The sequence below is a fragment of the Trifolium pratense genome, linkage group LG5 (assembly GCF_020283565.1).
Source record: "Trifolium pratense cultivar HEN17-A07 linkage group LG5, ARS_RC_1.1, whole genome shotgun sequence".
NCBI classification, from domain to species: domain Eukaryota; kingdom Viridiplantae; phylum Streptophyta; class Magnoliopsida; order Fabales; family Fabaceae; genus Trifolium; species Trifolium pratense.
In genome coordinates this window covers 36308819-36380907 of record NC_060063.1, presented here as the reverse complement: position 1 = coordinate 36380907, position 72089 = coordinate 36308819, and the positions used below count along the sequence as shown (strand labels likewise).

General features: G+C 37.3%; 4 protein-coding genes and 1 long non-coding RNA gene across 7 annotated transcripts; 4 read left to right on the top strand and 1 right to left on the bottom strand.

Moving 5' to 3' along the window:
* Positions 1-37158: 37158 nt before the first annotated feature.
* LOC123886548 lies at positions 37159-38220 on the top strand. Its single transcript, XM_045935856.1, has one exon. The coding sequence runs from the start codon at positions 37159-37161 to the stop codon at positions 38218-38220; it is 1062 nt and encodes a 353-aa protein (XP_045791812.1).
* A 2609-nt stretch (positions 38221-40829) lies between these two features.
* On the top strand, positions 40830-43996 carry LOC123886547 (O-fucosyltransferase 35-like). The gene is made up of 6 exons (XM_045935855.1): positions 40830-40924; positions 41719-41886; positions 42495-42627; positions 42818-43050; positions 43149-43384; positions 43468-43996. The coding sequence occupies exons 1-5, from the start codon at positions 40830-40832 to the stop codon at positions 43357-43359; spliced, it is 840 nt and encodes a 279-aa protein (XP_045791811.1). The 3' UTR covers positions 43360-43384; positions 43468-43996.
* A 4101-nt stretch (positions 43997-48097) lies between these two features.
* LOC123887136 lies at positions 48098-51491 on the top strand. 3 transcript variants are annotated; one of them, XR_006801362.1, is made up of 6 exons: positions 48098-48613; positions 48817-48914; positions 49058-49101; positions 49695-49775; positions 50285-50486; positions 51268-51491. It is a non-coding gene; the product is annotated as an uncharacterized LOC123887136 (long non-coding RNA). The 3 variants fall into 3 exon arrangements; XR_006801363.1 differs by lacking the exon at positions 48098-48613 and adding an exon at positions 50148-50246 and having other exon boundaries at positions 48640-48914; positions 50345-50486; XR_006801361.1 differs by lacking the exon at positions 48098-48613 and having other exon boundaries at positions 48645-48914.
* Positions 51492-53885: 2394 nt separating this feature from the next.
* Positions 53886-55040, top strand: LOC123886546. The gene has a single exon (XM_045935854.1). The coding sequence runs from the start codon at positions 53886-53888 to the stop codon at positions 55038-55040; it is 1155 nt and encodes a 384-aa protein (XP_045791810.1).
* A 1036-nt stretch (positions 55041-56076) lies between these two features.
* LOC123886545 (splicing regulatory glutamine/lysine-rich protein 1-like) lies at positions 56077-56919 on the bottom strand. The gene has a single exon (XM_045935853.1). The coding sequence runs from the start codon at positions 56917-56919 to the stop codon at positions 56077-56079; it is 843 nt and encodes a 280-aa protein (XP_045791809.1).
* Positions 56920-72089: the final 15170 nt, after the last annotated feature.

The following is a 72089-nucleotide window of genomic DNA, read 5'->3' as shown; positions in this document are numbered from 1 at the left end:
GTAGATAGAGACACACAATTCTGCTTTTTGCTGAACCATGAGATTAAATTGTCACCCAAAAAGAAGCATCCTCCTGAGGTACTCTTCCTATCATCAGCACTTCCAGCCCAATCTGCATCACAATACCCTATCAAAGTAGAATTCTTTGTCTGGGAGTACAGAATCCCATAATCACTGGTGCCCTTTATATACTTCAGAATCCTTTTGACTTGTACAAGATGGCTCATCTTTGGCTTGGCTTAATATCTTGCACAAACACCTACAGCAAAGGTGATGTCTGGTCTACTAGCTGTAAGATACAAGAGACTGCCAATCATGCTCCTGTATAGGCTTTGGTCAACATCAATGCCACTCTCATCTTTGGTTAGCTTCAGATGTGTAGCAGCTGGAGTTCTCTTGTGTGCTGCAGTGTCCATTCCAAACTTCTTGATCATATTCTTCGCATACTTGCTTTGAGAAACAAATATGGTGTCTTCCATTTGTTTGACTTGCAGACCAAGGAAATATGTCAGCTCACCTACCAAACTCATTTCAAACTCTGATTGCATTTGTTGTACAAAATGTTGCACCATCTTTTCAGACATTCCACCAAATACTATGTCATCAACATAAATTTGGGCAATCATCAGCTTCTCTTCCTGTTCTTTAACAAACAAGGTTTTGTCATGGCCTCCTTTTTTGTATCCTTGACTAACAAGAAAATTTGTCAGCCTTTCGTACCAGGCCCTTGGAGCCTGTTTCAGTCCATAAAGAGCCTTCTTCAGCTTGTACACATGATCAGGATTAGCAGGATCTACAAAACCTTTTGGCTGCTCCACATAAACTTCTTCATGTAGGTACCCATTAAGAAAGGCACTCTTGACATCCATTTGGTACAGCTTAAATTTGAAGATGCATGCTATACCAAGAAGTAGCCTAATAGATTCCAATCTTGCAACTGGCGCAAATGTTTCATCAAAGTCAAGTCCTTCAACCTGAGTGTACCCTTGAGCCACTAACCTTGCCTTGTTTCTTGTTACAACACCATTTTCATCTGACTTGTTCTTGAACACCCATTTTGTGCCTATGACATTAACACCATTGGGTCTAGGAACAAGATCCCACACATCACTTCTTCTAAACTGAGTTAATTCATCTTGCATGGCTTCTATCCAAAACTCATCAGTGAGAGCCTCTTTTACATTTTTGGGCTCAACTTTTGAAACAAAACATGAATTAGTAACCACTTCATTTGTCCTTCTTGTAGCAATTCCCTGGTTAGGATTTCCTATGATGAGATCCTTGGGATGGTTCTTCTGTATTCTTATTGAAGGAACTTTACTCACAGGACGAGGTGTAGGAATGGTTGATTCATCATCTGAATCTGATTCCTTATCTGCTACAGCTTCTTCAGATGTTGGCAAAGTTGTTGCAACATCATCTTCAGTATCAGATGTTTTAGCAGATGTCAAATCATCTATCACAACATTGATAGATTCTACTATTACCTTAGTTCTCTGGTTGTAAACTCTATAGGCCCTGCTGTTTGTTGAGTATCCAAGAAACAATCCTACTTCACTTTTGGGATCCATTTTTCTTCTGTGCTCTCTATCAGATAGGATATAGCACTTACTTCCAAACACATGAAAGTGTTTGACAGTTGGTTTTCTGCCTTTCCACAGTTCATATAGTGTAGTAGAAGTTCCAGTTCTGAGTGTGACACGATTGTGAATATAACAAGCAGTATGCATAGCCTCAGCCCAGAATTGATATGAAAGATGTTTTGCATGCAACATCACTCTGGCTGACTCTTGTATTGTCCTGTTCTTCCTCTCAACAACACCATTTTGTTGAGGTGTGATTGGAACTGAGAATTCATGCTTGATTCCTTCAGAGATGCAGAATTCAAGAAAGCTTGCATTCTCAAACTCTTTACCATGATCACTTCGTATCCTAACAATAGCAGAGTTCTTTTCTCTTTGGAGTTGAAGACAAAGTTCTTTGAATGCATCAAAACTTTCAGATTTGTCTTTTAGAAATTCAATCCATGTGAACCTTGAAAAATCATCTACCATGACGAACGCGTATCTTTTTCCTCCAAGGCTCTCCACTTGCATTGGCCCCATCAGGTCTATGTGCAGCAATTCTAGTACCCTTGTTGTGGTAAGATGTTGCAACTTTGGATGCGACATCTTTGTCTGCTTCCCTATTTGACATTCTCCACATATACTTCCTTCCTCAATTTTGAGTTTTGGAAGACCTCTGATTGCCTCTTTAGCTATTGCATTCTTCATGCCTTTGAGGTGCAGGTGGCCAAGTTTTTGGTGCCACAACTTTACCTCATCTTCTTTACTAATAAGACTTGTTGTTACATCTTCTTCTTTAGGGATCCAGAGATAGCAGTTGTCTCTTGACCTTACTCCTTTCATCAACAGCTCTCCTTGCTCATTTGTAACTAGGCATTCAGCTTTTGTGAAGTTAACTTTCATGCCTTGATCACAAAGTTGGCTTATGCTGATTAGATTAGCTTTAAGCCCTTTTACAAGCAGCACATTATCTAGCTTTGGTAAGCCATGGTTTGCAAGTTTACCAACTCCCTTGATCTCTCCTTTGGCTCCATCTCCAAAGGTTACAAAACTGGTAGCATATGACTTCAAGTCTTCAAGATAGTGTTCAACACCTATCATGTGTCTAGAACAGCCACTATCAAAGTACCATGTTTCTCTTGAAGAAGCTCTCAAGGATGTATGAGCTATTAGACCTGTGATCTTCTTCTTTTCTCTCCATTCCTGTCTTGTTGTAACATTAGGAAAGACAGGAGTATAGAATTCTTGATGAACTCTCCTTGGATATCCGTGCAGCCTATAGCAGAAAGGCCTAATATGTCCTTTCCTTCCACAATGATGACATGTCCAGTTATAGAACCTGGGCACAGGCTGTTCCATAAGATGTTGCGACAATCCTCCTGACACAAACGTGTTGTTGATTGGAGTATGTATAGTGGCATTGTTGAACTTCATCTGTTGCTTTACTCTTTCATGTTCAAAACCAATGGGCTTAGGTTTCCCGTAGTTTTGTTTTTGTAACATCTCCTCAAAGGCATCAGTACCTTTGGTCATCATTTTAGCCACTTTTATGACTTGATCCAAGTCAGCATTTAACTTGGTCACTTCTTCACCTTGTTTAGCAACTTTACACAGGAGATTAGACTTCTCCATTTCCAACTGTCGAATTTGACTACTCTGATCTTCAACCTTAATGTTGAGATTATTAATGTTCATGAGTAAATCATTTCTCTCAGTTTGTAGTTTGCCATTGATCTTCTTTTGTTTCTCCAATGCTTTGCAGACTTCTATACTTCTATTATGAAGATCTTTGTAAGTAGCAGCTAGTTCCTCATAAGTTACCTCCTCATTACATGATTCTGAGTCAGATACACAAACTCCTGTTAAAGCATTAACAAATTTGGCAGATTCTTCCTCCTCTGAATCTGTATCAGACCATGAAACCACAAGACTTTCCTTTTGCCTTTTTAGAAAGGTTGGACATTCAGGTCTGATATGGCCAAAACCTTCACATTCATGGCATTTCACTCATCTTTCATCTTCATTTGTCTTTTTCTGAAAGCTGGACTGTTTGTTGTTGTTGAATCGACCATTTGGCTTGGACCTTTGATCTACTTTCTTCATCAACTTGTTGAATTGTCTCCCTAGCATAGCCATAGACTCAGCTAAGCTTTCTTCTCCTTCAGATTCAACTTGTAAGTCATCAGCAGTGCTTTTTGAGGAAAAGGCTAGATTCTTATCTTTCTTTTCATTCCTCCTGTTCAAGCCAATTTCATAGGTCTGAAGTGATCCTATGAGTTCATCTAAGTTTAGGCTGGAGAGATCATGAGCCTCCTCAATGGCTGTCACCTTCATATCAAATCTTTTAGGCAAAGATCTGAGTATTTTTCCAACTAACTCCTCATCTGAGATAGGTTTTCCAAGCGCATCAAATGAATTTGCGAAATCAAGCACATTCATTTGAAAGTCATGAATGGTTTCTTCCTCCTTCATTCTGAGATTCTCAAAATTAGTTTTGAGCATCTGAAGCTTAGATAGCTTCACTTTTGATGTTCCTTCATGAGCCTTTCTCAGAATTTCCCAGGCATGCTTAGCAGTGATACATCTCTTTACAAGCCTGAACATGTTAGCATCCACACCATTGAAAATTGCATACAAGGCTTTGGAGTTGCCAAGTGCCAGATCATCGTCATCTTTTGTCCATTCATCATGTGGCTTCTTAACATCAGTTTTATTGCCATCTTTGTCAAGAACCATTGGTGGTTCCCTTCCACGTAACACAGCCTTCCATGTCCTGCTGTCAATTGATTTTATGAAAGCCTCCATACGAGATTTCCAATAATCATAGTTCTCAGGACCTGTCAGTAAAGGGGGTTTAGACACTGACCCTCCTTCTTTATCCATTGTACCAGAAATAACTCTCCCTGGAGCTCACCCAAAATAACAGAACAGGGTGCCTGCTCTGATCCCAATTGAAATTCTGGTATCACTAGAATGATGTTGCCTAAGATGTCCCAACAACTACTTTGTGAATAATGTTGTTTTCTATTGTTGGCACATCTTATATAACATATAAAAACTGACAGAGAATAAATAAATGGCACAAGTAATTGTTAACCCAGTTCAGCCAACTGCCTACTCTGGGGGATACCAATCCAGGAAGGAAATCCACTAATAGCTCTAGTTACTAAGATCTCCAGCAAACCCTAGGATTTACGCCTTAAACTAAGACCTCCAGCAAACCCCTGGTTTACGCCTTATAACCTCGACACTACTCATGCAACTTCTGCCTAGGAACTCCTAGACATGAGATCCCATCTCACTTCCACTCACACAACACAACCTGTGTTGATTATACAATGTTAGGAATGATGTGGCGACAACTTGCCAAGACAACACTTCACTTTTGCTTAAAAGCTTCAAGTGAATCACACACGGTATACTCCGTACTTCAAAGCTTAGGAGTCACCTTAAAATAATAAACTTACTTCTTAACTCGTGTTATAGAATCCACAAGCAAGAATTACAATCAAACAATAAAAGACTCAACAAAGACTCAATATGTGTAACTAATATTTTTCAATGAGATAAGATACTTAGTCTTGAGCTTGGTCTTCGTATATATAATGATTAGGCACGCTCCTCTTTCTTCACAAATGCTCAGACGCTCCTTGAGAATCATAAAGGATGATCTGATACTTTATCAATCTTCATTAAGGATATATCAAGACTTTCCAAAAGTGTTTAAAGGACTTTATATGATAGGATAAGTCATCCAGCTATTCCATTAAGTTTGTCTTATCCTTAAAGCTCCTGATCAGATCAAATCTCCATTGAGCGTGCTCTTTAAGTGGATTTCCATAAATAGCAGATGCTCTCATAAATGCGCGAGATTTCCTTGAATAAATATGATGTTGTAACATGTTTTCCAACATCTTGTTAGTATATTTGTTTTAGCAAAATTAAGCCAATTCAAATATCCAACACATTCCATCATCTGAACCTCAACCAGATAATCCTATCTCTGAACAAACCTCTCCCACAAAACAACCCTCACCTGAAAAATCTCCTGAACCTTCATCTGAACACATATATCCTGAATCAACATCTGACATCTCATCTTCTGAATCAACTCCTGAACCCAATCCTAATCCAAGTGCTGAGCCTGCTTCTCCTGCACGCCTTCATACTTGTGCCCCTAAACCTTCAGAAGCAGAAGTTGTCATCATTGACAACCCTGCTAATGAATCAACAAAACACTCTACCATTCCCAATATCTCACCCTCATCCTCTAACCCTTTTGGTAACCTCTCCAATCAGCTTTATGATGATTTACTTAGGTTATCACACATTCAGGACAGGTTTTTGGTGTGTCCCTCTGATATGGATATGGAGGTGTCACTAATTAAAGCTAAAATCTGCAATGCTCTGGATGCAATGGGTGATGAGATCAAGACTGTTATTGGACAACGGGATTTGGAAGTGGTACATTTGCTGAAGGACAGCTTAGCAAGGGCTAGTTTGAAAAGACTGACTGTGTTTAACCATGAAGAGCATGAGCGTGCTAAGCTGGCTGCTATTTCTGCTACTGCAAGGCATATGTCTGCTTTTAAGGAATGCTGGGTGGATTCCAAGCTTTTCAAGAGTCTTGAGGATCAAAGGATTGAGAATGAACGTCTGGCTGAAGCTGCTGCAAGACTTGCTGAAGAAATCCCTGAGCTGAACCAAGAGGATGGTGAAGCTGCTCCAGATGCTCCAGATGCTGATATTCTGATGATTGATTATCCAGAGGAAGGTGAACCCTCCACTGATAAAGGCAAGGCACCTTTGGTTGAAGATCAGCTGCAGATTCTTCAAGAAGCTCTGAGGGAACAACAAGAAGGTTTGGAAAGGCAAAGGACAGCTCAACTCAATTTGGAATCTAAAGTGGATGGTCTAGTTTCCAACGTGGGTTCTCTGAATGACAAATTTGACCAGCTTTTAGCCTTTCTCAAAAAACCTTAGGATTCTTTGCACCTTATGTCTTTAATGATTATTTATCGTCTGAACAATCTTATTTTAAATTTTCACTTATTTATTGGTTTGCGTTTTTTTTGTGATGTTTACTTTTATTTTCTTTGATAAACAAGAACATAAAAACACAAGATGAATTTAAAAGAAAATTTTTATTGCTGATCTGACAACGATGAGTACATTGGTTAAAAGAAAAAGACGACCTAATCCTAGTCAGAAGGATAATACTCAGAAGAAATCTCAGATTTCTCCTCAGCATCCTCTGATGAAATTTCTATAGGCTCTGGGTTCTGCTCTTCTTCTTCTTCCTGTTCTTCTTCTGGAACATAGCCAGCCAAGAACTCAACGTAGTCAGCATCATCTTCATTTTCTTCAGCTTCAGAATCTGATGAAATGATTATTATCTCAACATCTTGTGGTTTCTTATTGTCTTCTTTATCTTTCTCATCTTTTTCGCGTTCTTCTTCTTCTTTCTTTCTCCGAACCTCTGCAATACGTGAACTAAATCTTCTCATTCTTCTTGATTCTTCTTGATATACTTGTTTATTATTGTTTTTTGTGTGAAGAATGTGTGTTAATTCGTTCACCTTTTATAAACCCTTTAGCGCGTTGTTTTTTGTTTTTGAAATAAATTCACCTTTGTAAAAACCACTCTTCTTCTTTGACTGTCTTGGTTATCTAAATTTTTTTACTTTTTGATAATGACAAAAGGGGGAGTAGTTACGCATTAATTGATAAGTGATAAGTTTCAAAGCTGAAACCACGCTCACGCTTTTATCCGTTAAGTTAAAAGTTGTTTCTTTTAAGTTGTTTTACGTATTTCAATGTGGAGACTAAGTAAGTTGAAACTAAAATAAATTTCATAAGTAAGGATAAGTTAAGAGTGCAATTTTAACTTAGCCTTATGAGACTTAGGGGGAGAGCTTGCAAACCTCTCACTCTGAAGAAAGATATGAAATTTGTTCTATTCCAAATTATCTTAATCTTATACTAAATTAAAATATCATGGATAAAACTTAAAGCTTAGGCTTTAAGGAGTATCAATCTTAGGGGGAGCTTGCAAACCTCACAAACCTAAGAGAAACATGATAAGTTAATTTAACAACAATTGTCAATTAATACTTATGTTTGTCATCATCAAAAAGGGGGAGATTGTTGGAACAAAATTGATTTAAAAATGTTTGCCCCTAAATCTATTAAGGTTTTGATGATAACAAAGTATTAATAAACAATTGGAAGGACTAAAAATTTAATTTAAGTGTGCAGGACTTAGATTCAATTAAGCTCTGATTAAAGATCAGAAGATAAGGACTTCAGAGGTTTGTAAGCGTTCAGAAGATTGTGAGACTCAGAAGTTGTAATCTTCAGACGATGAAGTCTTCAGAACTTCTTAAGGTCTAAGCTTCATCAAACTCTGATGATCTTCTTGAAGTTTGTAAAGATTCTCTTTTACAAGTCAACTCTTCTACCAATGAAGAAAAGGACCTTTCAAGCCTGACCAGAACAGCTAATCTCTTTCTGTCTGTCCTCTTTTGAGAACGTGGGTCATCAGTGATGTTAGCTGAATAAGGAAAGTCTTCTCTGCAGTAGTCAAAGTACCTGAAACTCTTACTTAGTTTTAGATACAACCAAACTGCATCAAGACAGGCTGCTTGAAGACAAAAGGTTATCTACTTCAACGGTCTTCTTTACAACGACTCTTTTCTAGTCATATATATACTAAAGGAATCAGTTGTAATCAAAAATCAAGGATTATTAACTAGCTCGAACAAACTCTGAATTCCTCATACAAAGCTCTGAACCTCTGAACTGTGTTGTTGCACTTTTAGTTCAAATATTTAGTATTTGTTCTTCTAGGTTCTGATTAAGAGCTGTTGTATACATTCTATTATTCATTACATTTGTACTTGAGAAGTCTCTTGCTTGTGTGCTTGAGCATTGTGGTGAAGTCTCTTGCTTGTGTGCTTGAGCAGTTGTAATCTTGTGTGATTATAGTGAAATCCCTTGGAAGTGCAAGGGGACTGGACTACTCTCGTTTTGTGAGAGGAACCAGTATAAATTGCTTGTGTGATCTCTCTCTCTCTCTTAACTTGTTTTATTGTGTTATTTATCCGCTGCTGTTGAAGTTAAGTTAAGAACTTGAAAAAGTTTTAAACTTGACTAAAACACAATTCAACCCCCCCTTCTTGTGTTTTCACACCTTCAGAGTGATCAGGAATGGTAAAACAACTCAGCACCATATTTCATTTTCGATTTGGAGTAGCATCAAAGAAGAGTTTACAGATATCAAAGAAAACACTATTTGGCTTCTAGGTAATGGTGAAGAGATTAACTTTTGGAAAGACAATTGGTGTGGAATCATCCTTGCTGATTTATGTAATGTCCCAGATAACACTAGACGGTTTCTCTCTTCCACAATGAATGACTACATTTTTAATGGCCATTGGAACTTTCCTCCTCAGATGCAGCTTAATTATAACAATTTGATTTTTCATGTTAAACAAATTCCAATTCCAATCTCAGCTACTTAGGATAAGCTAATATGGAAACTGAAGGAAAATTGCATTTAAAACAGAGTAAAACGCAGCGGAAATTTAAGATTTTCCTTCGGTGGATCCTTGCGAATGGACATGATCAGGGTTTCGATTATTACCTTTGAAGAACAATTCCTCGATTCTGAATTGATCACAAGAACCGCACGATCGCAGTACCTCTAGCCGGTCCACACGAACAGTTTCCGTTCACCTCTTAGTGCTAGCTTCAAGACGACGGTAGAGGGAGATTTAGTGCGGTTAGGGTTTTAGAGAATTTTAGGGTTACTCTAAAATTCAGATTATGTGTGTAACTCTTGACTGAATTACATAAGGCTCTATTTATAGAGCTTATTATGTTGTCTTCAGGCCAAAGTGGTTATTGGACTTCATAAGCCCAATAACCTACTGTAACTAATCGCACCCCACTAATAAGTCATACTTATTTCTCCCGTCATTAACTGTCATTATGTGTGTGACCCTGTAGGTTCCTATGACGTTGGCAATAATATTAATCTCAATATTATAAACAGTGAGCGGTATCTAGCAACACATCACTGCTACCCAAGTCACAAGAATGTCACGTGATCTGACAAACCTTTCCGTGATAAAACTCGTGTGTATAATTACCCTTTTACCCTTATGTCTATATTGAACACAAGGCATAGTACGTCACCCTTGTTAAGTTCAATATTGGGCCCATAGACATATCTCCCGTTATGTAGGAGGGGTAAATTCCATCTAGGTCACTCATGTCCCTCAGCATGATTCGTGGAATACCCATCAACCAACCTTATAGTCATCCTGTTACGGATAACTTTGAATGGCGACAAAGTACTACACTCCTACACCTAGGGAACATAGTGGTTTCAGGTCGAAGGGTGGAATACACCACTTATCACTATGAGAATATCTTATGACATTTCATAACATACTATGTAGTATTCTCATGGTGGGTCAATCCGATATAAATATTACTCTTAATATTTATATCTATGTGAAGACTTGATAACTCTTTATCTATGATCCGTGAGATGTGATCATCAGTCTATCAACATAATAGTCTCTACGTTTTGATGTTATCCCAATTCACATTAAAGCTCGACTACGGATGTTTTAAGAATAGTGTTCTCATGTGTAATGGATTCTCACGATTAAGTCACACTTAACGTTCCATTCAATGAACTTACTATTCTAGGGACTCTATTATTATTTAACACATAAACATAATAAAGAAAAGCCTTTATTTAATAAGTAAATTATCCAATACAAGTATCATGCAATTATAAATAATTGGCCTCTAGGGCTTACACCAACAATCTCCCACTAGCACTAGAGCCAATCAGGCATACTCCTAATACCTATGCCCCTAGTGTGGCCCTCATGCTTCGGCTGAGCAAGAGGCTTTGTAAGTGGATCAGCAGCATTGTCAAGTGTTGGTACTCTGCATATTTTCACATCTCCTCTATCAATTATCTCTCGAATAAGATGATAGCGCCTGAGTATGTGTTTGGACTTTTGGTGAGATCTAGGCTCCTTAGCTTGTGCGATTGCACCATTGTTGTCACAAAATAATTCAATGGGATCCACAATGCTAGGGAATATGCCAAGTTCAGTAATGAACTTCTTTATCCAAACAGCTTCCTTTGCTGCATTTGATGCAGCGATGTACTCAGCTTCGGTTGTAGAATCAGCAACTGTATCTTGCTTTGAACTCTTCCAGCTCACAGCGCCACCATTTATGCAAAACACATAGCCTGATTGCGACCTAAAGTCATCCCTATCTGTTTGGAAGCTAGCATCAGTGTAACCAATTACATTTAGCTCTTCTTGGCCTCCATATATTAGGAATGAGTCTTTAGTCCTCCTTAAGTATTTAAGGATGTTCTTGACAGCCACCCAGTGAGCCTCACCAGGATCAGACTGATAACGGCTTGTTGCGCTTAAGGCATATGAAACATCTGGTCGAGTACATATCATGGCATACATGATAGATCCTATAGCCGATGCATAAGGGATCTTACTCATGCGGTCCCTTTCTTCCTTAGATGAAGGAGACTGTGTCTTTGAAAGACATAGGCCATGTTGCATAGGAATGAATCCTTTCTTGGAATCATGCATATTAAAGCGTCTTAACACTTTATCTATGTATGTACTCTGGCTTAGGCCAAGCAGTTTTTGTGATCTATCTCTATAGATTCTTATTCCTAATATATAGGCTGCTTCACCCAGATCTTTCATAGAAAAGCAATTCCCTAACCAAGTTTTAATTTGTTGCAAGGTAGGGATGTCGTTTCCTATCAGTAATATGTCATCTACATATAATACTAGGAATGCGACTATGCTCCCACTAACCTTCTTGTAAACACAAGGCTCATCTTCATTTTGAATGAATCCGTACTGTTTTACAGTTTCATCAAAACGAAGATTCCAACTTCTGGAAGCTTGCTTCAATCCGTAGATTGATCGCTGTAATTTGCATATCCTTTTGGCTTCTCCTGGAATGCAAAAGCCTTCAGGTTGTGTCATATACACATCCTCAAGGAGACTCCCATTGAGGAAGGCAGTTTTTACATCCATCTGCCAGATTTCATAATCATAGTATGCAGCGATGGCAAGTAAGATCCGAATGGATTTGATCATCGCAACTGGTGAAAAAGTTTCATCATAGTCTACCCCATGAATTTGTTTGAAACCTTTAGCAACCAATCGCGCTTTGTAGGTCTGTACCTTTCCATCCATGTCAGTCTTCTTCTTGAAGACCCACTTGCATCCTATGGGTTTAATCCCATCAGGAGCTTCCACCAAGTTCCAAACTTGATTTGTGTACATGGAATCCATTTCAGATTTCATGGCTTCAAGCCACTTCTCAGATTCAGGGCCAGTAATGGCCTCTTGGTAAGTCACAGGCTCATCTTGATCCATGAGTAATACATCACCTTGTTCCGATATGAGATATCCATATCTTTCAGGTTCTTGACGTATCCTGTTGGACCTACGTGGTTCTTGTGTTACATGAGCAGGGTTCTCTGTCACAACATCTTGTGCATCCTGCTCTTGTTCCTCCATTGGTGTGTCACTACTTTGTGGATCGTGAATTTCTTCAAGATCTACTTTCCTCCCACTGATTCCTTTGGAAATAAAATCCTTTTCTAGGAATACTCCTGTTCGAGCGACAAACACTTTGCCCTCAGAAGGATTGTAGAAGTGATATCCTTTTGTCTCTTTTGGATATCCCACAAAGAAGCACTTGTCAGATTTAGGTTCAAGTTTAGTAGAAATTTGACGTTTTACATAAACTTCGCAACCCCAAATCTTTAAGTAAGACATATGTGGTTTCTTGCCACTCCATATCTCATATGGTGTCTTTTCAACCGTTTTAGAAGGAACACGGTTAAGTGTATAAGCTGCTGTTAATAGAGCATGTCCCCAAAAGGAGTTTGGAAGATCAGCGTGACTCATCATAGACCGCACCATGTCCAACAAGGTTCGGTTCCTTCTCTCAGACACACCATTCCATTGCGGTGTTCCAGGAGGAGTGAGTTGGGATAAGATCCCACACTCTTTTAGATAGTCATCAAATTCTAGGCTTAAATACTCACCTCCTCGATCTGATCGAAGGATTTTGATTTTCTTTCCTAGTTGGTTTTGTACTTCATTTTTAAATTCTTTGAACTTTTCAAAGGATTCCGACTTATGCTTCATTAGGTATACATACCCATATCTGCTGTAGTCATCAGTGAATGTGATGAAGTACTGAAAACCTCCTCTAGCATGTGTGTTCAATGGTCCACATACATCAGTATGTATGAGAGCCAAGAGATCATTTGCCCTTTCACCTTTACCAGTGAATGGGGTCTTTGTCATTTTTCCCAATAAGCAAGATCTGCATGTTTCAAAAGATTCATAATCAAATGAATCCAAGAGCCCATCTTTATGGAGCTTGGAAATGCGTTTCTCATTTATATGGCCTAAACGACAGTGCCAAAGGTATGTAGGATTTAACTCATTAGGTTTAATCCTTTTCGTATCAATGTTATAAATTGGCATTTCAAGATCAAGAATATATAATCCATTACTCATTTGAGCTGTGGCATAAAAGATATCATTTAAATAAATGGAGCAACAATTGTTCTTTATTATAAATGAAAAGCCAAGTTTATCCAAACAAGAAACAGAAATAATATTCCTGCTAATGGCAGGTACATAAAAACAGTTCTCTAACTGTATTATTAAACCAGAAGGTAAAGTCAAATTAAAAACTCCTACAGCTAATGCGGCAACTCTTGCTCCATTTCCCACTCGTAGGTCGACTTCACCTTTAGCCAATCCTCTACTCCTTTGCAGCCCCTGCACATTAGTACAAATGTGAGAACCACATCCGGTATCTAATACCCATGTAGAAGAAGTAGATAAATTAATTTCAATAACAAAGATACCTGCTGAATTGGAGCTCTCTACTCCATTCTTTTTATCTTCCAGGTATTTTGGGCAGTTCCTCTTCCAATGTCCAGTCTTGTTACAGTGGAAGCACCTACCCTCCTTTGCAACTCCCCCAGTGGGCTTCAAAGCTTTAGGGGTAGGTTTGGGTTTGGCAACTTCCTTGCCCTTCCCTTTACCTCCCTTCCCTTTGTTGCCCTTCCCTTTGTTTCCATTGCCAATCATAAGAACATGGTTGGATTTCCCTTTTGTTTTCATGTTCTGCTCAGCCTGCCTCAACATGCCCAGCAGTTGTGGCAAAGTCTTTTCCATGTCCGACATGGTGAAGTTCAGAACAAACTGATTAAAACTCTCCGGCAACGATTGCAGGATCAGATCAGTTGCAAGCTCATTTCCAAGTGGAAATCCCAATTTTTCTAAGTTCCCCACGTACCCAATCATCTTGAGCACATGTGGACTTACTAGAGATCCCTCAGATAGCTTAGCTGAAAACAGGGCTTTGGAAACCTCAAACCTTTCAATCCTGGCTTGCTCTTGGTAGAGCGTTTTCAAGTGTTCGATCATATCGAACGCATTCATGTCCTCATGTTGCTTCTGAAGCTCAGAGGTCATGGTAGCCAGCATTAGGCACTTTGCATCCATGGCATCATCAAGACGCTTCTGATAAGCATCCCTTTGAGCCTTAGGGGCATTAGCCGCAGGTTCATCCTCAGGGTTAGGTTGGGGTTCCTCAATAGCATACAGCTTTTTCTCGTGCATGAGGACTATCCTCAAGTTACGATGCCAATCAAGAAAATTTGTCCCAGACAATTTCTCTTTGTCAAGAATGCTTCGCAAAATGTTGTTCGAAGTATTGGTGTTTGACATGGTGATCTACAATTGTAAAAGTGAAAATATAAGTATTTGAACAATTTTAATACACATCTAATTAGGCCTTTAATTAAACATGTGCTCCCACTATTTTACTCAAAACAAATGACCCTCGACATTTGATTCGGAAAATCCCGTTGGAAGATTTTCTAGTGAGAATGAGATCCATATTTCACTTCGTTTTAAGTCAGCGTTGGGCTGATTACACAAAACTTAGTTATTTAGGTAGGAAACTCCTTTCCAATTGTATCTCATACAACTCTCATATCCTTTCTATTGGGCGAATAACACTTATTCTAATCCATCACATGGAATAACCCAATGCTTGCTTCTAAAGTTATATAATCTTATTATATTCTCTTTAGTTAAGTTAGACCCATTAAATAGCGATCGGATAAATAAATTACCTCACCGCAACTTATCAATATTGACTATGCACTTCGCGTTGGCAAAACCTACATTTGTCGATATTGATCTTGAAGGGCGCTATTCGTTGGAAAGCAATAAAACTTAATATTAATTCCTTTGAGGGCTTTTATAATTAATTTGATCTCACCTTTCCACGGCTTACATACAATGACGTCACTCCATACATAACATGCATCAACATACATAATATAATAAAATGATATGGTTATGGCCCCTAGCGTGATTGTTCCCTCAAGCCAATGAGAGAACCTATGCTATATCTAACAAAAACCTATACTTCTCCAAGATAGATCTTCATTGCTGTCCTTCCTGTCCTATTTGCTAATCTTATATTACATCACTACAAGAAACTCGTGTTCATACGAGGGAGTGAGATGAGAAAAGAAATTACATCAAGAAAATATAAGAAAGGCACGACACGCAGGCCGTATTTAAATCCCAAATAAAACGAAAAGAAGAACTAAGGCCATAACCATTCATCATGCAACTTTAATAACAATAAACACACAATTTATTATTATTACATTAGTCCAATTAATAAAACACCATGATTGATCACCTTACGCAGAGTTAGCCGGGGGTTCCGCTGAAGTTGCGGGGGCCCCGGGGGCGGAGCCCCGGAAGCTAAATTTCGATGAACACTTCATCATTGAATCCTAATCGCACCAACACTTGATGCTTCAGATATAAACCCTAGCCATACTCTGCTTTTACAAAATTAATACAGTAATCATTCATCAAAACGTTTCAGGATTTTGTTCACCATAAACGATTGGATATATGATGCTTCACCAGTTATCGGTTCCGAAGCTCACGCTCACAATCATCCATGCTCACGACAATCACTTAAAACTTTCAATGAACAATATGTTCTGTTTATATATAACAACACAACACTTGTATTGTTATAAACCCTAATACAACCGCCATTCATCAAAACGTTTCAGGACTGCTAGTTCTAGATGAACGATTGGATATATGATGCTTCACCATAAACGGTTCCGAAGCTCACGCTCACAATCATCCAAATTAAACGCCAATCACTTAAACATTCGAATGAATGACACGATCAATGTATCACATACACCGATGCGCCGTATCAGAAATATATATCACATATATATTTTAAAACCGATCAATCAAATTTTATTAATCCTTGTTATTATTATTAATACCGATTCAAAACCATATTAATAAAACAGTAATAAACAACAAACCGATTCATGGTTTCACAAGTGGCTCTGATACCACTGAAGGAAAATTGCATTTAAAACAGAGTAAAACGCAGCGGAAATTTAAGATTTTCCTTCGGTGGATCCTTGCGAATGGACATGATCAGGGTTTCGATTATTACCTTTGAAGAACAATTCCTCGATTCTGAATTGATCACAAGAACCGCACGATCGCAGTACCTCTAGCCGGTCCACACGAACAGTTTCCGTTCACCTCTTAGTGCTAGCTTCAAGACGACGGTAGAGGGAGATTTAGTGCGGTTAGGGTTTTAGAGAATTTTAGGGTTACTCTAAAATTCAGATTATGTGTGTAACTCTTGACTGAATTACATAAGGCTCTATTTATAGAGCTTATTATGTTGTCTTCAGGCCAAAGTGGTTATTGGACTTCATAAGCCCAATAACCTACTGTAACTAATCGCACCCCACTAATAAGTCATACTTATTTCTCCCGTCATTAACTGTCATTATGTGTGTGACCCTGTAGGTTCCTATGACGTTGGCAATAATATTAATCTCAATATTATAAACAGTGAGCGGTATCTAGCAACACATCACTGCTACCCAAGTCACAAGAATGTCACGTGATCTGACAAACCTTTCCGTGATAAAACTCGTGTGTATAATTACCCTTTTACCCTTATGTCTATATTGAACACAAGGCATAGTACGTCACCCTTGTTAAGTTCAATATTGGGCCCATAGACATATCTCCCGTTATGTAGGAGGGGTAAATTCCATCTAGGTCACTCATGTCCCTCAGCATGATTCGTGGAATACCCATCAACCAACCTTATAGTCATCCTGTTACGGATAACTTTGAATGGCGACAAAGTACTACACTCCTACACCTAGGGAACATAGTGGTTTCAGGTCGAAGGGTGGAATACACCACTTATCACTATGAGAATATCTTATGACATTTCATAACATACTATGTAGTATTCTCATGGTGGGTCAATCCGATATAAATATTACTCTTAATATTTATATCTATGTGAAGACTTGATAACTCTTTATCTATGATCCGTGAGATGTGATCATCAGTCTATCAACATAATAGTCTCTACGTTTTGATGTTATCCCAATTCACATTAAAGCTCGACTACGGATGTTTTAAGAATAGTGTTCTCATGTGTAATGGATTCTCACGATTAAGTCACACTTAACGTTCCATTCAATGAACTTACTATTCTAGGGACTCTATTATTATTTAACACATAAACATAATAAAGAAAAGCCTTTATTTAATAAGTAAATTATCCAATACAAGTATCATGCAATTATAAATAATTGGCCTCTAGGGCTTACACCAACAGAAACACTCGACACTGGTGACTTACAACTCAAGGAAGCTCATAAGTTCAAACATCAACAATACCAAGATCTGCTTTGGGCCAAAATCATTTGGAGTCTTGACATTCCACCATCTAAGTTTCTTTTAGCTTGGAGGCTCATGCATGAAAAGGTTCCCACAGATGAAAATCTCAAGCTAAGAGGATGCTTGTAACGACCCAAATTTATTATTCACTAGGTAAGTGTTTAATTATTTGGTGACGTGGTTTTTAAGTAAGATAGTAACTTTAAGTTATTTATCGAGAACTTTAGTTAACGCGTGAGTTAGTGAGAGTTAACGCGAGTTGGGCCAAGCTATTGGGCTTGAGGCCCAATGGGCCTTGTGGACTTGTGAGGGGGCGCCATATGGCCTAAGAGGGAGAGAGAACATTTCATTTCTCATGTTCTTGTGAGAGTGAAGAGAGAAGGGAGAGCTCAAGGAGCTAGGGCTTAGAAAAAGGAAGGGATTCAAGAGCAAATCTTCGAGTTTTCATCGAATCCAGGTAAGAGAGTAGATTTCATATTCGTGGGTGATACGAGGAAGGGGAGAATGTGGATTTCTCCTCACCCGAACTTCCTCCACCCCATTTTCATTTTAGTTGTGAATGGATTTTCTTAATGGAAATCGATTCTAAGGTTCATAACATGTTTAACATGCTTTTATCATGATGTATGAACGAATTTATTGGATATAAACGAAGTTTATGGATGATTAAACTCAAGAACCTTGTGTTCTTGAGAGTTTTGAGTAAAAGTGTTAAATCTCTATTTTTTCGTAGTAAAAATGGTAGATCGGTGAAATGAACCGTCCTTTTGTGTTTAGATATGTTTGTTGCACTTGAATACAAACTCATTTGGGGTTTATAACATGAAAAATGGGATTTTTGGGTGATTTGGAGTGAAAAACGTGAGTTTTGAGCATTCCTGACAGGAGCCCTTCGTTACGGCTCGCCAGGAGCCAGTGTCTCACTGGTGTGGTTCACTGATGCTCGCTAGGCCTTCGCGTAGCGAACCGTTCGCTACGGCTCGCTAAGCCACCGTGACAGCACAACACTTTGCTGTTTTGAAATTTGAATGACTTTGAGGGTTCTAACATATTATATTATGTATGTAATAGACATATATGCTTATAATATGTATAATGAACATATTGTATGAGATTAATTGAGTAATCTTAGAGAATAAATATGATTGTGATGGTCATGAATATGTGTTGGGAATATGACTTAATCTTATGCTTTTGTGATGATGTATGCAATTGGATTATGTGTGTGTATCTTGTTTTGGAAGATGATTATTGATGATGTTTGTTTAAATGTCAAAGAAGTATATTAAGGTGTTAATCAACTTAATAAAGAAGGATATTAGGATTTTGTTATTCTAATAAAGAAGGATATTAAGGTATAGTGTTATCTTAATAAAGAAGTAATGTTGGATAGTGTTCCACATTAGTAAATGAAGAGCTTAATGCTATTAATTGTGAGTGAATTCATGAAATACATACATGCATTCATAAATATATGTGATATTGGATATTCCGATAAAGAAAGATATGAGATTATATTTATCCGATAAAGAAGGATATTAGTGTTGGGAAATCGTTTCATAAAACACTTTTATAAACGCAGCGGAATTTTATAATTAAAATTTCCCATCAATGGATTCTTGTGAATGAGCATGATCAGGTCTAGAATATTACCTTTGAAGAACAAATCTGTGGCCGCCTTTCTTGATCACAAACAAGCACCGCACTTGCAGCACCTCCAGTTAGTCCACACGAACAGGAACCTCCGATCTCACAGTGCTAGCTGTTCTTCGATGAAGGCTGAGGGAATTTTGTGCGGTTTAGGGTTTAGAGAAATTCAGAATTTCTCTAAATTCAGTTAGGGTTTTAAAAACGTAAATTCTGAACCTCATAAGGCTCTATTTATAGAGTTTCTTATGAGGTCTTTAGTTTACACGAAATTGGGCTTCTCAAGCCCAATAACCGTTTGTCACTAACTGCACCCCCGCAATAAGTCTTACTTATTTTTTCCTTCTTAACTGTCCTTATGTGTGTGACCCTGTAGGTTCTTATGACGTTGGCAATAATATTAATCGTAATATTATAAACAGTGAGCGGTATCTAGCAACACATCATTGTTACCCAAGTCATAGGAATGTCACGTGATCTGACTAACCTTTCCGTGATAAATATCTTGTGCACAATTACCCTTTTGCCCTCATGTCTATATTGAACACAAGGCATAGTATGTCATCCTTGTCTAGTTCAATATTGGGCCCATAGACATATCTCCCGTTATGTAGGAGGGACAAATTCCATCTAGGTCACTCATGTCCCTCAGCATGATTCGTGAGATACCCATCAACCAACTTTATAATTATCCAGTTACGGATAATGTTTGAATGGCAACAAGGTATTACACTCCTGCATCTAGGGTACATAGTGGTTTCAGGTCGAAGGGTGGAATACACCTTTTATCACTATGAGAAAACTTATGACATTTCATAACACTCTATGTAGTATTCTCATGGTGGGTCAATCCGATATAAAGTTACCCTTAACATTTATATCTATGTGAAGACTTGATAACTCATTATCCATGATCAGTGAGATATGATCATCAGTCTACCAACATAATAGTCTTTATGCTTTAACGTTATCCCATTTCACAATAAAGCTTGACTATGGATATGTTTAAGAATAGTGTTCTTATATGTAATGGAATCTCACGATTAAGTCATACTTAACGTTCCATACAATGAACTTACTATTCTAGGGACTCTATTATTATTTAACACATAAACATAATAAAGAAAAGCCTTTATTTAATAAGTAAAATATCCAATACAAGTATCATGCAATTATAAATAATTGGCCTCTAGGGCTTACACCAACAATCTCCCACTAGCACTAGAGCCAATCAGGCATACTCCTAATACCTATGCCCCTAGTGTGGCCCTCATGCTTCGGCTGAGCAAGAGGCTTTGTAAGTGGATCAGCAGCATTGTCAAGTGTTGGTACTCTGCATATTTTCACATCTCCTCTATCAATTATTTCTCGAATAAGATGATAGCGCCTGAGTATATGTTTGGACTTTTGGTGAGATCTAGGTTCCTTAGCTTGTGCGATTGCACCATTGTTGTCACAAAATAATTCAATGGGATCCACAATGCTAGGGAATATGCCAAGTTCAGTAATGAACTTCTTTATCCAAACAGCTTCCTTTGCTGCATTTGATGCAGCGATGTACTCAGCTTCGGTTGTAGAATCAGCAACTGTATCTTGCTTTGAACTCTTCCAGCTCACAGCGCCACCATTTATGCAAAACACATAGCCTGATTGCGACCTAAAGTCATCCCTATCTGTTTGGAAGCTAGCATCAGTGTAACCAATTACATTTAGCTCTTCTTGGCCTCCATATATTAGGAATGAGTCTTTAGTCCTCCTTAAGTATTTAAGGATGTTCTTGACAGCCACCCAATGAGCCTCACCAGGATCAGACTGATAACGGCTTGTTGCGCTTAAGGCATATGAAACATCTGGTCGAGTACATATCATGGCATACATGATAGATCCTATAGCCGATGCATAAGGGATCTTACTCATGCGGTCTCTTTCTTCCTTAGATGAAGGAGACTGTGTCTTTGAAAGACATAGGCCATGTTGCATAGGAATGAATCCTTTCTTGGAATCATGCATATTAAAGCGTCTTAACACTTTATCTATGTATGTACTCTGGCTCAGGCCAAGCAGTTTTTGTGATCTATCTCTATAGATTCTTATTCCTAATATATAGGCTGCTTCACCCAGATCTTTCATAGAAAAGCAATTCCCTAACCAAGTTTTAATTTGTTGCAAGGTAGGGATGTCGTTTCCTATTAGTAATATGTCATCTACATATAATACTAGGAATGCGACTATGCTCCCACTAACCTTCTTGTAAACACAAGGCTCATCTTCATTTTGAATGAATCCGTACTGTTTTACAGTTTCATCAAAACGAAGATTCCAACTTCTGGAAGCTTGCTTCAATCCATAGATTGACCGCTGTAATTTGCATATCTTTTTGGCTTCTCCTGGAATGCAAAAGCCTTCAGGTTGTGTCATATACACATCCTCAAGGAGACTCCCATTAAGGAAGGCAGTTTTTACATCCATCTGCCAGATTTCATAATCATAGTATGCAGCGATGGCAAGTAAGATCCGAATGGATTTGATCATCGCAACTGGTGAAAATGTTTCATCATAGTCTACCCCATGAATTTGTTTGAAACCTTTAGCAACCAATCGCGCTTTGTAGGTCTGTACCTTTCCATCCATGTCAGTCTTCTTCTTAAAGACCCACTTGCATCCTATGGGTTTAATCCCATCAGGAGCTTCCACCAAGTTCCAAACTTGATTTGTGTACATGGAATCCATTTCAGATTTCATGGCTTCAAGCCACTTCTCAGATTCAGGGCCAGCAATGGCCTCTTGGTAAGTCACAGGCTCATCTTGATCCATGAGTAATACATCACCTTGTTCCGATATGAGATATCCATATCTTTCAGGTTCTTGACGTATCCTGTTGGACCTACGTGGTTCTTGTGTTATATGAGCAGGATTCTCTGTCACAACATCTTGTGCATCCCGCTCTTGTTCCTCCATTGGTGTGTCATGACTTTGTGGATCGTGAATTTCTTCAAGATCTACTTTCCTCCCACTGATTCCTTTGGAAACAAAGTCCTTTTCTAGGAATACTCCTGTTCGAGCGACAAACACTTTGCCCTCAGAAGGATTGTAGTAGTGATATCCTTTTGTCTCTTTTGGATATCCCACAAAGAAGCACTTGTCAGATTTAGGTTCAAGTTTAGTAGAAATTTGACGTTTTACATAAACTTCGCAACCCCAAATCTTTAAGTAAGACATATGTGGTTTCTTGCCACTCCACATCTCATATGGTGTCTTTTCAACCGTTTTAGAAGGAACACGGTTAAGTGTATAAGCTGCTGTTAATAGGGCGTGTCCCCAAAAGGAGTTTGGAAGATCAGCGTGACTCATCATAGACCGCACCATGTCCAACAAGGTTCGGTTTCTTCTCTCAGACACACCATTCCATTGTGGTGTTCCAGGAGGAGTGAGTTGGGATAAGATCCCACACTCTTTTAGATGGTCATCAAACTCTAGGCTTAAATACTCTCCTCCTCGATCTGATCGAAGGATTTTGATTTTCTTTCCTAGTTGGTTTTGTACTTCATTTTTAAATTCTTTGAACTTTTCAAAGGATTCGGATTTATGCTTCATTAGATACACATATCCATATCTACTGTAGTCATCAGTAAATGTGATGAAGTATTGAAAACCTCCTCTAGCGTGTGTGTTCAATGGTCCACATACATCAGTATGTATGAGAGCCAAAAGATCACTTGCCCTTTCACCTTTACCAGTGAATGGGGTCTTTGTCATTTTTCCTAATAAACAAGATCTGCATGTTTCAAAAGATTCATAATCAAATGAATCCAAGAGCCCATCTTTATGGAGCTTGGAAATGCGTTTCTCATTTATATGGCCTAAACGACAGTGCCAAAGGTATGTAGGATTTAACTCATTAGGTTTAATCCTTTTTGTATCAATGTTATATATTGGCATTTCAAGATCAAGAATATATAATCCATTACTCATTTGTGCTGTGGCATAAAAGATATCATTTAAATAAATGGAGCAACAATTGTTCTTTATTATAAATGAAAAGCCAAGTTTATCCAAACAAGAAAAAGAAATAATATTCCTGCTAATGACAGGTACATAAAAACAGTTCTCTAACTGTATTATTAAACCAGAAGGTAAAGTCAAATTATAAATTCCTACAGCTAATGCGGCAACTCTTGCTCCATTTCCCACTCGTAGGTCGACTTCACCTTTAGCCAATCCTCTACTCCTTTGCAGCCCCTGCACATTAGTACAAATGTGAGAACCACATCCGGTATCTAATACCCATGTAGAAGAAGTAGATAAATTAATTTCAATAACAAAGATACCTGCTGAATTGGAGCTCTCTACTCCATTCTTTTTATCTTCCAGGTATTTTGGGCAGTTCCTCTTCCAATGTCCAGTCTTGTTACAGTGGAAGCACCTACCCTCCTTTGCAACTCCCCCAGTGGGCTTCAAGGCTTTAGGGGTAGGTTTGGGTTTGGCAACTTCCTTGCCCTTCCCTTTGACTCCCTTCCCTTTGTTGCCCTTCCCTTTGTTTCCATTGCCAATCATAAGAACATGGTTGGACTTCCCTTTTGTTTTCATGTTCTGCTCAGCTTGCCTCAACATGCCTAGCAGTTGTGGCAGATTCTTCTCCATGTCCGACATGGTGAAGTTTAGAACAAACTGATTAAAACTCTCCGGCAACGATTGCAAGATTAGATCAGTTGCAAGCTCATTTCCAAGTGGAAATCCCAATTTTTCTAAGTTCCCCACGTACCCAATCATCTTGAGCACATGTGGACTTACTAGAGATCCCTCAGATAGCTTGGCTGAAAACAGGGCTTTGGAAACCTCAAACCTCTCAATCCTGGCTTGCTCTTGATAGAGCGTTTTCAAGTGTTCGATCATATCGAACGCATTCATGTCCTCATGTTGCTTCTGAAGCTCAGAGGTCATGGTAGCCAGCATGAGGCACTTTGCATCCATGGCATCATCAAGACGCTTCTGATAAGCATCCCTTTGTGCCTTAGGAGCATTGGCGGCAGGTTCATCCTCAGGGTTAGGTTGGGGTTCCTCAATAGCATACAGCTTTTTCTCGTGCATGAGGACTATCCTCAAGTTACGATGCCAATCAAGAAAATTTGTCCCAGACAATTTCTCTTTGTCAAGAATGCTTCGCAAAATGTTGTTTGAAGTATTGGTGTTTGACATGGTGATCTACAATTGTAAAAGTGAAAATATAAGTATTGAACAATTTTAATACACATTTAATTAGGCCTTTAATTAAACATGCTCTCTCACTATTTTACTCAAAACAAATGACCCTCGACATTTGATTCGGAAAATCCCGTTGGAAGATTTTCTAGTGAGAATGAGATCCATATTTCACTTCGTTTTAAGTCAGCGTTGGGCTGATTACACAAAACTTAGTTATTTAGGTAGGAAACTCCTTTCCAATTGTATCTCATACAACTCTCATATCCTTTCTATTGGGTGAATAACACTTATTCTAATCCATCACAAGTGGATCGGATGTTGTAGCGGATTCTTGAGTAAGAAGTTTTACGTGAGTCGTGCATTTGGTAGTAGGTTGAATTGGTTGAACAAGTCGGAGTTCTAAGCCTAGTGTGCGAGGTGATTTCTAGAAGAGGTTTGATAAGCTTAGAGAAATAGACATGAAGATTAGTGAACCGTTAGTGATAATTAATCAAGGAAAAAGAAGTGAATTCTCAAATGAGATTAGAATGGAATTAAGAGGCATTGTGATAGGATTGGCATGTTTGTTGAATCGTTGGAAGTAAGGATTGTATGAGTAGTCGAGTTTATTCGAAGATGGAAGTAGGATAATGATTCGAAAGATTTTGTGAGAGGCTTGTCGAAGAAAGGGTAATTGGATTTGGATAATGATCGGATAATTAGTGTCGCATGTCGAACGAGAACGTAGAGTCTTGGAGGTTGAGATGAAGCTAAGTGAGTAGTAACGTCTTAGAATGATTAGAAATAAGAAAGTTAGCCGTTGGAGAACGTGCAGAGAATGAGTAATATGAGGTCATGTTGGAAGTGACTTGTGCTAGGTGAGAATTTGCGAAAAGGATTACCGCACATGTGAGTAGATGTTGTGTTTGAGCACATATAGTGAGGAGTTGAAGGCGATGCCTAAGGTAAGTGTCGGAGAGCATTTTGTAGTGCCCAAAAGATAAGAGTGAGAAAGTATTTGCTAAGGAATCTGGATTTATGGAATAGGAAAGTCAGTGGAGACTAGTGTTGTTAAATGCATCGTAGTAGTTGGTGTAGTATGGTCTCATCGTGGACGACGGAACGATAGTGATTTGGTGTATAACTTAAAATGTATTCTGGACGAGAATTTTGGAAATTTTCTAGAGATGTCATATTGGGAGTAGACAAAGAGTCATTAGTAAGAATACTAAGACAAAGGTTGATTAGAATTTAATGAATAGAATTAGATTGTATGGCGAATATTTGGGGCTTGTGGATTAAATTCAAGAGTTTGATTTTGGTATCGAACGTACTAAGGAAGAGTTTAAAGATAGCTATCCATAGAGAGATGATGATTGGTAAAGGTTGTAACGACCCAATTTTCAAATTATTAGTTTTCGTGTGTTAAAATATTTTATTTAACGTGACATTTTAATTAAGTTAATAACTTGAGTTATTTATCGAGTACTTTAGTTATTAAGCGAGTAGAGTGAGTTAACGTGTTATTGGGCCAAGCCAATTGGGCTTGAGGCCCAATGGGCCTTGTGAGCTTAGTGAGGGGCGCCATATGGCCATGAGAGGGAGAGAGAATTCATTATTTTCTCTTTTGTTCTTGTGGGAGATAGAGAGGAGGAAGAGAGCTTGAGGAGCTAGGGCAAGAGGAAAAGGGAGAGATTCAAGATCTTTCATCGAGTTTTCTTCGAATCCAGGTATGAGAGTAGGTTCTATAATTGTGGGTGACCCGAGGAAGGGGAGAATGTCGATTTCACCTCACCCGAACTTCCTCCACCCCATTTTCGTTTTAGCTTGGAATGGATTTTCTTGATGGAAATCGATTCCAAGGTTCTTAACATGCTTAATATGTTTTTAACATGATGAATGAATGGATTTAATGGTTAAAAACGAGTTTTATGAAAGATTAAACTCAAGAACTTTGTGTTCTTGAGAGTTTTGATGAAAAAGTGTTCAATCTTTACTTTTTCGATGTTTATGATGTAGATCTATGAAATGAACTGTCCTTTTGTGTTTATCCATGTTTGTTATGCTTGAATACAAACTTATTTGGGATTTATAATATGAAAAATGGGATTTTTGGGTGATTAGAGTGGAAAAACGCTGGTTTTGAACTTTCCTGTCAGGAGGCGCTCGCTAGGCCTTCGCTCGGCGAACGTGTGGCGAACAGCTCGCCACGAGCAGGTGATCCACTGGTATGGTTCGCTGAGGCTCGCTAAGCCTTCGCTCAGCGACCATCTCGCTGATGCTCGCTATGAGTCAGCAATTCTCTGGTAGCGTTCGCTGAGGCTCGCTACCTTTCGCTTAGCGAACAGTACAGGAACTGCAACTTTTTGTTGATGTTTGTAAGTGTAATTAGACACTTGTAACATGGTTTAATGGTATTCTTACATGATTGTTGATGCTTGTTGATGCTTATAATGATTGTTAATCATGTATGAAGTTGTAAATGAAAAATATTAAGGTTTTGTTAATCTTAATAATGACGTATGTTGGATAGTGTTCCACATAGTAAATGACGAGCTTTATGCTAAATAATTGTTGGTGAATTCATGAAAAACATATACATGCATTCATGAATTGCTGTTGTATATTGGATATTCCAATAAAGACGGATATCGGATTATATTTATCCGATAAAGACAAATATTAGAGGTGAGATACTCTAATAAAGACGAAATGGTACCACATGCATTAGATATGTCTAGGGTGACATTGCATGAAGTTGAAGCATTAGAATGCATTAGGTTATGTGTACATTTATGTGATAAGTGATATGTGACACATACTTGGCTAATTGTGATAAATGATGATTGATGTTGAGTATTCGATTATATGTGTTTTAAGAACTTATAATTGAATGGTAGATGTTGATGAATATGTATAAATGTAGGATCTATGCATGTATATTGAAGAAGTGTTTAAGTACCATTTTACTTACACTTATATTTTGATTATGTGATCTAACTCTCATGCTTTGTGTTATGTGCTGGACCGTTGGGGGTTCAGATTCTCAGGTTGAGGATCCCGATCAGAGTTAGAGGGCTTGCTCGTGCTCGTGGTAGTGCGCTTTTTGGTGAGGAGTTTAACTTAGACTACTCCTTAGATATATTTTGTATATCTTTTTGATTGGGTTGTATAGAATTGCTCTGATTAGGTATTTACCGGGTCGGGTTATTCGATTGAATTGTATTAAGCCCGTGATGGCATATTTGACCTTGCTAATCCTTTCTTTTGTTGTATACATAATATCCTTGTTGTTGATATAGCCTAGAGCCTAGGGATATTATGTGAACAATTTGGATATTGTATGATATGCACTATGATAAATATTTGCTTTTAATCTCCGCTGTACTAGCATGATTTTAATTATGCCGTGATTTTGTAAAATAACATGTGACGCCTAGATTTTCTTAAGTGTTTTATTTATTTATAGGATTTTGGGCAGTTCCTCTTCCAATGTCCAGTCTTGTTACAGTGGAAGCACCTACCCTCCTTTGCAACTCCCCTAGTGGGCTTCAAGGCTTTAGGGGTAGGTTTGGGTTTGGCAACTTCCTTGCCCTTCCCTTTGCCTCCCTTCCCTTTGTTGCCCTTCCCTTTGTTTCCATTGCCAATCATAAGAACATGGTTGGACTTCCCTTTTGTTTTCATGTTCTGCTCAGCTTGCCTCAACATGCCTAGCAGTTGTGGCAGAGTCTTCTCCATGTCCGACATGGTGAAGTTCAGAACAAACTGATTAAAACTCTCCGGCAACGATTGCAGGATCAGATCAGTTGCGAGCTCATTTCCAAGTGGAAATCCCAATTTTTCTAAGTTCCCCACGTACCCGATCATCTTGAGCACATGTGGACTTACTAGAGATCCCTCAGATAGCTTGGCTGAAAACAGGGCTTTGGAAACCTCAAACCTCTCAATCCTGGCTTGCTCTTGGTAGAGCGTCTTCAATTGTTCGATCATATCGAACGCATTCATGTCCTCATGTTGCTTCTGAAGCTCAGAGGTCATGGTAGCCAGCATGAGGCACTTTGCATCCATGGCATCATCAAGACGCTTCTGATAAGCATCCCTTTGAGCCTTAGGAGCATTGGCCGCAGGTTCATCCTCAGGGTTAGGTTGGGGTTCCTCAATAGCATACAGCTTTTTCTCGTGCATGAGGACTATCCTCAAGTTACGATGCCAATCAAGAAAATTTGTCCCAGACAATTTCTCTTTGTCAAGAATGCTTCGCAAAATGTTGTTTGAAGTATTGGTGTTTGACATGGTGATCTACAATTGTAAAAGTGAAAATATAAGTATTGAACAATTTTAATACACATTTAATTAGGCCTTTAATTAAACATGTGCTCTCACTATTTTACTCAAAACAAATGACCCTCGACATTTGATTCGGAAAATCCCGTTGGAAGATTTTCTAGTGAGAATGAGATCCATATTTCACTTCGTTTTAAGTCAGCGTTGGGCTGATTACACAAAACTTAGTTATTTAGGTAGGAAACTCCTTTCCAATTGTATCTCATACAACTCTCATATCCTTTCTATTGGGTGAATAACGCTTATTCTAATCCATCACATGGAATAACCCAATACTTGCTTCTAAAGTCATATAATCTTATTATATTTTCTTTAGTTAAGTTAGACCCATTAAATAGCGATCGGATAAATAAATTACCTCACCGCAACTTATCAATATTGACAATGCACTTCGCGTTGGCAAAACCTACATTGATCGATATTGATCTTGAAGGGCGCTATTCGTTGGAAAGCGATAAAACTTAATATTAATTCCTTTGAGGGCTTTTATAATTAATTTGATCTCACCTTACCACGGCTTACATACAATGACGTCACTCCATACATAACATGCATCAACATACATAATATAATAAAATGATATGGTTATGGCCCCTAGCGTGATTGTTCCCTCAAGCCAATGAGAGAACCTATGCTATATCTAAGAACGACCTATACTTCTCCGAGATAGATCTTCATTGCTGTCCTTCCTGTCCTATTTGCTAATCTTATATTACATCACTACAAGAAACTTGTGTTCATACGAGGGAGTGAGATGAGAAAAGAAATTACATCAAGAGAATATAAGAGAGGCACGACACGCAGGCCGTATTTAAAATCCCAAATAAAACGAAGAGAAGAACTAAGGCCATAACCATTCATCATGCAACTTTAATAACAATAAACACACAATTTATTATTATTACATTAGTCTAATTAATAAAACACCATGATTGATCACCTTACGCAGAGTTAGCCGGGGGTTCCGCTGAAGTTGCGGGGCCCCCGGGGGCGGAGCCCCGGAAGCTAAATTTCGATGAACACTTCATCAATGAATCCTAATCGCACCAACACTTGATGCTTCAGATATAAACCCTAGCCGTACTCTGTTTTTATAACAACACAACCCTTGTATTGTTACAAAATTAATACAGTAATCATTCGTCAAAACGTTTCAGGATTTTGTTCACCATAGACGATTGGATATATGATGCTTCACCAGTTATCGGTTCCGAAGCTCACGCTCACAATCATCCATGCTCACGACAATCACTTAAAACTTTCAATGAACAATATGTTCTGTTTATATAACAACACAACACTTGTATTGTTATAAACCCTAATACAACCACCATTCATCAAAACGTTTCAGGACTGCTAGTTCTAGATGAACGATCGGATATATGATGCTTCACCATAAACGGTTCCGAAGCTCACGCTCACAATCATCCAAATTAAACGCCAATCACTCAAACATTCGAATGAATGACACGATCAATGTATCACATACACCGATGCGTCGTATCAGAAATATATATCACATATATATTTTAAAACCGATCAATCAAATTTTATTAATCCTTGTTATTATTATTATTAATACCGATTCAAAACCATATTAATAAAACAGTAATAAAATAACAAACCGATTCATGGTTTCACAAGTGGCTCTGATACCACTGAAGGAAAATCGTGTTTAAAACAGAGTGTAAAACGCAGCGGAATTTTAAATTTTTCCTTCAATGGATCCTTGCGAATGGTCATGATCAGGGTTAAACGTTATACCTTTTGGTGAACTGAAACAGCAAACTCTTTGCTTCTATTCGTTGATCACAAGCACCACACGACGGCAGCACCTCTAGCTAGTCCACACGAACAGGTCTTCAACTTTCAGTGCTAGCTGCTACAAGATGAAGGCTTAGGAAGTGCGGTTAGGGTTTCAGAGCTTTAAGGTTTCTCTGAAAAACGAATTGTGAAAAAGCAAGCACCCACTGAACTACACAAGCTTCTTATTTATAGAGTTTCTTGTGTGGTCAGTTGGGCCAAACGGTGTTTGGTCTTCTTAAGCCCAAAACCGTTTTTCACTAATCGCACCCTCAAAATAAGTCTTACTTATTTCTTCCATATCGACTGTCCTTATGTGTGTGACCCTGTAGGTTCTTATAACGTTGGCAATAATATTATTCTTAATATTATAAACAGTGAGCGGTATCTAGCAACACATCACTGCTACCCAAGTCACAAGAATGTCACGTGATCTGACAAACCTTTCCGTGATAAAACTCATGTGTATAATTACCCTTTTACCCTTATGTCTATATTGAACACAAGGCATAGTATGTCACCCTTGTTAAGTTCAATATTGGGCTCATAGACATATCTCCTGTTATGTAGGAGGGGTAAATTCCATCTAGGTCACTCATGTCCCTTAGCATGATTCGTGGAATACCCATCAACCAACTTTATAGTCATCCTGTTACGGATAACTTTGAATGGCGACAAAGTACTACACTCCTACATCTAGGGAACATAGTGGTTTCAGGTCGAAGGGTGGAATACACCACTTATCACTATGAGAATATCCTATGACATTTCATAACATACTATGTAGTATTCTCATGGTGGGTCAATCTGATATAAATATTACTCTTAATATTTATATCTATGTGAAGACTTGATAACTCTTTATCTATGATCCGTGAGATGTGATCATCAGTCTACCAACATAATAGTCTCTATGTTTTGATGTTATCCCAATTCACATTAAAGCTCGACTACGGATGTTTTAAGAATAGTGTTCTTATGTGTAATGGACTCTCACGATTAAGTCACACTTAACGTTCCATTCAATGAACTTACTATTCTAGGGACTCTATTATTATTTAACACATAAACATAATAAAGAAAAGCCTTTATTTAATAAGTAAATTATCCAATACAAGTATCATGCAATTATAAATAATTGGCCTCTAGGGCTTACACCAACAGTTGAAGCATTAGGATGCATTAGGTTATGTGTACATTTATGTGATAAGTGATATGTGACACATACTTGGCTAATTGTGATAAATGATGATTGATGTTGAGTATTCGATTATATGTGTTTTAAGAACTTATAATTGAATGGTAGATGTTGATGAATATGTATAAATGTAGGATATATGCATGTATATTGAAGAAGTGTTTAAGTACCATTTTACTTACACTTATATTTTGATTATGTGATCTAACTCTCATGCTTTGTGTTATGTGCTGGACCGTTGGGGGTTCAGATTCTCAGGTTGAGGATCCCGATCAGAGTTAGAGGGCTTGCTCGTGCTCGTGGTAGTGCGCTTTTTGGTGAGGAGTTTAACTTAGACTACTCCTTAGATATATTTTGTATATCTTTTTGATTGGGTTGTATAGAATTGCTCTGATTAGGTATTTACCGGGTCGGGTTATTCGATTGAATTGTATTAAGCCCGTGATGGCATATTTGACCTTGCTAATCCTTTCTTTTGTTGTATACATAATATCCTTGTTGTTGATATAGCCTAGAGCCTAGGGATATTATGTGAACAATTTGGATATTGTATGATATGCACTATGATAAATATTTGCTTTTAATCTCCGCTGTACTAGCATGATTTTAATTATGCCGTGATTTTGTATAATAACATGTGACGCCTAGATTTTCTTAAGTGTTTTATTTATTTATATTCAATAAATTCGCGTTAAGGGGTTTGGGTGTTACAAAAGGTCAGAGGTGAATAAGAAGTCGATGAGTGAATAAACGCAGAAGAGTATGCTTGTTGCAATGCTAGATGATGGGGAACATGGATAGATGGATTGTGGACGAATTGAAGTTGTCATTTTGGAATCAACGAAATAGAAGTTATGATTGTTTGGAGAACCAATTTTAAGAGGTAGCCTAATTTTGAAGTAGCAAATTGCTAAGGGATTAAGGAGAAGTGATATTGGAAAATGTTTGCGTTAAGGAATGCAAAGGTTGGTTAACAGATTACTTGGAAACAGAGTAGTCGTATTGGGATTTGACGGTTAGAGACGATAGTTTTTAGCATGTGTCAAGGAAGATTTGAGAACGTTGGTCATCAAGTGATTGTTGGAATTGAATTATCGAGTGATATGTTTGGAATAAGACCCGATATGAATAAGTGATGTAACACGGTTAAGTGATTCACCAGGGAATCAAAGACTTATAGGATTTGGGGAGTTGTGGAATCTTCCATGGGAGTATCTTTTCGGAGAATGTTCGATTGGTTGTACCTATTTTGGGGTAACGTTGTGAGGTCGTAGAATGTGAATCTATGGATGTTTCGTGCGAAGTGGATGTTTTAGCGGTTTGATAAGAATGGTTTATGTTGATATCATGATTGTTGACTAGCTATCGACAAATTGAGGAACTGGCCGTCCTTGATCTCTTGTTGATAAATAGGCAAAAATTGTGTTGGATGGGATAAACTAATCTTGTCAAACTTAGTAATGTGTAACGTTTTGGGCGTTTCGTTGGAAAGTCGGATAAAGGAGTTATCTGAGGTTGTTTTAGTAGCGTAATTTTCGAGGGCGAAAATCTTTTAAGTAGGGGAGAGTTGTAACGACCCAAATTTATTATTCACTAGGTAAGTGTTTAATTATTTGGTGACGTGATTTTTAAGTAAGATAGTAACTTTAAGTTATTTATCTAGAACTTTAGTTAACGCGCGAGTTAGTGAGAGTTAACGCGAGTTGGGCCAAGCTATTGGGCTTGAGGCCCAATGGGCCTTGTGGGCTTGTGATTGGGCGCCATATGGCCTAAGAGGGAGAGAGAACATTTCATTTCTCATGTTCTTGTGAGAGTGAAGAGAGAAGGGAGAGCTCAAGGAGCTAGGGCTTAGCAAAAGGAAGGGATTCAAGAGCATATCTTCGAGTTTTCATCGAATCCAGGTAAGAGAATAGATTTCATATTCGTGGGTGATACGAGGAAGGGGAGAATGTGGATTTCTCCTCACCCGAACTTCCTCCACCCCATTTTTGTTTTAGTTGTGAATGGATTTTCTTAATGGAAATCGATTCTAAGGTTCATAACATGTTTAACATGCTTTTATCATGATGTATGAACGAATTTATTGGATAAAAACGAAGTTTATGGATGATTAAACTTAAGAACCTTGTGTTCTTGAGAGTTTTGAGTAAAAGTGTTAAATCTCTACTTTTTCTTAATGGAACCGTCCTTTTGTGTTTAGATATGTTTGTTGCACTTGAATACAAACTCATTTGGGGTTTATAACATGAAAAATGGGATTTTTGGGTGATTTGGAGTGAAAACGTGAGTTTTGAGCATTCCTGACAGGAGCCCTTCGCTACGGCTCGCTACGGCTCGCCAGGAGCCAGTGTCCCACTGGTGTGGTTCGCTGATTCTCGCTAGGCCTTCGCTTAGCGAACCGTTCGCTACGGCTCGCTAAGCCACCGTGACAGCACAACACTTTGCTGTTTTGAAATTTGAATGACTTTGAGGGTTCTAACATGTTATATTATGTATGTTAATTGTTGTAATAGACATATATGCTTATAATATGGATAATGAACATATTGTATGAGATTAATTGAGTAATCTTAGAGAATAAATATGATTGTGATGGTCATGAATATGTGTTGGGAATATGACTTAATCTTATGCTTTTGTGATGATGTATGCAATTGGATTATGTGTGTGTATCTTGTTTTGGAAGATGATTATTGATGATGTTTGTTTAAATGTCAAAGAAGTATATTAAGGTGTTAATCAACTTAATAAAGAAGGATATTAGGATTTTGTTATTCTAATAAAGAAGGATATTAAGGTATAGTGTTATCTTAATAAAGAAGTAATGTTGGATAGTGTTCCACATTAGTAAATAAAGAGCTTAATGCTATTGATTGTGAGTGAATTCATGAAATACATACATGCATTCATGAATATATGTGATATTGGATATTCCAATAAAGAAGGATATCGGATTATATTTATCCGATAAAGAAGGATATTAGAGGTGAGATACTCTAATAAAGAAGATGGTACCACATGCATTAGATATGTCTACGGGACATAGCATGAAGATTGTGGCATTAGATTGCATTAGGATATGTGTACATTATTTGATATTTAATATGTGACACATATGTTTGGAATTTGTGATAATTGTCTATGTGTTTTAAACTTGTTGTATGTGTTGATTGTCCGATGATTTTAAATGTAATTGGCTTCAATATCTTGTGAATTATGATTAATATTTGATTATAACTTTTTGTAGCTTATAATTAAATGGGACTAATGATGTATGCTTAAATGAAGTGTGAGTACAATTAGGTTTTAACTCCTAATTAGATGTGATAAATGAAGTATATGCATGAGTTAGAATATGCTTGATTTGTGATGAAGTGTTTAAGTATCAGTTACTTACACTTGTATATTTTGAGTATGTTATCTAACTCTCTTTTATGTGTTATGTGCTGGACCGTTGGGAGTCCAGATTCACAGGTTTTGTGGTTATCGATGTCGAGTCTTCGGTGAAGCTCTGCTCTGATTGTGACACGGGAAAGGGTTGTATTTAGTATATAGAATCTTCATGACTATTTGTATTTACTTTGGAAAGTGTATCTTTATAAAGAAGATTTATTCTGTATAAAGCGAGTTTTACTAATTAATTAACTTAGTATTATTTTCGTAAAGAGGAGTGTAATATCTCGAACCAACAATTTATCAATCAATTGATTTAAGTCTAGAACTTTATTTTATCCGCTGCGTCGTTTTTGAGAAAAGAAATTTTTAAGCCATAATAAAGGCATTAATGGGTTCGGGTGTTACAATGCTCTCTTCCATCAATGTGCAATCTTTGCAACAATAATGTTGAATCCATTTTTCCTCTCTTTTTTGAATGTGATTTTGTGGTCAAAATTTGGTCTTGGTTTGCTAACTGCATTAATTTAGTTCTGCAATTTACATCTATGGATGATATTTGGAAAATTTGTGATATGAATTGGTCCCGCCAATATAGAGTTTCAGTTACCGCTGCTTTGATCAACCTGCTCAACACTATTTGGTTTGTCAGAAACCAAGTCAGATTCAATAGCAAGCTCATTTCTTGGAAATCTGCAATCCCTATGATTATAGCCAACACTTCTTTGAGTGGGAATATAACTAACAAAGTCTCTTCTAGCTCTATAAGAGACTTCACTATTTTAAAACATTTCAAAGTTAAGATTCATCATCCTAGGCCTCCTGTGATTAAGGAGATTGTTTGGCATCCCCCTTTACTTAACTGGACTAAATGTAATATTGATGGAGCCTCTAAAGGCAATCCTGGTTTATCTGCTTGTGGTGGAGTTTTCAGAAACAATGCATCAGGTCTTCTTCTTTGCTTTGCCGAACCTTTGTGATTCATTACTTCTTATCAAGTTGAGCTGTGTGAAGCTATTAGGGCTATTGAAATTGCTCATCATTTGAATTGGAATAATCTATGGCTGGAAACAGATTCTGCATCAGTGGTTTTGGCAGTTTCTAATCCTAATAAGCATGTAACTTGGTCCTTGAGAAATAGATGGCAGAATGCTATGGAGTTACTTAAACAGATAAATGGCATAATCACACATATTTTTAGAGAAGGAAACAAGGTGGCTGATTCTCTAGCAAATCATGGTTTATCTTTAAGTATGTTCAATTATTGGCATCAGGTCCCTTTGTTTATTCATGATAGTTTTTGGATCGGGCAATGGACTAGAAGGAAATTTAATTAGGCCCAATAAATCCAACATTAGCAAAGCACAATCAAAAGTGATCCATGAAGACTCAGTAGGCGAGATGGCGAGACAACATGACGTGGCAAGAAGAAGTGTCGTGGCGCCAACAGGTTTTGAACACTGTGTCGCGCCCAAAATATCTTCTTCTCCCAAACTGTCAACTGCTTAGCTTCACGTGGAAGAAACCATCACCCCCATGACCTTACATAGCTTGAGGACGAAGGAAAGAATAACCACCCCTACTCTTGCGCTAGCTCGCCGGAGAAGACGGTGGTGGCCGAAGAATCAGGAGACTAAACTTGGAGAAGAAGGAACTCACAACATATAAATAGCTTCATATATTCATTGTAAAAATGATCACATTTTTTATCAGTCCATTATTGATCAATTGATGTAAATTTATAATCACATTATTAATAATATAACCCCCCTTGACTGTTCCCCAGAACATTTTGGCACCCACCATGGAGCTGAGGTAAAAACATTTTTCCCAGCCTACCACATCAATCTAGACGAAAAGAAGAACATCTTCACATGGCTGGAGATCATAGCAATCATGATAACTCTAACGCTGCAACCCTGCAAGCCGCCGTCCTCGAAATTCGACGTTTACAAACCCAGATGGCGGCCATTGAGGCAGAGAGAGCGGAAGAACGTGAGAGAGCAAAAAGAGCTTCAGAGGAGGAAGAAGGAGAAGGTGTTGTTGACTCTCAGCCTTTAGCGCAACACTTATGGGAAACTCAAGTCCTAGAAGGAATCAAGGTCCCTCACCTTCCTTACTTCATGGAAAAACAGATCCATTAGGACACCTAATGGCGGTAGGCACGCAAACTGCCATAATAAATGCCCCAGAGCATTTAAAGTGCAAATTGTTGTCTGGAACATTCAAAGACGCAGCGTTACGCTGGTACATGAATCTTCCAAAAAATTCTATTGAAAGTTATGCTGACTTCCAAAAGAAATTCATCCATCAATTTGCTGGATCAAAACATGTGAAAGTCACATCAACTAGCCTCTTTTCAATTTGCCAAAACCACGCAGAGTCATTGCGTGATTACTTGGCTAGATTTAGCGAAGCCACCATAAAGGTTTCGAATCCTAACCAAGAAATGTTCGTAGCGGCTTTTCACAACGGGCTAAGGGTGGGACACTTCAATGAATCCTTAGCCCAAAAGCCTGCATCTTCGATGCAAGAAATAAACAAGATAGCAGAATGTTATATCAAGGGAGAAGAAAGTAACGCAGAGAAGAGGCAGAGATATGCCAAGGAAAAAGAATACGTCAACCGTAACGGAAAGGCTCCTGACCATCAGCGACAAAGGTATGGAGGCCAACAAGAGGCGTCATGGGAAAGATGCCAGGGAAACCCTTATTACCAACTACCAAGGCGCGAAGTCAAAGACTATCCCTCCTTCAAGGAGTACACGCCTTTGAACAAAGCCAAAGTGCATGTATTGAAGGAAATTCTCGCCACCGATTTAGATAACTTTCCTCCCTCTAGGGATAGAGGCGCTTTGATGGGACCTGACAGTGATGCTTGGTGCGCCTATCATCATTGTAGAGGGCACTCGACGGAGAAGTGTTTTCGACTAAGAGATCTTATCGAGGAGTTTATTAAAAGCGGTCACTTGAGAAAGTTTATCGAGGATGCGGCACAAGGGCGAGTCGTTGTGCCAAAGGTTCCTAGGCCAGAACCGCGGGATTCATCAGAGGGTAGAGAAGAACCGCCCAAAGCGAGAGTCTCCATCAACACTATTGCTGGAGGATTTTCAGGAGGAGGCGAATCAAATTCTACTAGGAAGCGGTTTGTTCGACGCGCCATCTCTGAAACATACCTTATCAGGCACCCACCTTTCCCATCTATTCCTGAATGAGATAAAGTATCCATCTTGGTTGGCGAACATGGTCATGGTAAAGAAAGCTAACGGGAAGTGGAGAATGTGCGTGGATTTCACGGATCTGAACAAGGCGTGTCCAAAAGAACCATACCCATTGCCCAACATTGGCAGGCTAAAAGATGGCGCTTCTGGGTGCAACATACTATGTTTCATGGATGCTTATTCTGGTTAAAATCAAATCAGAATGAACCCCATGGATGCCCCTCATACAGCCTTCATGTCCAATACTTGCAATTATTACTATAATGTCATGTCTTTTGGATTGAAAAATGCATGGGCGACATACCAATGGTTGATGGATAGTGTCTTCACCGAGCAAATAGGGAAAAATCTAGAAGTTTAAATTGATGACATGGTGGTGAAAACAATGGAAGAGGGCGAGCACGATCAAGATCTGGCTGACATTTTGAACTCAGTTAGAAAATACAACATGAGGTTGAATCCTGCAAAATGCTCTTTTGGTGTACAAGTAGGAAAGTTCCTAGGTTTTATGCTTACCAACAGAGGGATAGAAGCGAATCCTGAGAAATGTCAAGCTATAATTGATATGAGAAGTCCTTCCTCTGTGAAGGAAGTTCAACAATTGACAGGAAAGATAGTAGTGTTGTCTAGATTTTTGTCGTGTGCAGGCGAGAAGGCTTTTCACTTCTTCACATCTTTGAAGAAAAGTGAGAGATTCTCATGAACTCCTCAATGCGAAGAATCATTCAAGCAGCTGAAGGAATTTTTGGCGTCACCTCCAATCCTGACACGCCCAATACCAGGCAATACTCTTTACCTTTATCTAGCAGTTTCTGATAGAGCCTTAAGCTCAGTTTTAGTTCAAGAAGTAGAGGGTGAAGAGAAGCCCGTTTATTTTGTTAGTAGAACCCTAAGAGGAGAAGAAGTGAGGAATCAAAGGATAGAAAGATTATCCCTTGCAATAGTAGTTTCGGCCAGAAAACCAAGGCAATATTTTCAAAGTCACAAGGTCGTAGTTAGGACAAACTATCCTATAAAGAACGTCCTAAGAAAGCCAGACTTGGCTGGAAGAATGGTGGCATGGTCCATAGAATTGTCAGAATTTGACCTCACTTTTTCTCCAAGAGGAGCCATTAAATCACAAATGTTAGATGATTTTGTTTTAGAGATGTCCACTCCACCAACGGCGGAAAAAACCTCACCATGGATTTTATCGGTGGACGGAGCCTCAAATATAAGAGGCAAGAGGCAGTGGGGCTGGTGTAGTACTAGAGGGTCCAAATGGCGTAATGATCGAACAACCGTTACGTTTCACCTTTAAAGCCAACAACAACCAAGCTGAATACGAGGCGTTAATTGCTGGAATGAAATTGGCAAAAGAAATGGAGGTAAAGGACTTAAGAGCCATGAGTGATTCCCATCTAGTTACAAACCAAGTTTCAGGAAAATTTCAAACCAAAGAACCACAATTGATTAAGTATTTTGAAGGAGTTCAAAGGTTAGCCAAACATTTTAATTCTTTTGAGTTGGTCTATGTTCCCCGAGAGCAAAATACAAGAGCTGATTTGTTGTCCAAATTGGCAAGCACAAAGAGACAAGGAAGCCACATAACTGTTATCCAGGAAACTATTTCAACCCCTAACATTGATGTAGCAGCGGTTATGATGGTGATAGAAGAGGAAGATTGAAGGTCACTAATAATCCACTACTTACAGAAAGATGAATTACCAAGTGAGAAAGAAAAGGCTTTCAAAATAAGGAAGATGGCGGCTTGGCATTCCATGGTTGGTGACAAGTTATACAAAAGAGGATTTGCCTCGCCCATGTTGTTGTGTGTCGGCGAAGAGGAGGCGAAGCGGATTATGGAAGAAGTACATGAAGGATCCTGTGGAAGTCACATTGGATCAATATCATTAGTAGGAAAAATCCTAAGGGCAGATTTCTACTTGCCAAATCTACATGACGACACCACCATGTATGTTAGGAATTGTGTCAAATGTCAGCGTCACGCTGATTTACATCACGCTCTTGGAGAACCTTTGAAATCTGTCTTATCTCCTTGGCCATTCTTCATGTGGGGAGTTGATATCGTGGGTCCATTTCCCATTGATTATAAGCAAACAAGGTGGAATATTGTTGCTATGGACTACTTCACCAAATAGATAGAGGCAGAACCAGTGTCCAGTGTTTCGACAGATCAAGTTAAGAGGTTCTATTGGAAAATGATCATCTGCAGGTTTGGATTGCCAAAATACATAGTATCAGACAATGACACTCAATTTGCCATTGAGAAGGTCATTGAATTTTGTCGTGGAAAGGGAATCCAAAACACTTTTATATCAGTTGAACATCCTCAAGCAAATGGTCAAGTTGAATCCGCCAACAAAGTCATATTGAGAGCTTTGAAACGAAGACTAGCTAGTAAAGGCGATGCTTGGGTAGCTCATATCTTGCCCATTTTATGGTCGTACCATACCACGCCTCAGTCCTCAATGGGAGAAGCATCGTTTACAATGGTTTATGGTTCAGATGCAATGATCCCAGTTGAGATAGACCCACCAAGTTAGCGTAGAGAGACGACAACCTTATATGAAAATAACATAGCCCTAGAAGAAAACCTTGACATGATTGAAGAAAAGAGAGAAAGGGCACATTTCAGAGAAATCGCCACAAAGCAGAGAGCAACAAGGCGATACAATTCACGAGTCATACAAAGAAGGTTCAGAGAATGTGACTTAGTACTAAAAAGACCTATGGAGAAAGATAAAGGAGGAAAATTTGCGGCTAACTGGGAAGGCCCCATTCGCATTCACGAAATCTTTGAATGAGGAGCATACCGTTTAAAGACGATGGAAGGAGGAGTCTTACCCAGAACATGGAATATTACAAATTTGAAGTTTTATTACAGCTAGGCGAGGAGCGCCGCAACAAGCCGCCTATGGCGGTATCATTTTCATTTGTTTTATTTTTCATATATTATTATTGTTGAACCTTTGATGTATCAAAACTTATTTGCAGAGAATAAAAGAGCAATGAGACACTCTTTTCTCTTGAGAAAACAAGAGTTTTTATTGAGGCTCATTGCATTCAATATCTCATTGTTAATTTATATAATAATTAACTGCATATTTGGGTTTGTAATCGAAAAGGTTAACCATGTGTTCACTAGTAGAAAATGGACTTTTGGCTAAGAGATTCCACTACTGGTATGTGAATACCAGTAGTGAAATACATTTGACCAAAGGATTCCACTACGGATATTTGTATACCAGTAGTGAAAAGTTCATAGACAAGGGATTTCACTACTGGTTTTCTTAAATCAGTAGTGAAAAGTAGACACGGTGGCAATGTTGTAATTACGTTGAAATTTGTTTTAATTGGATTTCACTTCTGATTTGGTATTCACCCGTAGTGGAATCCCTTAACTTAGAATGTATAGCGCAGAGTATGTTCATTTGTTCATTCATTCATTCCCAATTCCCTTAACAACGTTTCGCGCAGAACGAATTGAAGAACGAAGTTTTCTTATCATCTTCTCCAGAACGAGTTTCACAAGGTCATCAATCATCAATCATCTTCTTCGTCATTCCCAATCATCTCTCAAATTAGGGCACAATCGGAACGACGAACTTCACAATCGGAACGACGAACTTCTTCTTCTCCAGAACGAGTTTACTTTCGGTACGTTCAATTCTTCCTCCAAATTTCTCTTTATCTAATTTAATCATAACAGTGTTAAGATTCGGTTTTCTTGCTGATTTGTTTGTGCTTAACTCGGTTATCCGTGTTTACTCGGTTAATGATCGTGTAAACGATGCCCATAAGGTGTTCTGTGAATGTTCTTATAGAGATGTTGTTTCTTATAATGCTATGATTGATGGGCTTGTTAAAAGTTTTCATCTTGATCGTGCACGTGAACTGTTCGATGAAATGCCTCAAAGTAAATTTTTAAGCGATAGACTTGTTTAAAAAGCATGGTATATAGCACAGAACTAAAGACTATTAAGTATGTGCAAGAAATGTCGTAGAAATATAGCTTTATTTTGTTGGTACTCTTGCAGCATTATTTTAAAACTATGCCATCAATTTCAATCCTACAATCAAAACCTTTTCTTTAGACAATCATCAGTTAAGGGAAGAGTGCAGATGTCAGAAAGCTCTAATTAGTTTTCTTAATCTCTCTAATATATATTTTCTCCCTTTTGCTATCAAGTAATTAGTTTTCAGCTTAAATATTCTCTCATTCAATATCTTTTTGGTGTACAACTTTTGTTTCAATATATTTGCAGTGGCTTTAAGGATTTGTTTGACTGGAAGCATTTTATTGATACATTGAAGGATGATGTCCACATAGTAGAGACATTACCACCTGCCTTTGCCGGAATTCACCCTTTCTCAAAAACTCCAATATCTTGGTCTAAGGTAACCATAGCTTGTGTGCTCAAAATATGTTGATTAATTGATTTACCACATTCTTGTTGTGTCATCATAATTTATTTAGACGCTTTGTGTCAATGCCAACATATTTTGCACATCATATAATTGCATCCTCTTTTACCGATGCTTCGGATTACGGTCAATGAATATACATAGTGCTTATGCTTATTTTCAGGTTCCTTATTACAAGACCGAAGTTCTTCCCCTCCTAAATCAACACAAAGTTATCTATTTCACACATACCGATTCACGGCTTGCTAACAACGGCATTCCAAAATCCATACAGAAACTAAGATGCCGTGTAAATTACAGAGCATTGAAATATTCAGCTCCAATTGAAGAATTCGGAAACAAATTGGTATCTAGAATGCAGCAGAATGGAAATCCTTATCTTGCCCTTCATTTAAGGCAAGTTACAATCACAATATTGTAATACATTTGTAAGATCAATTGCTTCAAATAAATGTTCCATTTCTAATCACCTTACGATCTCTTCTTTGTTATAGATATGAGAAGGATATGCTTGCATTTACCGGCTGCAGCCACAATTTGACTGCAAAAGAAGATGAAGAACTGAGACGGATGCGATATGAAGTCGGTCACTGGAAGGAAAAAGAGATTAACGGGACTGAAAGGAGATTGCTTGGAGGTTGTCCGTTAACTCCAAGGGAAACTTCCTTATTACTTAAAGCACTTGGTTTTCCATCACTTCAATAATCCTCTATGGTTCTATTCCTAACTGGTAACTTGAAAAATGGTTTCTTTAAGCTTCATAATTTTATTTTGGATCATAATTTCTTGACTGAAACAACCCCTGCTTCTTAGATTGGAGGTTTGGTTGATGAAACTGCTTTCACCGGGAATTAATGTTGCAGCAGGCGTATATCAGTGGGGTGAGTGTTTTTGTTAGCATTCATAATTATGGAATTTGCTACTATGGATGTGTTTGCCTTATTTTGATTGCATAGGGACTCATGTGTTTTGGGTAGGTCTATTGGCTGTTGGTGGTTAAAATTTATGGTATTTTAGGCAAGTATTAGGTCTTTATATCATGGTATTTTAGTGTTTACCTACATGTAGATTCAACACCTAAAAATTATGGTTAATCATGTTTGATGTCGTGGTTAATGAAATTATGTTGATTACTAATGTGTGTTTACATATGGTATATCCATTAACCATTCATTACAGAATTAACCACATATTTGTACTTTCGTTTTAGCATTGCGTTAACAATGGAGCTTGAATCCATCTCTATAATGATCTGATTTGCACTGCGTTAACAATGCAGCTCGAATCCATCTCTATAATGATTTGATCTGATTTGCACTGATTTGCACTTTGGCTTCTCATATTACTTTTCCTTTTAGGAATGCAAGTTCAGGTTCACAATATTATTTCCTCTTCATATCACAAGTTATCTGATTGATGCATTCACCATTTGTGTATAAATTGTTCTGTTTCTGGTATTTTCTTATGTGTAATAGTTTCTAATGCAGTGGCAGTGGTTTATTTAAGACTATGATTGCATTCAAGATTTGCGTATAAATTGTTTTGTATCTGGTATTTTGGGGGTGAGTAATGGTTTCTAATGCAGTGGTTTATCAAGGGTTAATTTAATACTGACATGATTTTATCATTTTAAAGCTTAGAGCGATCTATTAAGTTTCTAGCATTTAGCAGTAGAAAAGTACCACATACTCTTATTTATATGAACACAATGTATAGAATAAATGAATCCCTAAAACTTGGGGATTGTAAGAGATGACATTGTGAAATTGGTTCTATTTATGAAACTTCCATAGCATAGAATAAAAAAGGGCGTAGGAAACAATCACAGACATATTAGTTACATTCAAGACTCCCCCTCAAACTATAGCATGCATGTCATATGCATCCAGCTTGCTACATATCTGTACTAGGACTTCGAGAGGACTTTGGTAAATATTATGCTAGTTGATGCTTGGATAAGGATCTCACAAATGTATTGTGAACTGTGGATGATGTGTAAAATGTAGATATATGTTGGTGTTCTTTCATTTCTTTGTTTTTTCTTTTGTTCCGGGGGGCAATATACAGTGCTAATGATAGCCCTTCCGATGGTAGATTTTTGTATAAGACTTGCAATTTTAGCCATATGAACAAAGTATTCCTTTATGTGTAGACTCACATTGTCTTGAATCATGTTAGTGTATAATGTTTTTAGTGTTAATAGATCTTCTCAATTTGGTTACTTTGAGTGCCAAAGTCTAGTTATTACAAGAAGCATAAAAAGAGGTACCAATATTTATGGTCTGTTTGTGATGCCTAAAAATGGTACAGGAAGCAAAAATTAAAAAAAAAATCAAACATACCACTACTGATATTCAGTTTAACAGTCGTGAAAACCATACATACCACTACTGGTATTCATTAAAACCGACGTGGAATCCCCATTTCTTTAAAATAAACTGGAAAACCATACATACCACTACGGATATGTGTAAATACCCGTAGTGGAATCCCCATGATTTATATTAAAAAAATTTGAAACCATACATACCACTACTGGTATTAATTATAACCGACGTGGAATCCCATACATACCACTACGGGTAATTGGAAAAACCGACGTGGAATCTACATAATTTTAAATAATAATTAAAGAAGAAATTAGGATACCACGACGGGTATTAAAAGACCCGACGTGGAAAGTGTGGACTTACAACGACGCCAGCATTCACTACTGCCACGACCAGTAGTGGAAAGTCCTTTTGGCCAGTAGTGGAATCCCCTTTCTGCACTAGTGGTTACAATTATGACCACACAAAAAAAATAAAAATAAATCAAAGGTCAACCTGATTAAGTTGTGGACTCTGAACCAAATAAATCAAAGGTCAACCTGATTAAGTTGCAGGCTCTGAACCAATGAAAATTCAAGGTAAACCTGATTAAGTTGCAGGCTCTGAACCAAATAAATCAAAGGTCACCCTGATTAAGTTGCAGGCTTTGAACCAATGAAAATTCAAGGTCAACCTGATTAAGTTGCGGGCTCTGAACCAAATAAATCAAAGGTCAACCTGATTAAGTTGCGGTCTCTGAACCAATGAAAATTCAAGGTCAACCTCATTAAGTTGAGGGCTCTTACCCAAGAATAAAGGCCAACCGGCTCTGGACCAAAAAAGGCCACCCGGCTCTGGACCAGAAGAAAAGGTCAACCGGCTCTGGACCAAAAAAGGCCACCCGGCTTTGGACCAAAAAAGGCCACCCGACTCTGGACCAAAAATGTACATAGGAAACTCCAGGCGCTATAAAACGCCCTGGCCATCACATATGACGGGAAACTCCATGTGAAATGAAATCTCTGTGGCCATCACCCATTTCAGATTCAGCAATACAAAAAAAGGCGAGGTCATTAACAACACCAACAACAAAGTTTTAAATACAGCAGAGATAGGCGACTCATCATGGCACCAAATCATTTGCAATTGCCAAAAAGGCAACAGTATAAAGTTATTCGCAAAATGATTCCTAATTGTAAGAATATTGCAGGTGCAAGGATAAAGATAAAACGATATCAAATGGAGCACAACAATTATTCATACAAGATTCAAATGAAAGCCTCAGAAGGGCATGATGTCAAGGCCACTAAGGGCGAGTTACAAAATCAAATTAAAGCCTCAGAAGGGCGTGATGTTCGATGCCACAGAGGGCATATTACAGAAACAAAGTAAAAAGCCACATAAGGGCGTACAAGAACTATTTCAAAAAGCATAATTAAAACTATTGGTGAGGAGTATAAGGGACAAGTTTCCCATCAACGATCCGCTTCATATCATCAAGTTCGCCCAGGCGTTCTACGTCCAAGTCAGGGAAAAGAATTTTTATCTGTTCCAAGGCAAACGAGAAGCCCTTATCATGCTGCACGACGGCGGAAAGTTGGAGATCGTTGATGTCACTTTTCAGTTGGGCTTTCTCCTTACCCAAGGCCTCAACAGTAGACACCGCCTCCTTATTCTCCTTCATTAAGTTGGAAATTTGCTTGCCTTGAGCAGCAACATTTTCCTTAAGTTTCTTCTTTGTGGCGGCATAGCTATCCTTTACCTTTTCCAGCTTATCCTCATAATCTTTTTTCATTTTCTCAGCTTCATTCTTCTGAGACTCCCACTTCTCCTCGTTGAAATATATTCCCAAAATCTCTTCTTGGACCTCCATGGTTTCTTTCACAATATCAATCTGATTGTTCACGGCTTCAGACACCTCTGTGTGGCATTCCTTCACATTCTCCACAACAATGACAAAGGAAGCATCAAAAGTTATCCCCTTCTGAAGGCGGAGAACGCTATCCAGAAAGCGTTTCTCCTCCTTGTTCAACCTTCATGTGTAATCGTTCAGTTCCTTCACAAACTCAGAAAAATCATCGAAGTTCTCCATCAACTCTTCCATATCAATACAAAGCATACGACAGAGTCTCTTAATAACTGGCGAGGCCGGAGATTGACCACACTCGAATGAAGAATCCATAGCTGCAATAACCTAGAATTTTTTTGTGAGTTTGGTTGTTTGGAAAGTGGTGATTCAAATGCAACTTGAAGCGTTGAATTTATAGGAAGATAAGCATACATCGTGGGATTTCAGAAGTGGGTTAGTGGGAAACACTAATGGCAGTTATCTCCTTCAAAGGGCGCGACAAAGAACGTGCAGGTGGTTTTTCAAATGGCGCGCGAAAGAACGTGCAAGAAGGATGTGAAAAACGTGCTAAATTTTTTACCTTCAGAGATGCAATAGGAACGTGTGTTCAATTCTCATGAAAGCACTTCACCTCACCGAGCTTCGTGCTTGGGGAAAATTTCTCATCCCACCCACTCACTTTCTCACCCACCCCCTATTTTTCCATTTTTGCCCTTGGTCAAAAAATTCGGAACGCGTTTTCCGAATTTTTTTTGCCTTTAAAAACAATTTCGGAATGTGTTTTCCGAATTTTTTCCAAATTTGAACTAAAAAAATTCGGAAAACGCGTTCCGAATTTTTTGACCAAGGGAAAAAATGGAAAAACAAAGGGTAGGTGAGAAAGTGAGTGGGTGGGATGAAAAATTTTCGTGTTTGGGGGGCTGTGGACCAGACAATGGACTAGAAGGAAATTTAATTAGGCCCAATAAATCCAAAATTAGCAAAGCCCAATCAAAAGTGATCCATGAAGACTCAGTAGGCGAGATGGCGAGACAACATGACGTGGTGAGAAGAAGTGACGTGGCGCCAACAGGTTTTGAACACTGTACCAGAGTGTTCACCAAAATATAAATGATTGAAATCGAGTCTAAATTAAATGATTGCAATTTTTATTATCAAGTTGACAATTTTCAATCCAAAATCTACTAAAACTACCGGATGAAATGAGTCTTCTCACTAGTACAAATATGACATATTACACAAGTAGTTTACATCTGACGAGCATATGTCAGATGTAAAATGCTATATGGAGTAGTCTTTTCATCTGGTTTCAATATCCACAGATGTGAAAAATATATAGACAAAACGTTTTACATCTAGCCACAATATCCCCAGATGCAAAGCTAAACGCGGTGGCAATCCTGTAATTATGGTAAAAATTGTCTAAAATAATTTCACATATGACCATAATATCCCCGGATGTAAAAAGACTTCAAGTGATTAATAATTGGTCTCACAGCAACATCTCTCACACGATCTCCTTCATCTCTCACTGCTCACTCGAACCCTAGCGACCGGCCTCATCTCTCACGATCGATCTCATCTTCTCTCTCAGATCTCACTCGAACTCGGCGGCCTCATCTCTCTCACGATCGATCTCGTCTTCTCTCTCACTGATCTCACGTACTCGCTCATCTCTGTCGTCTCTCTGTCTCACTGAAACATGAATTGATGGCTGAAACGGAAATTCCAAAACCCAGTTAAACACAAATTGAAGGCTGAAACACATCTCTGTCATCTCTAGCTGAAACCTAGAGAAAAGGTCAAACCCTAATTTACTCATGAATTATGAATTATTTTTTTGAGTGATATTTTGAGTTCAGTGATATTTTGTTCAATTTGGGTTTTTGAGTTCAGTGATAATTTATTCATATTTAGTTGGGTTTTTGAGTTCAGTGATATTTTGTTCAATTTGGCTTCAATCACTATTCATTCTATTTTTATGCATAAAGCTTCTTTTTTTAGGTTTAATTGGTAGTGCATTTGCATCGAAGGGTTGATTTGGTTAGGTCAAGATGTTCACTGAAGGACTTGACAAAAACCCATTTAGATGGGTCAGAGAGGTATTATTCTTCACTCATTACTGTTTTTCATGTTTTTATCATAATGGATTTCTTTTAATTATCCTTATTACTTGAAAAGTTGTGATTTTTTTTTGCTGATGTTGTTTTGTTATTGTTTTTGTTGTTGTGTTGTTTGTTGTAAGAATGTGATGATTTTGAGTTGAATTCTGCCTAAAAAAACTACATTGTGTTCATTAGAAGGAAGTGTCATTCATCGAGAGATCCGGTGATGAGGAGTGCTGCTAATGAAATGCAAGGTCACGGGGTGTGTTTCACTTGCTGTGTTGATTTGAGGTAGGTTTGTGGTTGAATTGTGTAAAGGTCCGATATTTTTATACTTCTGGTAGTTTGTGCTGAGCAACGATAGACGTATTTTAAACTGTGGTTTCGATATAATAAAAGAAAGATATTGTCAGTTTGATAAGAACTAGATTTGAGAGAAGGAAAGAAAAGAATTCCCTATTGGAATTGAATGAATGAACTACACTGAAGTGTTTTAGAGACCTTAACTCTGCTTTCTCTAGTCCACAAATTTCACTTTCTGGTGTCTTTAATTCTACTTGCTTACTAACTGCTAGGTTTTTTGAGAAGAAACACCGGTAATCTAGTCAAATAAACAAAATAAATCCTAACCTCCGAGCTACACTTGGGCATCCTTATATAGACCTCCAAAGTTACAAAAGGATAACTACCAATTAACACCCTAACTAAACCTAACTATCACAAGGGCTACAAAGCCTAATTCCTAAACTAACTCAAACAACTAAAACAAGTAGGAAGTAGTATCAATGGTTCTCTTCCAAAAAGTAAGGCTTATATGTTACCAGGGGATACTTCTATGTGCAAAGTTCTGCAGAAAAGGTATGAAATATCCTAAGAAATTTTTCTGCAATTTTTTTCATTTCAATTTTGGTTTTTAAGTACTTGGCACTACTTTCTCTGAATGAATGAAGTACTAATGTAGCACCAGCATTTTAGATTTAAGGCATGTCCGGTCAGTGTCCGATGTTGCCACCGACCATGTGGTTACATTCAAATATTTTACTTTCTCAAATTATTATTGGTGTGTGTGTTTGTGCTTTATAGATGTATTATCTTGGCCTGCTGGAATTAGCCTAACTGTGTTTTATGCCATGAAAATTTTCAAAATGGAAAACTATCTGAGTGCTCCACCATTTTGTGGCTCTACTCAAGAGATTAGACAAACTAATGAGGAAATTTCAACTTCTGCAGCATGTAGTACTCCAAATAATGCAGATTCAAGTACTTTGAAATCTGTATCCAGGGATAAGTTAGAGAACCATGAAGATGCAAGCTTGAAACATTTGTTAGGTTAGTATATTTGATCGAATTTGTATGCAATTATGCAGGATGAATTTTCAGCCGTTATAATAAAATCATTGGTAACCTTAGAGGATGGGGCTTATCAGATTTTTCAGGAGGCAGGACAAAGTCTTTCAAAGGCCAGATTATAGGTCTCATTTACGCAACTCAGTACCTACGAGTCCCTCTTATACTTTTTAACTCCGTCTTCATTATTGTAAAGTTCGTTTCTGGGTGATGTCTAGCAAGGTGAGATGTCAATACTTATAGCTATGCACATTCTTTTAATTTTTCTGTGTAGATTGTAGAGTATAGTAATAATAATCATAGCAACAACATTATAACACAAGCTGCAATACATTTACAAATGGACCAAATGTAGTTAACTGGATACTGTGTTTAGTTCACTGCATGGGTCTTCAGTCATTTTATTTTTCCTTTCTGGATATTGGCAACAACATGAAATAACTTAAAGAGCAAAGCAATACTCTCTTGCACACTTATTATTAGGTAAAATTCACGGGAATCTCTTTAGTATAGAATTGTGTCCCACGAAATAGGGAATGAAACATAATGTGATTTAGTGGTATCCGCGTGATTTTGTTTAATACAATATCAAAAGTGTGTTATAGAGTGTGCATTAACTTATCTAGCTTGAACTTGAAGTATGGTTGTTTTGCCACTAATTATTTTAGTTTTGAATGCTTAGCTAATTTTGGTGCTTGTTTGGCAGTAAATTTTTATTAGATTAAGATATAGTTTTGACCACAGGAAAAATAAAATAAATAAATAGCTGCAAACTTACCTAGTTGGTTATAGTGAAGTTCAAATATAAAGCTAGCTTGTTCAGCAAACCTTAAGCCACTAGTGTCTACCTTAACATTTTTGTCTCCCATCTTCCATTCTCACACACAGTTTGAAGAGAATATGGTTGTTTATTTTTTATAGTAAAGGGATCATGCTGTGAAGTATAAGGAAGTAACATAATGTCTAGCGCTGATGTTTATTTTTATCTTCTTAATGGTTGCAGGTGCTGGAGGTTTACATCGCATGATTATGATGTTGCCGATGATGAAGCTTAGGAGCTAGCTAGGTTAATTTGTGTGATGTTACAATGGATTCACATTAATTAGGATGTTTTGAATTGTAATGACTTGTATTTTGCTCGAATGTTATAACATTTTGGATTGTTGGTATTTTGCTTGAATTGTAAGACTTGGTATTTTATTTGAATTGTAATGACTTGGTTGAATGTAATTGTATTTTGGTTGAATGTTGAATTGTAATGCTATTTTGGTTTTTTTTAATTACAAAATAGGATTTAAAATATAAGAAAAAAAAAAAGCAGGATTTTGAAAAAATAAAATAAATAAAGTTACTATTTCACATCTGGTGACTTGGTCAGATGTAAAAGGTCCAATTTAATTAAAAAAAAATTTGGTCAGCTGAAACACGAGAACAGAGGTAAAAGAGGATACTTTTACATCTGGCGAATGTCAGATGTAAAAAGCGTAAACTTACTACTTCTTGTACGTCTACCTCTGACTGGGGTCAGATGTAAAATGGGGTTTTGGCCAGATGTAAAAAGTGTTTTCTGTACTAGTGTCTCATGCTAGCTGATACTAGTGAGACTATTTTTTTTAGATAATTTTCTTTTTGTCTTTTCCTTTTTTCTTCATCTTATACCAAAAAAATATTTTGAGGTAATACAATTTTTTTTATGGAATTAATTTTTTTTTAAAATTCTAAAAAAAATACAATATCATAAAATATTCCCCGACCCACAACCCTTTTATTATTATTATTATTATTATTATTATTATTATTATTATTATTATTATTATTATTATTATTATTATTATTATTATTATTATTATTATTATTATTTTAATCAAATCAATATTGATTAAGTTTTATAGGTTTGGTCTGGTGGTGAGAGATTTGGGGAGTACGTTATAAGTCCTAGGTTCGATCCAAGTTCATTGTAAACAAAAAATAATAACACGATCCTAAGTCACGGGGATGGTTATTATACATAAGCTATCCTTATGCACCATGCATAAGTTACTTAGTGAACCCCCCAAATTACTTGTGCACCCCCCAAATTACTAGCACACCCCCAAATTTCTCATGCACCCCCCAAATTACTTGTGCACCCCCAAATTTCTCATGCACCCCCAAATTTCTCATGCACCCCCAAAATTTCTCGCACACCCCCAATATGACTTTTGCCCCCCAATTTTATTTTTTTGGTCCCCTCCACATTTCTAGCCTAAACCATTTTGTTGTGGGAATGGTTTCAGAGATATGCACTCCAAAACCATTAAGTGTATAAGATGGTTTTAGAGTACAACCCTATAATTAGAATACAAACAATAATTGTGATTTGAAACCATTTAACCAACATAATGGTTTCCAGAATTTTTAAAACCATATAAACACACATAAAACCATTTTACAATACAAATGGTTTCAGTGTATAACTATCTGAAACCATTTAACCAACATAATGGTTTCCAGAATTTTTAAAACCATATAAACACACATAAAACCATTTTACAATACAAATGGTTTTAGTGTATAACTATCTGAAACCATTTAACCAACATAATGGTTTCCAGAATTTTTAAAACCATAAAAACACACATAAAACCATTTTACAATACAAATGGTTTCAGTGTATAACTATCTGAAACCATTTAACCAGCATAATGGTTTCCAGAATTTTTGAAACCATAAAAACACACATAAAACCATTTTACAATACAAATGGTTTTAGTGTATAACTATCTGAAACCATTTAACTGGTTTTAAATAATGATTATAATTGTACCAAAAAAAAACAATTATGATTCTAATTATAGGTTGTACTTCAAAACCATCTTATGCACTTAATGGTTTTGGAGTGTATATTTTTGAAACCATTGCCACAGCAAAATGGTTTAGGCTTGAAATATGGGGGGTTAAAAAAAAATTGGGCGCACAAGTCATCTGGGGGTGCGTGAAAATTTTTGGGGGGTGCGCTAGAAATTTGGGGGTGCGCGATAAATTGGGGGTGCATGAGAAATTTGGGGGGTGCACGAGAAATTTGGGGGTGTGCGAGTAATTTGGGGGGTACGTGAGAAATTTGGGGGGTGTGAGTGTGTGAGTTGAGATTGGCTAGGATTATTACATGTGGATGCTCAATCTAATGGATGTTATTGACTTATGTACCATGCATAAAGATTACACTTATGTATAATAACTTCTCCCCTAAGTCACTAGTATATTATAAGTTCTGGGTTCGATCCCACCTCGTTATCGTTATGAAAGAAGAAGAAAAAAAAAAAAAAACAATAACACGATCCATTAAGTTTTCCTTATACTTTCAAAACCTGCGCTATTCTTCTCCAAATAGGAGGAGCTTCATTCTTCCTTCAGCTTCCAGCTTCCATTTGGTTTCACACTAAACTAACTAACAGGTAACAAATTTTCTGCAATAAACTTTGAAATCAATCGGAATTAGGGTTCAAATTTTTCAAATCATTATCTTTTCCTTTCATTTACCTGTTCCTATCATATAGGGTTTAGGGTTTTATTCTTTGATTCATGCATTGTTTCGTTTGATTTCTCTCTCACATTGTTCAATTCGTTTGATTCTTCCTTTAAATGTTAACTACAAATCTTCATAGAACTTTTCTCTATCTCAAAAACCTAACTTTCCCACCAAAACCTTACCAATACCCATCACCATTTTCTCCACATTTTTGCACCAACACTTCAGATTCAACCACTTTTGCAGTCTCCTACCTCATAAACAATTTTGGGTTCTCCCCACAATCTGCATCCAAACATTGCTCAACCTACCATCTTAGTTTTAAGACTGCCCAAAAACCTGATTCTGTTATCACATTCTTTAGAACCAATGGTTTCTCTAACTCCCAACTTCGCGATATCATTGCAAAGTTACCAGGGCTACTTTCCTGCAACCCCTCCATAAGGGTATTGCCAAAGTTTCAATTTTTACTCTCCAAAGGTGCTTCTAACTCTGACATTGTTAACCTTGTCAGTAAGAATCCCAGAATCTTGTCTACAAGCGTGGAGAATCATATAGTCCCAACCTATGAATTGCTTTATAGATTCTTGCAATCAGACATGGACATTATTGCTAGTGCAATACGATATCCAGCTTTACTTTGTGACCATCGTGTGCCACACAACATCACAATCTTGGTTGAGAATGGAGTTGCAGACTCGAGCATTGCAAAATTGCTTCGGAGGAATAGTTGGGTACTCCTGAAATGTGAGATGCTGAATTTAGTGGAGGAATTAAAGAATTTAGGGTTTAATCCTTCAAAAACAACTTTTGGTGTAGCGTTGGAAGCCAAACTAACTGTAAACAAAACATTGTGGAAAGAAAAAGTCGATGCTTTTAAGAAGTGGGGGTGGTCTGATGAAGATGCTCATGAAGCATTTAGAAAGAAACCTCACTGTATGTTGGTATCCATTAATAAAATTAATTTAGTGATGAGCTTTTGGGTCAATCAATTGGGTTGGGATGCGCTTGCCCTTGCAAAAGGACCGTCGGTTTTATCGAATAGTTTGGAAAAAAGTATCATTCCAAGGGCCTCAGTTGTGCAATTTCTGCTGAAGAAAGGTTTGCGAAAAAAGGATGCAAGCTTAACTTGTCCATTTGTAGTGTCTGAGCAGGTGTTTCTTGATACGTGTATAAAACGTTTTAAGGAGGAGACATCTTATCTATTAAAGCTTTATGAAGAAAAATTGAGTCTTGCACAAACCAGGGACAAAACCGGCATGTCATGATCAAGTTTTCAGGTATTTAGCCTTAATTTGTTATCGTGTTCCATATTCGATTTGAATACTTGTTCAGGACTTGATTGGAGCTAGTTTGAGATAGTTTAGTTAACGTTTTGCATTTCCTACTTACACAAATGTTGGTTTTGTTTTTAAATTTGTTAACCTTTTTCAATACCGCGATGTATATAAGTCTTAATAATTGGCTAGTAATTCATGTGAAAGTTGATTTTAGCTTGCACTTATGGGCATGAATACTTTTTTGTGATAGTAATTTCTCTCGCCATGTTTGTTTAGTCTAATAATCTATTGCATGAATTCCAGCTATACTAGAATAGATTCTTGGATTCAAAATGGTTTCAAGTAGCGGTGCAGTTGCAAACTGTGGTTACATTTCAAATACCGAAAGTGAAAACAATTGTGAAAAAATGCAGTCGTAAATAAATACGGTAGTTGTGTACTTTTCAACATTGTTAAGGAAGTAATTGTGGTTGTGGACTGCAATTTTTTAAAACACTTGCAGTTAGGATTATGGCGTAGTCTGACCTTATGTATTGTGGTTGTGGTTGCTGCTTGTTGTCTTTACCTTTTGTCCATAGGTATTTGATTAACTGTCATTGACATATTTTTGCATGTTATGGATTTTATGTGACTACATTATGCATTGAACATTGTTGTTGTCTTGACTCTTGAGCCACTAAGGTGTAAGAGCTCAACATATGATTTAGAAGTGAACTGTATATTAGTCAATGGCTATAATCTTTTATTGAACAACTGGGACTTTTTACATGTCTTGATAATTAGATATACCACATGGATCGGTGAGGAGTGGAATTAGTTAGTGATCAAATTCTAAGTAACAAAACCAAATAAGAAAAATCATAAACAAACCAAATAAAAAATTCCAGTAACATATTGCAAATTGTCCGACGGATGTGATCGAATCCCAGTAACAAAAAGAAAAAAAAAAAAAAAACACGTAAAAGGAAATAAACTACAAGAATGACTTTTATCAGTTTGTCATATTCATTATGCATTGTAAACCTTACACTCGCCTCCTCTTGCAACTTGTCTCCTCTTCATACTTATCAACAACAGCTTCTAGTGCTTTCGTCGATGGTTTTGGGAGTCTTCTACTCTTCCTCAGAGTTTCTACTCCTCGCCTGCTCTTGGAACGTGTATCCTCTTCGTACTTGTCGACAACATCCTCTAGTGCTTTCGTTGATGGTTTTGCAGGTCTTCTGCTCTTCCTCAAAGCTTCTACACCTCGCCTCCTCTTGCAACGTGTCTCCTTTTCATACTTATCAGCAACAGCTTCTAATGCTTTCATTGATGGTTTTGAGAGTCTTCTACTCTTCCTCAAAGTTTCTGCATCTCGCCTCCTCTTGCAACTTGTCTCCTCGAACTTATCAACAATAGCTTCTAATACTTTTGTTGATGGTTTTCGGGGTCTTCTGCTCTTCCTCAAAGTTTCTACATCTTGCCTCCTCTTGCGACTTGTCTCCTTTTCGTACTTATCAACAACACCCTGTAGTGTTTTCATTGATGGTTTTGCGGGTCTTCTACTCTTCCTAGGAGTTTCTACACCTCGCCTGCTCTTGGAACGTGTCTCCTCTTCGTACTTATCAACAACAGCTTCTAATGCTTTCATTGAGGGTTTTGGGAGTCTTCTACTCTTCCTCAAAGTTTCTACATCTCGATCACTAAGTTGATTCTCATGGTCATCAAATTTGATCTCAGCCACATCATTCACCATAGTTTCATCACCTTCAACTTTTACTTTTGGAAGATAATTTGCAGTGTTAGAAGAGACTTCACTAGTGCTTGGAACATCTTTGATTTCATTGCATGGTACAAAGAGTGTGATCTTGATATGATATGTTATCATTGTTGTTGCTCCGCTGAAAAAGATAACAAAGTTTGTCTCTATAAAAAGTGTGCAGTGGAATGAATGAGTGTCCACATATTTATATATTTCTATTTAGGGAAGTTTCTTATTAATTTGCTTAAAAAAAAAATGTTTCTTATTAATTATAAAAAGTAATTTTTTTTTTTTTGACAAAAGTTTAAAGGAGTATATCTTTTTTACTAAAACTTTTGTATTTATTAGTTAGATTCTATAAAAATCAAAGCCGTAAATATCGTTCTCTCTCTCTCCATTCCTTTATCATATCTTTATTTATTTTTTTTTATAATATCTTTTTTGACGATTTTTTTTTTTGGATAAAAATCTTATCTTGATTTCTTCTTATTGTTGATTTGATACTAGAACTTCGACCCGTGCGGTGCACGGGTCTAATCAGCCGTAATATGTAACAATAAAAAATATTTGGATAAAATTCATACAACCGAAATTATGTTATATTATGAAATACTTTCTTATAGACTACATTGAAAGTTTTATTCGTATCTTTTTAAATTTATTTTGGAATTGTATATTTGAAATATTTGGAATTGAATTAAATAGTGGAAATTGTATATTGGAATTGTATATTTGGAATTTATTCGTATCTAGTGAAAATTTATTTAGTTTAATGTGGAAAATGAAAAGGTATCCCAAAGAATTAGGGTTGAAAATTAGGTAGCGGGTTGAAAAAAATATTATAAAAATAATTACAAAACTAATAAACAAATTTTTCTTTAATCGACGAAGGTTAGTTAACTAAGAATTTTCTAATGTAAAATTTTCTAACATGTGTGGTGCAAAAATTCTGCTTATTATAGGCGCAAAACAATTTTTTTTAGCAGCCAAACGTTGATTGACACATATAAATTAAGAATGTGGGTTGGCTTATTATAGGCGCAAATAAAAAAGTTTAGCAACCAAACATTGATTGATACGCATAGATTAAGATTAATTGATAGCAAAATTAAGAATGTGGGTTAGCTTATTATAGGCGCAAATAAAAAAGTTTAGCAACCAAACATTAATTGATACGCATAGGTTAAAGTTAATTGATAGCAAAATTAAGAATGTGACGATGGTGGCAGCTAAGTTGTAACCACGCTTGAAAATTTTGTGAACATTATATTGTAACACTAATCCAAAATTTGATGAAAATAATGGCTAAGTAATATGTATTAATTTGTAGTCAATAATGCCACGGTCAACCTCACTCGCGAATGAAGGAAAAAAGCTGCTAGATCTCGATTGCTCTTGTCTGAATGGTCTACTATAACTCCGCTGATTTTGAGCAGAAGAAGCGGAAACGCATATACTACGCTTGTCATGGAAGGTACATCTTTTCGGCCATACAAAGCTTAGTATGCGGCCCACTAGACCGTCTAGTCTGATTCAATGGTCAGTTCTGACATCAACTGATTTCAGCCTTCTTCCTATCGCAGTTGCGAGGATCGAACGGTAGTCCTTCCTATCAAGTGCAGCGCCAATCACCACTGAATCAACTAACGATTGGTATATCTAGCCATTTTAGATGAAATAAAAGTCAATAAAAACAATTATTTCAGATTTATAAGCTTTTATGGATTCATAATTATTGAATTGAGTCAACATAATTATCACGTTTTGACCAAAAACTTTCAAAATAATATGTAATACTATATAAGCAAAAATGACATTTATAGGTTATTAATGTATTTGGTCTATAATATATACCAATACATTAATTATACAATGAACCTAGAAAAATAATTTTTGCTTATATAGTGTTACGGATGGAGTATTAATTAAAGGAGTGAAAAATTCTTTGAATTGAGTCAACATAATTATCACGTTTTGACCAAAAACTTTCAAAATAGAGTTTAATTGTTGTGTACTGTCGGTGTAAAGATTTCTTACACATACATCCAGTGATGTGTTGTCATATCATTTAATGAATGTGACACATCATGTGTTTTTAAATACCATACATCGTGTGTCAGTATATTATTGGATGCATGTGAAAAATAACTTTACACTGACGGTGCATATAAATTAAATTCTTCAACAAGATAACTATTTTCGTGTTATTTGTTTAAAAAATAAAAAATCTTTTTTTTCCTTCCCCGCGAACTATATATATGTGGTTAATTGAAGGAGTGAAGTGAAACCAAAGGAAATTCCTACATTATCAGCAAATAAAATGGTTCGTATATTCTCCTATGCAGTGGTGTTTATTTTATGTGTTACGTCTTGTTATGCGGTCAAAGTTGTAAACGTTGATGCCATTTGCAAGAACGTCACAGATTATACATTTTGTTCAAATCTTCTCAATGCAAAACCTGGGACAAGTCGCGATCTTGTTAGCCTTACACAATACACCATTGACGCTCTTCGTGTCAATGTGACCAACACCGTCAAGCTACTCGACAGTTTAATTGCACATAGTGGTAGTAATTTCAACCTAACATACCATTACAATATGTGTTCAGAACTGTTAAATAACCGATTATCCCAAAATCTTAAGGTGTTAGGATAGAGTCATATCAATGGTTTTATAATATTTCTAACACGCTCCCTCACGCAAGATCCCACTTAGGCTTGAAGCGTGGATAATGCATAGGCCCACCTACCATATGCTTAAATTCCACTTTTTAATCAGAAAGTGAGGGGAGTGGGGATCGAACTCTAGACCACTTAGTCACAGAGGCTCTGATACCATGTTAAATAACCGATTATCCCAAAATCTTAAGGTGTTAGGATAGAGTCATATCAATGGTTTTATAATATTTCTAACAAGAACTTTTTGGTATCCAAAAGGGTGCCCTTCATACGTTTGAGGATGTTGATAAACTCTTCAAGACAGGAGATTACGAATCTGTGGTTGAAAGCATGAAAACTATCCAATTTGATGCTTTTATATGTCTTTCAGGAGAGTCACCGAGTGACCCTCCTTATGAGGATACCTCTGTACTTCCAAAATATGTTAATGTTGTTAATCTGGTTGCAGAGATTATTATTAGAATGTTATCTTATGTGATAAATACCTAATTATTTTGTACCAAAAAGAAAATATAAAGCCTAATTATATATAAACAAATGACTAAATAATTAAAGGCTTGCGATATTTTTTTTATTTTTGGGTACAAGGCTTGCGATATTCTTAACAGATGAATCAATCTCCTTTTCTTTTTTCTGTTTTTGGGAGAAGCATAGGCAAAATTTATTAAAATAAAACGCTCCACAATGTTAAAGGCATCCTTTGGAGAGGACATATATAGGTGTTACTAAGTTGCTAGCAATTAATCCAAGGCTGGAAATTTATTCAAACAATATAATTATTAAGGCCGTAACTGTGGTTATAGACTGCATTCAAAACACTTTGCAGTTAGGATTATGTTATGGCATAGTCTATCCTTATGTATTGTTTACCTTTTGGCCTACTGATATGGATATGGTGGAGTCATAGGTATTTGATTAACTGTCATTGACATTTTTTTGCATGTTATAGATTTCATATGACTACATTATGCATTGTGTTGGAACAAAATTGATTTAAAAAATTAGCCCCTAAACCTCTTAAGGTTTTGATGATAACAAAGTATTAATAAACAATTGGAAGGACTAAAAATTTATTTTAAGTGTGCAGATATAATGCTCTGAATGAACCTTCAGAAGATGTGTGTTCAGAAGTTCACGCGCTCAGAAGATGTTAGACTTCAGAAGTTACAACATTCAGAGGATGAAGACTTCAGAACTTCTTGACTGACTACAAGCTTCATCAAACTCTGAAGAGCTTCTTGAAATCTGTGAAGATTCTCTCTTCAAGTCAACTCTTCTACCAATGAAGAAAAGGACCTTTCAAGCCTGATCAGTTCAGATACACTCAGTTTGTCTGTACTCTCTTGAGAACGTGGGTCTTCAGTTTTGTTAGCTGAATAAGGAAAGTCCACTCTGCAGTAGTCAAAGTAGCTGAAACTCTTACTCAGTTTTGGATACAAACAAACTGCATCAAGACAGGCTGCTTGAAGACAAAAGTTTTCTACTCCAACGGCTCCTTTTGCAACGACTCTTTTCTAGTGGTATATATACTAGAAGATTCAGCTACAACAATATATAGAATTATCAAGATTTGAACTCGTGCTGAACAAACTCTGAACTCTGTGATATACAAGCTCTGAACCTCTGTTAAGTGTTTTTGCACTTTAGTCTGATACTCTGTACTCTTTGTATTGACTCTCATTAGGTTCTGTTAAGAGCATTTGTATATTGTTATATACTTTTTGTAACTTGAGAAACTTAAGCTTGTGTGCTTAAGTGTGAAGTCTTAAGCTTGTGTGCTTGAGCATTGTTGAGAAGTCTCTTGCTTGTGTGCTTGAGCAGGTGTAATCTTGTGTGATTATAGTGAAATCCCTTGGAAGTGCAAGGGGACTGGACTACTCTCGTTTTGTGAGAGGAACCAGTATAAATTGCCTGTGTGATCTCTCTTTCTTACTTGTTTAATTGTGTTATTTATCCGCTGCTGTTGTAGTTAAGTTAAGAACTTGAAAAAGTTTTAAACTTGGCTAAAACACAATTCAACCCCCCCTTCTTGTGTTTTCACACCTTCAATTGGTATCAGAGCCTGGTTTGTTACTTTCACTTAACAGTGAGACAGTAAAGATCTTGTGAGAACACTATGTCTGGAGGAGACGATAGTAGTACTAGAACAACCGGTGAAGCCGGTGAGGCCAGTGGTGCTGGTGGTGGTCCAAGAAATGCTTTTGGTTTTGACTACTTAAGTAATGAATCACATGAACATAGTGGCAATAGAAAAGCCCCTATATTCAATGGTGATGCATCATTATTTGAGTGGTGGAAGGAAAGACTGTATAGCAATATTACTGCTATTGATCATGAGTTGTGGGATTTGGTTGAGCTGGGAGTAACTTTTGAAAACTTAAATGAACATGGAAGATTGTCCATTGAGCATAGAAAGTTACTCACACCAGCTAACTTAAAAACCTACACTAAGCATCATAGAGTAAAGGATATTGTTGTTGGTGCTATTAGACATGAGGATTATGTCAGAATAGAGAACAAGTCTACTGCTAAATCTATCTTTGACTCTATGTGTGCTACCTATGATGGAAATGAAAAGGTTCAAGAGGCTAAGGCTAGTCTCTTGATAAGGCAGTATGAGTTGTTCACTATGAAACATGATGAAACTATTGAGACTATGTTTACAAGGTTTCAAATCCTTGTATCTGGTCTTAAAGCTCTAAAGAGAAGTTACTCTACTTATGACCATGTTCAGAAGATTCTGAGGAGTCTTCCTATTGCTTGGAGACCTAAGGTCACTGCAATAGAGGAAGCTCAAAATCTCAAGACTCTGAGTCTTGAAGCTCTGATAAGCAATCTCAGAAGCCATGAGATGGTTCTGGATGCTGACTCAGAAACTAAGAAGAAGTCTAAGTCAGTGGCTTTACAGTCAACTAAGACTACTTCTAAGGCTCTTAAGACTCAGCTTCTTGATATTGAAGAAGAATCTTCTGCTGATGGTCAAGAGGATGAGATGGATGAGGATGAGTTTGCTTTATTCACCAAGTTTCAGCAATGGAACAGATTTAACAAAAGAAATTTCAGAGGTAACAGTTCCAGAAACTTTGTCAGCAAAAAGGATGATCAGAAGAACTGCTTCAACTGTAAGAAGCCAGGACACTTTATTGCTGATTGTCCAGAAATGTCTGCTAAAGACAAAAGCAAAAGATACAGCTCAAAGAAGCAACAATTCAAGAGCAAATTGAAAAAGAGTCTGATGGCTACTTTTGAAGAGCTATCATCTGAGGAAGAAGTTGAGGAAGAAGAAGAGGCAAATCTAGCCCTGATGGCTTCAACTGACTCAGATGCAGACTCAGAGGATGAATCAGAATCAGAATCAGATTCTGAAGTAACTGATGAGGTATTTTCTGACTGCTCTAAATCTCAACTTATAACTGCACTTAACAAGGTCATTGAGAAACATCTCAGAGTGTTAAGTAAACAAAAAGTTTTACAAGAAAAGCTTAACACTCTGACTGAACAAGCAGAACATTTTCAAGGTCTGTATCAAGAAACTCTGAATAGAGTAAATGACTTTGAAAAGGGTTGTGCTGTTTGTCACAAACCTATTGATGAGCAGGAAATAGCTCTTCAACAGTTTGTGCATCTCAACCTTGGTAAGAGCAAAGCTGCTAATCTTGTTTATAATGTCATGAGACATAGAGGAGAGGGACTTGGCTATGAATATGGTAGAACATATTCAAAGCTGAAGACCTCTGCCAAAAAGGTTGGAAAATCTTGGGTTTATTATGTTGTTCCATCCAGTGAAGAGGGAAAGAATCCTGGTATTGTTGAAAATAACAATGATGATCTGAGTGATTTAGAAGCTGACAGCTCAGAGGAACCCAGTTCCTCAGGATCTGGAAAGAAAAGTTCAGAAGATAGAAGTTGTTCAGAACCTGAGAACATTAGTTCAGAAGTTCTGAAAGCTACAACATCTGAGACTTCAAATTCTGGATCCAAAGGAACTTCAGTACCTGAAGCCTGTCAATCTAAAAGATCAGAAGTTTTTAAAAGAAAAAATTCTAAATCTCAGATGAAGTACAGGACTCAGATTATTTATGATTCTAGAGTCAGTAGATATAATCAATCAGAACATGGGATTGATGATAAATACAAACCCTGGAATCATAAACAATCCAAATCCTGGAATAATAACAGATTTCAAAAGAAAAAGTTTCAAAAAGGTCATTATTCCAAACCAAGATTTTTCTCTAACACTAGACAACATAGTAAGCATGTATGGACTAACAAGCGTGGACCCAGAAGATGGGTACCAAAAGCTGAAATAATGTATCATTCAGATTTATCAACTAGGAAAGGATATGTCCTACCTAAAGTATGGAAACAAGTCCTATGCAAAGGAAGAAGGGCTTATGTCCTAGACCAATGGCTGACAAGTTCTCAAGTTAACAATCAGAACTTGATAAATGAAGAGGAAGAATATTGGGATGACTTTATCATTAACCTTGATGAAGAGTTCTATCGCAATGATTAAAGTTGTTTCTCATACAGCCTGCCACTCAAAGAAGTATCATGAAACACTCATGGTATCTGGATAGTGGATGTTCAAGGCATATGACTGGTGACAAACAACTATTTTCTAAGCTGACTATGAAAGAAGGAGGATCTGTTGGCTTTGGAGGCAATCAAAAAGGAAAAATAATAGGTACAGGTACAGTAGGTAATTCCTCCCTATCTATTAATGATGTTTGGTTAGTTGATGGACTTAAGCATAATCTATTGAGCATAAGTCAATTTTGCGACAATGGTTATGTAGTCATTTTTAATAAGGAATCATGTACTGTAACCAAACAATCTGATAATTCCATTATATTCAAAGGTCTGAGGAAAAACAATGTTTATAAAATTAATCTTTCTGATTTGAATGAACAAAAAGTGATGTGTCTTTTGACCTTGAGTGAGGAAAAATGGATCTGGCATAAGAGGTTAGGCCATGCTAACTGGAGGTTAATCTCTAAGCTTAGCAAGCTTGACCTTGTCAGAGGTTTACCAAAAATTAAGTATCACTCAAACACACTTTGTGGTTCTTGTCAAAAAGGAAAGATTACAAAGTCTTCTTTTAAACCTAAAAACATTGTCTCTACCTCAAGACCATTGGAACTTCTTCACATTGATCTTTTTGGGCCAGTTCACACTGCCTCTATCAATGGAAAGAAGTATGGATTAGTAATTGTTGATGATTACAGTAGATGGACTTGGGTAAAATTCCTTAGAACAAAAGATGAAGCTTATGATGAGTTTAGCATCTTCTGCAAACAAATTCAAAATGAAAAAGGCTACACTATTTTAAAAGTTAGAAGTGATCATGGTGGAGAATTTGAAAATGAACCTTTTGAAAACTTTTGTGAAAAATATGGTATTCTGCATGAATTCTCTTCTCCTAGAACACCTCAACAAAATGGGGTTGTTGAAAGGAAGAATAGAACTCTGCAAGAAATGGCCAGAACCATGATGCATGAAACTAATGTAGCAAAGTTTTTATGGGCAGAAGCTGTAAACACAGCATGTTATGTTCAAAATAGAATTTATATCAGATCTAAGTTGAACAAAACTGCTTATGAATTGTTCAAAGGAAGAAAGCCTGATATTTCTTATTTTCATCAGTTTGGATGTACTTGTTACATCTTAAACAACAAAGTCCATCTAAAGAAATTTGATGCTAGAGGTTATAAGGGTATCTTTATAGGATACTCTGAACGCTCAAAAGCATACAGACTGTATATTTCTGAAACACACACTGTGGAAGAAAGTATGCATGTCAAATTTGATGACAAAGAGCCTGATCAAGTGTCAGAGCTTGTGGAAGGATTGTCTAGATTTCAGGTATCAGAGGATCAGTATACAGATATTCCAATCTATCCAGAACATCCATTCTCTGAAGAACCTGTGAATGTATCAGCTCCTACAGACTCTGAACAACAAAGAACTGAAGCAACTGCTGAACCTGATGTTGATGAGTCTGAAGATGATGAGCCCCCAAGAAATACCTTCAAATACAAATCATCACATCCAGAGGAACTGATATTAGGCAACAAGGATAGTCCAAGGAAGACAAGATCTCAACTGAGAAATGAGGAATCATTAGTTGGTCTTATCTCAATGATGGAACCTTCAAAGATTGATGAAGCTCTGAAAGATGATGCTTGGATAGTGGCAATGCAAGAAGAGCTGAATCAATTTCAAAGGAATGATGTATGGACTCTAGTGCCTAAACCTTCACACAAGAACATTATTGGAACAAAATGGGTATTCAGAAACAAGCTGAATGAACAAGGTGAAGTGGTAAGAAACAAGGCTAGATTGGTTGCACAAGGTTATAGTCAACAAGAGGGGATTGACTATACTGAAACCTTTGCACCAGTTGCTAGACTTGAAGCAATCAGGTTACTTCTATCCTATGCTGTTAATCATGGAATAACCTTGTATCAGATGGATGTTAAAAGTGCCTTCTTAAATGGTTTTATTTCTGAAGAAGTGTATGTTAAGCAACCTCCTGGTTTTGAAGATGTCTCAAACCCAGAACATGTTTTTAAATTGAAGAAATCACTGTATGGTCTGAAACAAGCTCCAAGAGCTTGGTATGATAGACTCAGTAATTTCCTTCTTGAAAAGGGTTTTGAGAAAGGAAAGGTTGACTGCACACTCTTTAGAAAAACAACCAAAGAAGACATTTTAATCATTCAAATTTATGTTGATGATATTATCTTTGGTTCAACTAATGCTTCCTTGTGCAAGAATTTTTCTAAGATAATGCAGGATGAATTTGAAATGAGCATGATGGGAGAATTGAAGTTCTTTCTTGGAATTCAAATCAATCAGAAGAAGGAAGGAACTTATGTTCTTCAATCAAAATACACCAAAGAACTTCTGAAGAAATTCAACTTAGATGATTGCAAGATAATGAACACTCCTATGCACTCAACTACCAACATGAGCAAGTCAGAAGATGAAGGAAAAGTAGACCAAAAGGTCTACAGAGGTATGATTGGTTCCTTACTCTATCTGACTGTGTCTAGACCAGATATTTTATTCAGTGTTTGCTTATGTGCAAGATTCCAGTCAGATCCCAGAGAATCTCATCTTACAGCTGTAAAGAGAATCTTTAGGTATCTGAAAGGAACAACTAATCTTGGACTTCTCTATAAGAAATCCAATGATTATGTACTGAATGGATTCTGTGATGCTGACTATGCTGGAGATAAAATTGAAAGAAAATCCACAAGTGGCAATTGTCAATTTGTTGGTGAAAACCTTATCTCCTGGGCTAGTAAGAGACAAACTACTATAGCTTTGTCCACAGCAGAAGCAGAATACATTTCAGCAGCAAAATGTTGCACACAACTACTCTGGTTAAAATATCAGTTAGAAGATTATCAAGTAAGCAGTCACAATATTCCTTTATATTGTGATAACACTGCAGCCATTCATTTATCAAAAAACCCTATCCTACACTCTAGAGCCAAACATATTGAAATTAAACATCATTTTATCAGAGATTATGTTCAGAGAGGCATTATAGATATTAAGTTTGTTGATACTGAAAATCAATGGGCTGACATATTTACTAAAGCCTTACCTGTTGAAAGATTTGATTTTATAAAGAAACATCTGAACATGTTTTCAATCTCTGAATAAAATTTTTTTTTTTGGCAATTAAAGTGTAACGAGTTATGTATATCAGAACTTACGATTCAGATCATCTGAAGCACAAGTTCTGAAATACTTAACTCTGATAAGATATTTTTAAAACCTCAGTGGCTCTGAACTATTTAAATGGAAACGTTTGGTATTTGATACTGAACAGCTGTCCATAAAAATAGCAGTTACCGAGTAATTTTCTGCACGTGGTTTAACGTGTGTCAGGTAGTGGGTGGTTAATGATGACCTTTTGTATTCATAATTTCTTGTCTATTTGCGTAACTTCCCAAATTTGCCATTTTCGTGTTAACTGTACTCATTTAAATAAACTTACACAATACACTTGCACACTATTCACTTTCACAACCTACACTTTCATATTCTCTCTAAACCTCCAACACATTTTCTTTCTCTCTCGTTAGTTTTCCAAACCCTACCCTAATCTCCAACAATGGCCGGACCTTCGTCATCTTCTTCGTCAAAGATTCCACCGTTCATGTTCAAGAATCTTCAGATCGTTGGGAACGAAATGGAGTTTCCTGAATCTGAACTCTGCTTTCTGTCTGAAAAGATTGTGGACTTTGATAGTTTGTCTGCTAACGGCTTTGAAGTTAAACAGCACTTTACATCACAAGGATGGGATAAGTATTTCGACATGCTTAACGGTCCCATCTATCCAGATTTGCTTAAGAAGTTCTGGATGAAAGCAAAGGTTTTTGACAAGCATGAAGCTAAGAAGGAAGAGCTTGCTGCTATTGAGAGGGATCCTAGTCTGAAGGGTAAAACTAGGAAGGAGATGGGCTTACTGGAATTTACAGGTGTTCAGATTAGGTCTAACATCTGTGGGATGAATATGGCTTTCTCACCAATTCATTTCAATGCTCTCCTTGGTCTACCTAACTCTGGGATAGAGTTAGATGCTTTTGAAAAGGATACCAGATTCAGAGAAGATCTTCTGCATCTCATCTGCACTGACTTGTAGCTGAAAGGGAAAGTCAAAGGATTGACTGACGAGTGCAGAGTGATGTTCAAGATAATCCTTGCTGCTATCAGTCCAAGAGTTGGAGGGACTGATACAATCTCCTGGACGCATCGTCATCTGCTTTATTTCCTTCTGACAAGGAAGAGAGTTAATCTTGGAGATTACTTCTTTGAAAGGATCTGTGAAGCAATCTTTGCAAGTAAGTCTAAGAGGCAAACCACCATAGTCTATCCCAGGCTATTATCAGATCTTCTGTTTCAAGGTCATGTGGTTCATAACCTTAAGAAGTTTCATCCTGAACTGGTTCAGAAGAAGTTCTATCCTGAGATTCTGAATGCTAGTTTTCTGTCCAAGATGCGTTTGATTGCATCTAAGCCTGTTGCTCCTCCTCAAGAATTCTCTGTTAGGCTTGAAGATCGTCTGTACATAGAAGGCTACCCAGTTATATCTGAAGCTGATGCTGAGCATGTAATTCAAGGCTATTTGGAAGTGCTCAGAAAAGAAGGATTCATTGTTGATAGGAGTATGATTCCTCCTGCTCCTGCAAATTTGTATAATCCTTCTAGGAAGCAAAAGAGAAAGGATGGAACTCAAGAGGATCTACCCAAGCCAGATCTTTTGGCTCAAAAGAAAGTTAAGGTTGAACAATCCATGGCTGAGCTAAGGACGAAGAGAAAGCATGAAGAATCTGCTACCAAGGCTACTGAAGAAGCTTCGAAAGAGCCTGTTTTTGTTGAAGTATCCAGCTCATCTGAAGAGACTGAGTCAGAAGATGAGACTGAATCTGATGAAGAGACTCTGGCTACAAGATTGAAGAGAAGACTTGCTCCTATTCCCAAAGATAAAGGTAAGTCTACTAAGTATGTCTTTAATGCAAAAGAGATTGGTATAGGTTACACCAAACCTCTCAGAACTGTTTTACCAGCCTCTGAAACTCCAACCTCTGATAACCCCCTATCAGAATTAGAAAAACATCTTAGTCCAGACCCTCTTAACAATCAAACCTTCACCCAGAAACCTTCATCACCTCCCAAACCTAAATCACCTCAAACTCAACCACAAAAAGAAACACCTATCATATCACCATCTGAACCTATATCACACACTCCAAACCCTGACAAAGCTTCTCCCACTAAACAACCATCTCCAATTCACTCATCTGAACCTGCATCCCCACAACATCAAACATCTGAACCACCTAACTCTGAACCAACAGATAATCCATTTCCTGAAACAATTCCTGAACCTCAACCAAGTGCTGAATATGCTTCTCCTGAGCGTATTCATACTTGTGCCCCCAAGCCTTCAGAGGCAGAAGTTGTCATTATTGACAATCCTGCTAATGAATCAACCAACCTCTCTACCATTCCCAATCCTTCACCCTCATCATCTAACCCCTTCAGTAACCTATCCACTCAGTTGCATAATGACTTAGTTAGATTATCTTTGCTAAAGGACAGGTTTCTAGTTTGTCCTTCTGATGTGGATATGGAAGTTTCAAGCATTAAGGCAAGAATTTGCAATGCTTTGGATGGTGCTGCTGAGGAAATTAAGGCTGTGGTTGGAAGAAGAGACTTGGATGTGATAAGCTTCATGAGGAAAAGTCTGGCTAGGGCTGAGTTGAAGAGGATTACAACTTTCAATCATGCTGAGTCTGAACGTGCTAAGCTGGAAGCACTTGCTGCTGCTGAACAACGTCTGAACGCTTTCAAAGTCATCTGGATAGACTCCAAGCTGTTTCAGAGTCTTGAAGCTCAGAGGTCTGAGTCTGAAAGGTTAGAAGAAGCTGCTGCAAGAGTTGCCCAGTTGGCAAATGAGTTGCAACCAGAGGATATTCCAGAGGATGATGTGCTTGCTATTCAGAATCAAGAGGATGTGCTGATGATTGACTATCCAGAAGAAGGTGAACCCTCCTTTGTTCAAGGACAAGCTCCTCAAGTTCAAGAACAGATATTAAATCTGCAACAAGCCTTAAGGGAACAGCAAGAAGGTTTAGAACGTCAAAGAGCTGCTCAAGAGACATTGGAAACCAAGGTGGATGGTTTAGTTTCCAATGTGGGATCCTTGAATGATAAATTCGACCAACTCTTAGCCTTTCTTAAGAAACCTTAGGATTCTATGCACTTATGTTTTTTTATGTTGTTTTATCATTGTCTGAACAATTTCTTTTCTTGTTTGGTTTATAATATTTCAAGTTATTTTGGTTATATTCTCGCTTGATTGTCTATTTATATTTCTATTTTATCATCTGACGTTTTGAATCTTAAGATGGAAAAGAAAAATAACACAAGAACTTTACTCAAAATTAAAATTTTTATTGATAAAGAGGATGTAGAGTACATGATAGCAGAAAAAGAAATACATCAACCTAAATCTACTCAGACTGATCCTCAGAAGAAATCCCAGATTTCTCCTCAGAATCATCTGAAGATAGCTCAATGAGTTCTGGGTTGTGTTCTTCTTCTTCTTCTTCAGCTTCTTGTTCCTCTTCAGGAACTAAGTCAGCAAGATACTCCATATAATCTTCATCTCCCTCAGACTCTGAGTCTGAAGAGATGTCAATGATCTCCGTTTCTTGTGGTGGTTTTTCTTCTTTTTCGTCCTTCTGATCTTCTTTCTCGTGTTTTTCTTCTTTCTTATTTGCTAAACGCGCACTGAATCTTCTCATTCTTGATTCTTGTTTTTGATAAAATGTTTTGTTGTGCAGAAACCGTGGTTTTCGTATTCCTTTTATAGCGTGTTTTGTGCTTTGATTTTTGTCTTTTGACATTAATTCACCTTTGTAACTGTCAATTCTTTTCTTTGACCGTCTTGGTTTTCTAAACTTCTCCCTTTTTGATAATGACAAAAGGGGGAGTAGGTTTACGCATTAATTGATAAGTTACAAAAGCTGAAACCACAATTTATTGCTTAAGTTAAAAGTTAATTTTTATATGTTGCGTATTTTCAATGTGAAGACTAAGTTAGTTGAAACTGAACTAAATTTCATAAGTAAGGATAAGTTAAGAGTGCAATTTTAACTTAGACTTATGAGACTCAGGGGGAGAGCTTGCAAACCTCTCACTCTGAAGAAAGATATGAAATTTATCTCATTTCAGACCATCTTAATCTTATACTAAATTAAAATATCATGGATAAAACATAAAGTTCAGACTTTATGGAATATCAATCTTAGGGGGAGCTTGCAAACCTCACAAACCTAAGAGAAACATGATAAGTTAATTTAATAACAATTGTCAATTAATACTGATGTTTGTCATCATCAAAAAGGGGGAGATTGTTGGAACAAAATTGATTTAAAAAATTAGCCCCTAAACCTCTTAAGGTTTTGATGATAACAAAGTATTAATAAACAATTGGAAGGACTAAAAATTTATTTTAAGTGTGCAGATATAATGCTCTGAATGAACCTTCAGAAGATGTGTGTTCAGAAGTTCACGCGCTCAGAAGATGTTAGACTTCAGAAGTTACAACATTCAGAGGATGAAGACTTCAGAACTTCTTGACTGACTACAAGCTTCATCAAACTCTGAAGAGCTTCTTGAAATCTGTGAAGATTCTCTCTGTAACGACCCGTTTTTCGTATTCGTATATTTTATTAAATGTTATTTTATTTATTAATTGGCTTTTATTATTTTAGTGAGCGACGAATAATTATTTAGCCGATCGTAAGTTATTAGACGCGAGAACCATTGTTTTGGGCTTGAGGGGCGTGAGAGGCAATGGGCCTAAGCCAAATGGGCTTGGTTCATGACACTTGAGAAAGAGTATAAGTAGCAAGTCCAACTTATGAATAGTTTCATAAATTCATTTCTTGAGTTTGAGTGAGTAGAAGCAACATAGAGCTAAGCTAGGGTTTGGATCAAGAGTGAAAGCTTGAGCAAGAGAAGGCTTGGATCATCATCTTTGCTTAAGGTAAGAGATTAGAATTCATGATTCTTGAGTGACAAGGAGG

Coding starts and splice junctions, on each gene's coding strand:
- LOC123886548 (XM_045935856.1), top strand. CDS start 37,159: ATGGCGGTAGGCACGCAAACTGCCATAATAAATGCCCCAGAGCATTTA.
- LOC123886547 (XM_045935855.1), top strand. CDS start 40,830: ATGATTGAAGAAAAGAGAGAAAGGGCACATTTCAGAGAAATCGCCACA. Junction 40,925..41,718: donor TCACGAGTCATACAAAGAAG/GTTCAGAGAATG, acceptor AACGAATTGAAG/AACGAAGTTTTCTTATCATC. Junction 41,887..42,494: donor CCAGAACGAGTTTACTTTCG/GTACGTTCAATT, acceptor ATATATTTGCAG/TGGCTTTAAGGATTTGTTTG.
- LOC123886546 (XM_045935854.1), top strand. CDS start 53,886: ATGTTAACTACAAATCTTCATAGAACTTTTCTCTATCTCAAAAACCTA.
- LOC123886545 (XM_045935853.1), bottom strand. CDS start 56,919: ATGATAACATATCATATCAAGATCACACTCTTTGTACCATGCAATGAA.